At 44.3% G+C, this 62,716-nt stretch overlaps 1 protein-coding gene across 1 annotated transcript; it reads left to right on the forward strand.

Annotated features, from left to right (window-relative positions):
* The first annotated feature begins 2,953 nt into the window (after positions 1 to 2,953).
* On the forward strand, positions 2,954 to 56,838 carry dachc (dachshund c). The gene is made up of 11 exons (XM_079511708.1): positions 2,954 to 3,874; positions 16,999 to 17,114; positions 29,298 to 29,408; positions 38,826 to 39,016; positions 40,378 to 40,498; positions 40,615 to 40,749; positions 46,610 to 46,833; positions 48,990 to 49,137; positions 52,271 to 52,399; positions 52,888 to 52,959; positions 56,717 to 56,838. The coding sequence occupies exons 1-11, from the start codon at positions 3,210 to 3,212 to the stop codon at positions 56,752 to 56,754; spliced, it is 1,950 nt and encodes a 649-aa protein (XP_079367834.1). The 5' UTR covers positions 2,954 to 3,209; the 3' UTR covers positions 56,755 to 56,838.
* The last annotated feature ends 5,878 nt before the right edge of the window (positions 56,839 to 62,716 follow it).

Raw genomic sequence — 62,716 nt, forward strand, 5'->3', positions numbered from 1 at the left:
GGTGATACCCTCGGCCAATCAGGGATTGTATATCTTTGGTGGCCATATATGGTATCGCGCCTCGTGACATCTCGTAACATCATGGAGACCCTTAGATCTCTGTATATGGTTGTCAGTCCATCATGTCAGTCTGACATCATCAAACCCTCTACATTCAAGATACGCTATAGCCATGAACCCTAGCCATGGCCATGAACCCTGGCCATACCTCTTTTTCATTGTGCACTTTTTGGTCAAAGTTGATCGCATGCCAAAGCAACAGCACTCACCCAATTAAGGTCTGGCCCTACCTGGGCCCTAACTGGGGTGGCCCGAGGCCCCGTCTGGCCTTACTATTTAGCACACATTTTACGCCCTACCCGGCCCAAAAACGTGAAGAAAAAAAAACGTGGTTGCCGCGACATGAGTCACACTTGCAAATTAACCAAGTTGGTACAACACATGGATTTCCATATGTGGAGCTGATAGTCAGCTGCATCAAGCCAAAGCGCCAGTGCTCGCCCAGCAGTCTGCCGTCACCCAGGCGGATGCGTGCATGCGACCTCGGTCGCTTCTCGCCCTCAGGGCGTCTTAGGTGAAAGCACAGAGTGGTGTCCGCGAAGTGTGTGGAGGCTCGCCGTCGCGTTTTGAGATGGGCCCCTATAAGCGAGCAGCAGTCTTGCGCAGTGCTAAGGAAGTGGCCAGACAGAATTAGAATTATTTAGTAAGATATTGTTTCCTGTTCCACTGTGGGAAGCCCGGATTCAAACTCTATAGTTGGGGGCTAGTTCCGAACTACTCTCCCAGTGGGGTTGAAGTCAAAAGGTGGGATTCACCTTTGTTTGACCGATGTTTGGTTTCACATGCAGTAGAGATGGATGCTTATTTTCAGTTGAGACTGAAACATGCAGGAATATATCTGCGCACAACCAGGTCATCTGTTGCAATAACAGTGGTAGCCATTTGTCTTATTGTACTGATAAAATTGGTTGTCATTATAAATTTATACAATTTATACTATTATATTATATACTATACTACTATTATCCTAAGGATATATTAGGCTTAATATTTTTGCTTCAACTATAAAAACAACTAAAGTAACAGGAAAGTACTATTAAATTAATTAAATTAAGTTTGTTTAATTAAAATCTGATACAGCTTATGATGACGATACAGTTTCCAAGATTATTGCATTTTAATGTTCGTTGAGCAACACTGTGTAGCTATTTGCCACCACCATCATTGATTATGATATCAATAGATATGAACTTGTACACCTTCACAGCACCAAAATATGGTTGAGAACCATTGACTCAGGTGGTTCTATACTTAAGCATTTTATATTGGGAATGTTGTGCTCAAATCAATTTTGCTTTACACAGACCCTGGTGTTTTAATCAAGTGAGAGAGAAAGGGAGTCGTGACATTTCTATTTGGCAGTGAAAAGGCCATACTCAGCAGGAGTTCTCAAAGGCAAAAGTAAAAGTTTGAGCTAGGTCTCTCTCTCCCTCTCTATCTATCTTCCCCCGGAGATACTCATGTTAAGCATAATTAAGCAGATTTGATTAGCATCAAGGCTGGCTTCCTCTCTTGACTTTTAATGAATGTAAATCTACCATCTACATCCCAAAGATTAATTTCTGCCAATTAAAAAACACAAGAGAGCTTATTGGAGAAAGGGGGAAGGGGGTGAGGGAAAAGGGTGTTAAAGTCTTTGAGTTGAAGTACAGTGGGAGTTTTTATCCTCTTCCTGCTCTTGTCTTATGGCGAGATGGTCTCTGGAGATGTGTCTCCCTCTCCCTCTGAGACCGAGATCATTATCAGCACAATGTTCCGTGAAAGCCACTTTGAAAGGACTGCGAGCTCCATATGTAAATGACGGCTGTGTTAGTGTGTGTATGTGTGTGTGTGTGTGTGTGTGTGTGTGTGTGTGTGTGTGTGTGTGTGAGAGAGAGAGAGAGAGAGAGAGAGAGAGAGAGAGAACTGGATGACAGAGCAGTATGGGGACAGGTAAAAGGGGCCAATTTGTCACTTCAAGGTTATTGGCCCTCCTCTTTCGGACATGATCTGCAGCCTTCTCTCTTTGGATAGACACATGCCTATGCCTGTACGTTTGGATTATTCCTTGTGGATTTTTTTCTGTCTGTGTCTTCAGATATTACATTACTTACACTCTGCAAGATATATACAACTAATCCAAGGTGTTGTTTTCTATTTAAAACAATGCATTACTTGGACAAGAAAAAAAGATTTATATGCCTATACATATACATGGTGTATCCAAATATCGGTTAACTCTCTCTCTCTCTCTCTCTCTCTTTCTCACTCACTTCTCACTAGAGATATTTATTTATTGGCATGGGAAACATCATTTAACATTGCCAATTATGCAAGTGTGCAAACAAAACGAACACATAGGCCTGTCTACAATTACCAGTAAAACTATAGGCCTACATATGTGTAGTGTGTGTGTGTGTGTGTGTGTGTGTGTGTGTGTGTGTGTGTGTATATATATATATATATATAGAGAGAGAGAGAGAGAGAGAGAGAGAGAGAGAGAGAGAGAGAGAGAGAGAGAGAGGGAGATTTTGCAATCAAATATGCAGTATAGGTCAAGTAAAATAAATTAAAAAAAAAACTAAATTGTGTTTTTCTGTTAAAAATATACATAACAAAGATTATATCAAATCTTTAAAAATAGACATTACATCTGTAATGTACCATGAACGAGGGGGTCCGGTGAGGGGTTTCTTTAAAATAAAAAAATATATAAAAAGTTGGTCACAAAAAACAAATAGACATTTTTCCAATGTTTTTAAAGGTATTTATTTATTCTCAGTTTCTCCCTCTCTCTCTGTTTCTCTCTCTCTCTAAGAATTGCCCAGGCTCCTCCTCTTTATGATAATGTGACAGTAGCATCTCCAGCGTTAGACAAGCTCCTCTCATTCTCTCAATTCAACTGTGATGTGTTTTTCTTCACACCGACCGACGCTGTCTCGTTTATCCTCTCTCTCTCTCTCTCTCTCTCTCTCTCTCTTTTTTCTCGCGCCACACAACACACTCATTCACGCACGCACGCCCGCACACACTCACACCGCAGTTCCCTTCGCACATCGGAGCAAATTATACGAGCGTGCGTTCTTCTTGCAAAGTTACTTTATCGATAGTTCACTTTTTCCAGCCCTGGTTCAAAGTTAACTTGTCTTCTTTGTTTTCCATCCTGGGACATGTTGACCACCACCATGGCCTCTCCGGTCTCCTCCGCTCCTCTCGGACATCATCACCACCCGGCGCCGCTCTCCACCTCCCCGGCCACCAGCTCTCCGCCACCTGCGGCCACCTCCACCTCCTCGTCGCCGACGCCTCCCGTCGCCGTGACGCACCCCGCGCTGCTCCAGCTCCCGTTCAGACCGGACCTGTTACTACCGAACGGCAGCCTGCAGCAGAACCCGGCGGCGGCGCTGACGACGGGCGCGGCGGCGAAGAAGCTCGGAGGAGCCGCTCTTCCTCCGGTGTCCTCCTCGTCCTCCTCGTCCTCCTCCTCCGGGAGCAAGCCCGTGTACGCCACCCCGTCCCCGGTGGAGAACACGCCGCAGAACAACGAGTGTAAGCTCGTGGAGGTGAAGGGAGCCAAGCTGGCCTCGTTCACGGTGAGAGACACGGAGCTCCTGTGTCTGCCCCAGGCGTTCGACCTGTTCCTCAAGCACCTGGTCGGGGGGCTCCACACGGTCTACACCAAGCTCAAGCGACTGGATATAGCCCCGGTGGTCTGCAACGTGGAGCAGGTCCGGGTGCTGCGGGGCCTCGGGGCCATCCAGCCCGGGGTGAACCGCTGCAAACTCATCTCCAGACAGGACTTCGAGACCCTCTACAGCGACTGTACCAACGCAAGGTGAGCTTTGTGAGGGATGCTGCGTGTGCGTGCGTGCGTGTGTGCGTACGTGTGTGTGTGTGTGTGAGAGAGAGTGAGAGAGAGAGATAACTTTTTCTAACTGGCAAGCTCACTGAACATGCTCTCTCTCTGTGTAAGTGTGTGTGTGTGTGTGTGTGTGTGTGTGTGTGTGGTGTACAGAATTCAGCAATATGCCTACATAAATGGAAGAAAAAAAACAGTTTTCTATTGCTCTTAAAACTTTGCCATTTTTGTGGGCTGTGCGTGATCACTTATGTTATCAAACCGTTTCATCTCTCACTTTCACACTTGTCTCTCTCACGTAACCACACAACACTGTCATTCTGAGAAATTGATTCTTCACAGAAATTAATTAATTTTCATTTGGCCCCGAGCGGCAGCTTAAATCAGGACAAGCTCACTCGCTGATCCCCCCTCTCTCTCTCTCTCCTACCTCTCCCCTCTCTCTCTCTCTCACTCCCTTTCTTCTTAATAACTTGCTGTCTTATCATATCAACACTCTTTAGCCCTGAGCAAGAGAAAAGAGGAGATGATTAAATGAGTTCTTGGTATTTATGATGCGATTATGTAAATGAGCTGTTTTTGCAGAACTCCAGTGGTGTGACCAACTGTACGCGGGTCATCAATCCAATACCCAACAGAGATGTTGGGATGAAAGGCGCTAAATTGGCGGGGATTCGGGAGGGCATGGTGCTGGTGGTTCAGTGAGCTATAGTGCAGTCAGTGGTTATCAAACACTTTTGGCTCAGGGCACCCCTGTAAATAATCCTTTTCATCCATGGCACCCCCAAATCACATTGTTACTTCACAGTGCCCTACATTTATGTCATATTATGATATTACGCTACGTAATATATGTAAATATTTCGCCCTAAAATACAGCATGATATGAGGAAAAGATAATATCTGCTTCCATTATGACAGATTGAAAATAACTTTTACTTGACGTTACATCACTTGAATCTCAGTAGCTATAGCTAATCCTATTCAGGGGGCACATTGCGACACTCAGTGAGCTTGTAGATCAGCTGTTTTTGATGAAGGGATTTCGCGTAGAATGAAAAAGAACGCACCAAGTAGGCTACAGTGCAAGTAATAACTAGGCCTATAGAGGGTCTCTAAGTGATTAAATTGAAGCGATATTGATACATTCCAAATATTATCAAAGTATTCTTTGCACTTGCGTCACGGCACCCTAGGTCACGGCACCCTAGGGTGCCACCGCCACGTCACCCACTTTGAGAAACCCCTGGCCCTGCTATTGTGCATATTCACATGCCGGTTTAGGGTGATGATCCAATGAATGATCCACTTTTACACAATGTATTTAGAATCTCAACACCAACCAAATGTGTCAAGATCGTTTAAACACAATTAAACACACACACTGTAATATCTGGAGCTTGAGAGTGTACAAATTAATGGACCATTTCAGGTGAATTTGTGCACTCTCAGAGTTTAATTAACAATCAGGATTTTACTGTGTAACTACCTGTTAAGACAGCTAAGAAGGATATGATGACTGATGGTCCCATCACCACCGCCACAGGGTTTTGGAATTGTTATTTAAGAGTAGGCTTAGGTTACCATGTGTTTTTAATACCAGCTGTGAATGGACGTTGCATTGTTTAGTAAAATTACAGTTGGATCTCGCCAAAACATTTACATTTGACTCACAGTAAGTCATTTAATACACAGTTTATGAAAATCAATGTCAGATAATGATTGTACAGATAAGATGCAGGAGTCGTATGATTCGAAGGAATGTACATTTTAGAATCTGGTCTGCATTGCGTGTTCTTAAGTCGGGTACGTGTTAATGAGGTCATTGCTATAAAACCTCTTAAGTACACAGCCTCCACCGGCTTTAATTATCCACACAACAGTCCTCAGGAACAGCCTTTTAGATAATGAGATGAGATCTTGAAAACATCACTCGTCCACAAACTTCAAACGCTTTCTGTGAGTCTTTTGCTTAAAGTGTCCAAGTGCTTTGCAGGAGGCCTTACTGTAGTCTTACCACCCTGCATTTCCCATCTCCAACTATGACTGCAGGATTTCCCCAAACAATATTGTCTCTTGTGGACGGAGCAACATTGCAGCAGCTGCTAAAAATAAGTGGGACTTAGGTGTAGCCTATATAGCAGTGTAGTGGAGCAGCCAGGTTAAAATGGAAGGCTCGTTTAATAAGGCTAGATACAAATCACACATCTCAAAGAGTGTGATGTTGACAGTGTAGGGACCAGTGATTTTTTGTTACTGATTAGACTGCCTTCACTTATTATTTTCCAGCGCGGCACATGGAGACTGGAGGGGACATGACAGCCTTATCTGACAGATTAACACCACTAACAGAACTGTTTACATGGATTCCTCCTGGTCATTCTTTTATTTGTTTGCTTGTTCAATGTTTCATTTTCGGAGGTAAAAATGAAAGGGGCGGTTTATGCAGTGAAGGTTGTACAACTATTGCCCTCTCCCTGATTTATTCACTTTGCCTATGCATAGAATATGCACACACACACACACGCGCGCACACACACGCACGCACGCACGCACGCACGCACGCACGCACGCACGCACGCACGCACGCACACGCACGCACGCACGCACGCACGCACACACACACACACACACACACACACACGCACGCACACACACACGCACACACACATATCCACTGACTCATCAAACCATGAAGAAGGGCTTACTTCATCTTGAGTCAAACCCGAGATATAATTCACACTTAGGTGGCACATAGGCGCTAGTGTGCCAACACACACACACACACACACATACACACACACACACACACACACACACACACACACACACACACACACACACACACACACACACACACACACACACACACACACACACACACACACACAGAGAGAGAGTCACACGGTCATGCCTGCATGTTACCAGGCTTTTCTGCTAAATGACATTAGTTCCAGATGGAGAACATGGCGTATGGGAGTGAACCTGATCTTCTGTTCTTTTCTCTCTTTCTGACAAAAGAACAGTTTCATTCTCTGTCAGGAGCACACATCAAACAACTCAGGTCGAACTTGTGTGCGTGCGTGCGTGCGTGCGTGCGTGCGTGCGGGGGGCGGGGGGTGTCTTTGCTGATTGTCTGCACTGACGCAAGCTCCCACACTTACAGTGGCATTCTGTTACTGCTCTGTTTTCACTCAACAAATGGTGCGGCCTAATGCAGTATGAAAATGATAGTTTGCGGTCAAAGTGGCCAAATCGAATGTGCTCTGTAAAAGGATATGACATTTCAAACTCGTCTGTGAGTCACCTTCTTTTGTTGCTGTTATAACCAAGCACGTGTTGAAGGAACATTGATGGATATATGCTCGTTTCCTCCCTCTTATAACAAAACCTGGAACTCATTTTGAGTTGACAAATATGGTGAGGTGTTAGTGTCAGGTGTTGTTCTTGATGACAATGTCCCAGGAGAGCCGTTTGCATGTGGGTGAATAATACCAACGAACGAACTGGCCAGATGTATGGAGAAACGGGATGACTGAGGTCGGCCTGTGACTTAAATAAAGACCTACTGAAATGAAAAATATGTTTTTCACACTTTTAGACCATATCTGTGGCAATAATATGGACTTAATCATCACGCTAAAATATGTATCTGAAAACATTATAGGTTAGAAATAAGCCACATAAATAACAGTAAACTGCTAGAGCTGGCCGACTGTCTGACTTGTAAACAAACACACTGCTGTGCGTGTAGCATGCAGAGCTACCGTCCCATCGCCTGAAGGGAAGCAACGCTCAGATTGGTTCAGAAACTCAGAGCCAGCGTTTCAAGCTGAAACTTCAAAATAAAATGCCCGCAAATTAACCATTTCATCCCGTCTTTAATGTCACACTAGATATTTTTTACACAGTATTTAATAATTATATTTTAGACAATGCCACCACAGTGAGGCTCTTCAACGTTGAAGCACTGGGCCCTAGTGGTAAGAGGAGGGACTGCAGGCGGACCCGTGGAAGTATGATTGGGAAACCCCGTGCAGCTGGGCTTTAACGTTGAGCGCGTTTGCACTTCCGCATTTTGGGCACCAAATTTTGGTGCCCAAATCGAAAAAAGGCGGAAGTAGAAGGCTCTTCCGGGTGCTTCAAAACACCACTGAGCAACTTCCACTGACATGAATAGCGGGGGGGCGGAGCTTCGCACCAGTTCAGTCTCTATCCTTCTTTATACTCTATGGGGTAGACAACCACATGCCTCCCCTTCCTGCTGAACAGGTGCCCCAATCAACAAGTATAGGAGTCTCTAGTGCAACGACAAGGATGTAATCCCCTTCCGGGTTTAGTTCCCACTCTCCCAAAAAGCCAGTTGTGTTCATCAGAGCTTCGGAAAACAAAACCTGAGGCACCACTGCCGGGAGGCGAAGCTGGACCTCTATGCCATACCCATACCAGATGGTGGACACCCTCACACAATATTTCTTAACCACCTGGCATTCCTATTTGGGCATGTATCATTATTTTCTAAACGTTCCAAAACAGCTAAAATAGTTGTACAGGTGAAACTGCGATCATTGCGATGTCAAATCGGCTATTTTCACTAGGACAAAGTATATACATGGGCCATGTGATGTGTCTTTAATACATTTTTATTGATTGATTGATTGATAATTGGCCCTCACTAATGTTCATGATAAGATGCCACGATTCTTTTCCTACTTGGTCTGTGTCTCATAGGAGGGCTGTGGGCAGTTCAGAAACCCGTCCACCGGTGACATCATCAATGGGGAATCCAACCTAATAGAAACGGCAGGCTTTCTATTCCTGAAAAGTTGCAATGCGAAAATGGATGCCATCGTTCTCATGGTAATGAAAATCTTGCTTAGAAAGAAATCTGCCTAACGATGATGTCACTGGTGGGTTTCTAAACTGCCCAGTGCCCACAGCCCTCCTATGAGACACAGACCGAGTAGGAAAAAAGGTAGCATTTTATCATGAACAATAGTGAGGACCAATTATATGAAGATAAGTTGAAACGTAGTGAAGTGGTCCTAGTTAAGTCTATGGCCTCTGAGAGCTCCAGGAGTTTAGAGCAATAGAGTAAGACAGAGTTACGACAACTCCATTCACTTCATGGGGCCAGTCTTCTACATAGACTTCTATTGGCGAATAGTGACACTCAAAGTTTTACGGAATGCATTGGAGTTGACCGGGCTGTTTTCTGCCCCCTCAATGTCGTAACTCTGTCTTAACTTTAGCTTTGATTTAGTGTTGATATAGGAGACTATGTTCAGGAGATGTGCATTGAGAAACGTCTTTGTATGAAATGTATTACTGTATGTGTTATGAGAAGAAATGGTTAGCACAATCAAGTGATATACGTCTTTGCGGGCTTAGATGTATGTTTCTTTGTCACGAGTTGCGACCAGGTGTCACGGTGCGACTCAAGACAAGTAATATAGGACCCAAAAAGCTGAACAGACAGGCAGGAGCAGAGAACGTCAAATTAAAGTATTTATTATACTGAAAACACTAGGTGAACATAACGGGAACAGAACACCATAACAACATCTATAGTCAAGCAGGGAACAAAAGGAACTGAGGGTTTAAGTAGACAGGGATCACAAAACACAGGTGAACAGAACAAACAATCAACACTGGGATTGGCTAGGAGACTAACAGGACACAGGTGGAGAAAACTAGTAATCACAGGGAGGGGAGACAACACAGGAAACAGTAACTAGGGAAAACAGGAAACACTAGGACATCACTACACAGTAAAAGTGTGCAACAGACTGATATCGTGACACCAGGGAGATAATTACAATGATTTTATTTTTTATTTTTTGTCTGTTTTGTTGTTTGTTCTTATTCTTTGTTGGAGCTCCAGGTCACATGAAGTTGACAGTGGTAAAGTGCGTTTTGTGTGGCTGTGGGAGGGTGGACTCCCTCGCAGTTACTGTTGTACCATAAGTCACTTGTCAGAGTCAGGATTGAGATGGGGAGGAGGAGGTGGATGAGGGGGAGATGGGGGGGGGGGTTCACTCAACTTTAACCCCCCGCTCTCTTTTGATGTTTTATAGAGAAGAGCGTGATGGGACAGAGAGGGCCTCCGCGTCTGCCAGTATGATGTGGCTTAATGGAACACATACATACGTACACACACGCACACACACACACACACACACACACACACACACACACACACACACACACACACTCACACACACACACACACACACACACACACACACACACACACACACACACACACACACACAGAGACTTGACATCGTCTTGACCCTGGAATGTGAGTGAGGAATGTGAAACGGTATCAGTTTGGCAGATCAGATTCCTGTGATGATCAAACGTCCAGTGTGTGTGATTGTGTGTACGTGTGTATCTATCCACATCATGTTTATGTGCGTGTGTGTGGGTGTGTGCGTGTGCGTGTGCGTGTGTGTGTGTGTTTGTGTGCACACACACAAGACTCCTGGCCCTGCCTGCCTTTGTCATGACATCATCACAGGACCTCTCCTAACAACAATAGTGCAGGAAGGTTTTCAGCGTGTCCATTCGACGGGAGATAGCGGCATCAATCTCACTGCTTATACAAGCTGACAGCATAAGCCTCGCTGATTAAAGCCACACTCATGTGATTTATCAAACACGACCGTAACCAATACAGATCTGAGTGATAAGCGCCAATAGAAAAGACGTGTGCATGTGGAGTTGTGTGAATGGTGCTAATATGTTCAACAAAAAACAATCCTGTTTCGGTTAGTTCCCTCTTCTCATCTCTCTCTCCCCCCTCTCTCTCACACACACACACACACACACACACACACACACACACACACACACACACACACACACACGCACACACACACACACACACACACACACAGCTGCTACCTATCAGCACCTCAATCCCTCCAAGCCAGTAGCTGTTCCACTGTTTTGACTGTAACACTTCCTTTTCTTTCATTACGTGTGTGCGTGCGTGTGTGTGTGTGCGAGAGTGCGTGTGTGTGCGAGCGTGCGTGCGAGCGTGCGTGTGTGTGCGTGTGTGCGTGCGTGTGCGTGCGGGGGTAGAGGGAATAGAGATATATGTCGTCTTTGTTCTGTTTAGTTTCTCTTCCACCTGTGCTAAACCCCAGCTGCCCTGTTTAGCGTTTCATGTTTCAGGTGAGACACACACACACACACACACACACACACACACACACACACACACACACACACACACACACACTAACAACACACAAACATATAGGCTGAAAGCTGAAGCTGCTGTACACAACATTTTACAGTAACATTTGGGGCGGGGGGGTGGGGGTAGAACTCAATGTACAGTGTACACTACAGCCTTTGAAAACAAGTGTGTACCTTGAGAGAGAGAGAGAGAGAGAGAGAGAGAGAGAGAGAGAGTGTGTGCGTGTGCACGTATGCGTGTGCGTTTGTGTGTGTGTGGCCAGAGTGTTGGCATGAGGGAGGACGTCTGGGTGAGATTTTAATTAAAGTTAGAGACAAAGAGGTCATAAGCCATACACTCCCTCCCTCTTACACACACACACACACACACACACACACACACACACACACACACACACACACACACACACACACACACACACACACACACACACACACACACATGCTGTCATGCACACACAATGGGTTGTTTTCTCTCTCATTCCATTCCCTCGGCTTGATGATTTTTCCATGAAAGGCTTTTTCATTAATCCCACCTCAGGGAACCGGTGCTCTGCTGTCTACACACACACACACACACACACACACACACACACGCACACACACACACACACACACACACACACACACACACACACACGCACATACACGCACACACACACACACACACACACACACACGTGTGCAAACCTTCCTCTCTGGGTCACTTTTATGTATCAACACACTTGCAGACTAAACACAAAAAATGAGGTACCAGATCCTTATGCCCTCTAAAATATAGCGTGTACACACTCACTTACACACACACACACACACACACACACACGCACACACACACGCACGCGCGCACGCACTCACTCACACGCACACTCGCGCGCGCGCACGGAGGAGGCCATTAATTAGTGTGTTCAAATAAACAGCGGTAAGGGAAAGGGAAGGGGCTGTTGTAAAAATCAACCGCAGACTTTGGTCTGTCTGTGTGTGTGTGTGTGTGTGTGTGTGTGTGTGTGTGTGTGTGTGTGTGTGTGTGTGTGTGTGTGTGTGTGTGTGTGTGTGTGTGTGTGACTGTGTGTGTGTGTGTGTGTGTGTGTGTGTGTGTGTGTGTGTGTGTGTGTGTGTGTGTGTGTGTGTGTGTGTGTGTGTGTGCGTGTGTTGGTATGTGTTCATTCGAGGGGTTTCAAGACAGTGGTGAATGTACAGTAACTCTACCTTCAAAACTGTAACCTAAAAATATATATCCTGCTTTTGTTAAGCTCAGTGTGTTGTTCTATATTTGCTTCTTTTTGGGGGGAACACGCACGCAACACGCATGCATGCACAGTCACACGCACGCACGCACAGTCGCACGCACGCACGCACGCACGCACACACACACACACACACACACACACACAACCCTTCACCCTCTGTCCATATACAGTATTGCACATGCACCTGTGCGTGTGTGCTTGTGTGTGTGTGTGTGTGTGTGTGTGTGTGTGTGTGTGTGTGTGTGCGTGTGTGCGTGCGTGCGTGCGTGCGTGCGTGCGTGCGTGCCTGTGCGTGCCTGTGTGCGTGCGTGCGGCCATTAGGGTAAATCCTTACATTTGCAGGGCGTAAAAAAATAAGGATTTTTTACTGCGCTTGCGCACGTATGTGCGTGTGTGCGTGTGTGTGTGTGTGACACAGTGTGTGCTATCTGATGTCAGCTGTCACATCCCAGTCGGTCTTGGCCCATAATAAGAGACAATAATAACAACTCATTAAAACCGAGGGCAGGAACTGTACAGCTCATCGGCGCATCAAATTAACCTTTGAACACTTCATAGATACACGCACATGGACGCACACACGCCCACACACACGCACACACACACACTCACACACACAGTCACACACACAGTCACACACGCCCACACACAGTCACACACACGCACACACACACGCACACACACGCGCACACACACTCACACACACGTGCATAAATGCCCACGTTTGCTCGCTTATACCTGCTTTTTCCGTGCAGTTTGTACCATCTCGCCCCCTCTCTCAGCCTCCCCAACGAGCCCCCCAGCCGGTGGGTGTGTCAACAGGGGGATTGGTCCTTTCTGCTGTGGGTAATTGATGAATTATATGCAATATGCAAATGAGGCGCCATTAATCTCCTGACTGACAGCTTCGTTTATGGGGCCTTAATGACGGCTGGATTAGATTCTAATTAAAATCTGCTCAAAGACACCCCGCGCTCGGAAGCTGCATGTCGCTTCTCCCCTCTCTCTCTCTCTCTCTCTCTCTCTCTCTCTCTCTCTCCATCTCACTCTCTCTCTCTCTCTCTCTCTCTCTCTCTCTCTCTCTCTCTCTCTATCTCTCTCTCCATCTCTCTCTCTCCATCTCTCTCTCTCTCTTCTTTCTTAATATACCCATGTCTTTTCACACTTCTTCTGTTCCTTCTTTGCTCTCTCTTTCTCTCTCCATTTCTTTCTCTTTGGTCTTGCTGTCCTTCTGCACGACTTATTGTATCCCTCTGTGCTTTTCTTTCCATCTGTCTTTCTCGATGTCCATCTTCCACACCCACCACCACAACCCCGTCTTCATTTTTATTCTCTCTATCTCTTTTTCTCTACCACCGCTTTGTTTTTTCGCTCACTCCCCAAAACTCTTCCCCCTTTCTACCCGTTATGTGTACTGGCAGAACCATGTTGTCCCATGTTGTCAGTTTAACCCATTTTGGACTGAGGCCGATTAAAAAAAAGGCTTCTAAATCCTAACATTTTTCTGAAAACCCCATGTTTCTATGTCAGTGGTGCTCAACCTTTTTCATGTCAAGGACCCCCAGAATTATCTCTATTGGGCCACGGACCCCCATCTCAAAATATGTAGTTCCAGGGACCCCCCAGAAGCAAATATTTTAGTTAAAAATGTTCGCTCTGAAATATATATTCAAAGATTTGCACCACATTTTCACGATTTTTCAAAAATAGCAGATCTACAAGCTCATAGCGCGCCACCGAGTGGCGCGCTATGAGCTAAAGTATAACATAATGCTTGAAACACCAACAGAGGTTCCCGCCCAAAATGAGTTAATATGAGCGGAGATGAACTGTGCTCATGGTTGTCATTAAGGCGGATGCGCTCCGTGTCGCGCTCTCTCCTGTCACAAAACGCCGTCACGCGGTTGGGCTCAGAGTCACAGTAAATGTGTGACAGCACACGGTTCGGGCTCAGAGTAGACTCATAGTAATGTGTGACAGCCTTTTCAAAACGCTGTGCTTGTGGGACTCCCTGAGCATGTTGTTGGACCTGCTGTCTGTCAATCTGCTTTCTTTTCTTTCTCTCTCTCTCTCTTTTACTTCAGGAATCCACATTAAAGGTTAAGGAAGGGGGGAGGACGGGGGGGAGGACGGGGGGGGGGGAGGACGGGGGACGGGGGGGGGGGGACGAATGAAAGGAAGTGGGAACATTTCAGGAAATATGACAAAAGGATGGAATGCCAATACACAGTATAATCCTTAGTGTGCATTTAACTTAGAGGGTAACCAAATGGAGTCCCGCCCCCTTTCATGACGACGCCCCCAGGAAATAATTCCCAATGCATTTTTCCCATAGACTATTTATTTAAAGACCTTTTAAGCGTCGTACAAAGCCAACTCGAGTGACAACAAACACAATATTTTGGACCAAACAAATAATTACAAAGAAAAAAAAATGCCGTTCTTTTCTTCTTTCTAATTTTGTTTGGCCCAATTTTTTTTATTTGTTGTCATGATTTGTCACAACTCGAGTTGGCTTTGTACGTCGCTTAAAAGGTCTTTAAATAAATACTTTTTGAAATGTCTATGGGAAAAATGCACGTCCGTTCATTTAAAGATGCACCTGGAAGAACAGTCGAGCAACTGAAGGGGGGAGGTGAGGCGTTCAATGGATGAATAGCTAACATGATCACCAGTGTCAGCGTGCGTATGTGTGTGTGTGTGTGTGTGTGTGTGTGTGTGTGTGTGTGTGTGTGTGTGTGTGTGTGTGTGTGTGTGTGTGTGTGTGTGTGTGTGTGTGTCACTGTGTGTGTCACTGTGTGTTTGTGTGTGTGTGTGTGTGTGTGTGTGTGTGTGTGTGTGTGTGTGTGTGTGTGTGTGTGTGCCACTGTGCGTGCGTGCGCGTGCGTTACACTCTTCCAGTGAAACTCTGCACTGTCTGGTGTAAATGATGGGCTGGTGACTCCATGTGTGTCAGAGGAGTCACGTGGGTGTCTGCACCCTCCCGGACCACCAGGGTGGGGGCGGGGGGGGTTGTCAGCCACAGGGAACTACAGTGCATTATGAGGAAGACGGACTTTGTCTGAAATGGAGGGACAATGAAAAAGACAGAGAAAAAGAAAACTGTTCTTAATTAATCTTAACCCATTCAGGCCTGACGTCGAAATTTAAAAAAAAAAAAGTTTTCTAAATCCTGACAGTTTTCTGAAATACCTCATGTTTCTGTATCAGTGGTGCTCAATATTTCATGTCAAGGACCTCAAAAATCATATGTAATTGGTGGCAGGGGTTCTCAACGTTTTTGGCTGGGGACCCCCGGAAATGCTTTGGTGATGTCTCGCGACCCCCGACCCTGCCCCCCCTTCCCCACCCCCAATACAAACTGACTGCAAGAATAACCTTAATAATAGAGAAAATATATCATAAATGAATACTGAAACCAGATCTAATCATTTAAAGGGGCATTCCACTCATTTTCAACATTTTACTGTCATTAATATACCTTAGAGCAGTTGTGTAGAAATAATAAAAAAAAGTCCCCCTATTCTGTGTTTCCTAGAACTGGAGGTCTGAAAAAAATCATTAAGATGGTGAATCACATCTTGATGATGTCATCAAGATGTGATTCACCATGTTAATGATTTTTTTGTTAATGATTTTTCTAGGAAACACAGAATGGGGGGGACTTTTTTATTGTTTCCACACAACACCTCTAAGGTATATTAATGACATGGTAAAATGTTGAAAATGAGTGGTATTCCCCTTTAAAGGGAAGTTTATGCATGTACTGTGTGTACTATGTAAACTCTTAATTTCCATTTCCCAGCCATTCTGTTGCAATTTTTTATTTAATTTTTAAAATAATTTGGAGACCCCCCCAAAATAATTTGGCGACCCCCCCGAGGGGTCGCGACACACGAGTTGAGAACCCCTGGTCTATGGCAGAGGTTCCTGCAACCACTGGTACACACACACACACACACACACACACACACACACACACACACACACACACACACACACACACACACACACACACACACACACACACACCGACCAACCTTGTGTGTGTGTGTGTGTGACTTCCCCATGGATCTCTGCTGTCATGTTGATGATGTCATTTTTTGATGATGTCATTTTGATGAGGTCAGTCTTGCCCAAATTATGGAGGGACATACATTCACAAAATGTAAAAAATCTTCACAAAAAGAGAAATAGATGACAAATATATACAATATGTGTTGTGAAGTATTTAGGGATTTACTTTGTTGGCGGTGTGCGCAAGAATTGGGGGTCTCATCAGCCCAGTGTTTTGAGAGATTAGTCCACAGACAAACATACCCTTATCTAGACAGAGGGGTCGCGACCCCCAGGTTGAGAACCCCTGATCTAGACGTAGAGTATAAAGAAGGATAGACGCTATTCATGTCAGTGGAAGTTGCCAAATTTTGGTTGGCAAATGCGGAAGTGCAACCGAGCGCTCAATGTTAAAGCCCAGCTGCACGGGGTTTCCTCGTCATGAATCCACGGGTCCGTCTGCAGTCCTTACTCTTACCACTAGGGCCCAGTGCTTCAACGCTGGAGCGCCTCACTGGCCCCTTGGACGGCTCAGCACATGCCGTAGAAAAACTAACATCAGTGTGTTTTATTTGCTTGTTGTAGTTCCAGGCCTGGCAGGCCGCCCAAGAGGCACCAGAGTGTGACGTCATCAGAATGCGCCACCCACCACATGCTGTCCCACAGTGGCCTGATGCCTGCTGGGATCCTGCCTGCAGCCGGTGAGTCAGGACACACACACACACACACACACACACACACAGACACAGACACGCACACGCACGCGCACGCGCGCACACACACACACACACACACACACACACACACACACACACACACACACACACGCATACGCACACACACACACACACACACACACACACACACACACACACACACACACACACACACACACACGCATACACACGCACACACACACATGCATGCCAGAAAGTCCCCTATTATCTTTTTGCCAAGGTGGTGCTGCTGCCCTGACTGTTAACTCATTCATCACGTACTCTTTCATCAGGTGCTATGTTCCCCCTGCAGTCCCCTGAGCACCGCAGCTTAAAGAATGACTTTGGCCACCAAAATATGCTGAAACTGTTGCCAGGTAAATAATGTGTGTGATTATTTTAGGCTAGGGTTCGTATTACAGAGGGAGGGGACTAAAAAAATAATGACCAATGTGTGCTTCTACAAGGAAACGTTGTCTGTTCGAATTATTACACCACCCGACACCAGAAATATTAAAATATATAAAGGTGGGAAAGGATTAGCCCAGAAGATCAATAGTGTGTAAATGCATACTGCAGTCTGCATGGGGGCACGGTGGCACAGTTGGTAGTGCTGTCGCCTCACAGCTAGAAGGTCCTGGGTTCGATTCCCGCTCGGGACGCTGTGGGTGCTGGCGGTGTGTTTCCTCCTCCGCGTCATCAGTGCCCATACCCGAGGCGAGGTTGGTGAAGGGGCCTTTCTGTGTGGAGTTTGCATGTTCTCCCCGTGTCGCCTAGGGTAGGTACACTCACAAAAAACATGCAGTAATCCTGGTCTCTAAACTGCCTCCCCCTGGCCAGCCGGGGCGCCTGATGGAGGGGAAAGGAACTGGTTGGAATAACGTGTTCCTTCCACGCGCTACGTCCAACCAGGGAAACTCCCCCCTGTCAGGTGTAAAGGAGCAACTTGGACACTCAGGCATGAAGGAAGCATGAGTTCAAGTCCGTTGCTCTCCCCATGTCCCCCATATATGGGGACTAGGTTGGCGGAGGGTGTGTAGAGCCCAGGATCACATTAGATAATTGACACAGGGGTGGAAAATGGGTTACAAAATCGTGGGATAAAAATTACAATAAAAAAAAAAATAGTGTGTAAATGCATACTGCACAATTCTCTGGGGTATCTGCTGCTTATCAACTAACAAAGATATCTAGAAGAAGTTCTGAGGAACACTAAACAGTCAAATCCTGATTTTCAAGACCTCTCTATTAAACCTTTTTTCAGTACATGATAAACATGAGACAGTCAGATGATTATAACCACAAGGTACCTATGTATTATTAGACATTTAAAATCACAGAAGTCAAATCATTATCATACTATAATTCAGTCAATGTCTGTCTGTCTGTCTGAATGTGTGTCTGTCTGTCAGAAACACCGCCGTATCTCCTCACCACCTGCACCAATCGCTCCCACTTTTCACACAGGCATTGACCATAATAATATGGTATATAATAATTTTTCCAATTTAACAAATTATAAATTAATAATGAATTTATTAGTGAATTAAAAATGTGAAAACGCACCCAGGGCGCAGTACCCCCTGCGGCCACAAGGGGTGGGGGGCAATATCTCACAACGGGTAAGGGCTAGTTATAATAATATATATTTTTTTAAAGCAATTTGTAAGGTGCCGTCAATAGTGACTGTGCATAATGCCTCTCCTACACACCACACCTGTACAAACCCGCAATGTCCCCCACCACCAGACTGTAATAGGCATTCTCTACTTTAATGCGAGCTGCCATTAATTATCCCCTTTGCCATCAACAAGGGATCAACCGACCCCGACCACCTGCACCTTATTCTTCCTCGTTTTCCAAATGGCCAACTTAACAGATCCATACACAATACAATAATTCAGAGAGAGAGAGAGAGACAGAGAGACATTCACTTGATTGATAGTGTTGCACTATATGATATTGTGTAGACCTACTAGATTAAGTGTAATGACTCCAATCAGGTGAGTTCTGTTTTGTGTGTTGCAATTTATCACGTCAGTAATTATTAACACCAATATTAATGACAGTGGCAGTAACGACGCATGACGGCAATAACAATTTCACATACATCAAACCAATGTGGCAAAAAGCAGGGCACCACACTGTATTAAAACAGTCATATATTCGTTTATACCGTGTAAATGATTTAATTACTTACTTACTTAGCCAGTATTTGTTCCGATACAGCAGTACTACTTGTGACATTCAGGAAACCTGTTGTAAAAACGTGTTGGCAGGACAGACAGACAGACAGACAGACAGGCAGGCAGGCAGGCAGGCAGGCAGGCAGGCAGGCAGACAGGCAGGCAGGCAGGCAGGCAGGCAGGCAGGCAGGCAGGCAGGCAGGCAGGCAGGCAGGCAGACAGACAGACAGACAGACAGACAGACAGACAGACAGACAGACAGACAGACAGACAGACAGTGTAATGTGGAACTTATTAATCCAGAAGGGGGTTATTTATTATTTCAAACCTTCACCTCGATCACGGTTAATTAATGACCGATGAAAATAGCAAATCTACAAGCTTGAAGTGTCTATTTTCACCTTTTTGTACAGCAGAATATAATAGAGGGTCAAGTGATGAATCGGACTAATCCGTTTAGACGATTCTAAAAACGTATTTGGTTTATTTACACCAGTATAAGACGCCCTGAGGTCGCGTGCACGCATCCGCCTGGGTGACAGCAGACTGCTGGGCGAGCACTGGCGCTTTGGCATGGGGGGGGTCAGATCAACTGATCAACATATGGAATTAATTCTGTACTGGCCATATATCTGAGCGTGACTTGAGCGTACAGGGTTTGATGAGGTCAGATCAACATATGGAGCCCAGGCGGTGGCGTAACCGTCTGGGCACCCGACTGGTAATCCAGTCGCAGTGTGCCGCGGGTTCGACTCCCGAGCCCGACACGGCCTTTACTGCATGTCTTCCCCCATCTCTCTCCCGTTTCCTGTCAGCCTACTGTCTGTCCCTTCAAAAACCAATAAAAAGGCGTAAGCCGCAAAAAGAATATCTTTAAAAAAAAAGATCAACATATGGAATGTCAGAACAGGTCAGCTCCATATATGGAGATCTAAGGGTTTGAGGTTTACGGTAAGAGGTAAGAGTTGCTGGCCGGCTCCATATATGCAGATCTATAGGAGATGCAGGGTTTCAACAGTTCCACCCACTTATATTAATGGCAAGTATTTCATACAACTATCCATTTTAAGTCGGTTATTTGCCACGAATGTCTGTTTGGGTATATTTTGGGTTAATTGCGCATGCAGCCTATACCTCTACCTCACGCTGCAGATGGAGCAGCAGGCAGTGGCGCTCCAGTGTTTTGCTGAATGCGCTGCGAGTAGCAATGAATTAATTCCACTCTGTTGTATAGACACACTTTACTGTAATTCCATACATCACATGGGCAATTTCAGGAGGAGGAGTTATGAGATGCAAGCTGTGTGTTGATGGCTCTCATTAGCATACACATCGCTGACATGCGGGGGAAAAGAGAACCAACTCTCATAACTTGTAGATTTAATGTTCTGCTCTCATTTTGCGCAAATTAAAAGTTCCCACAGTACTTTGTCTGCCTCTGTATACTTTCACGATCCTTAGGCCTCATTGTCTCCACCAGGCCGAAGGCATGGGGAGAGAGTATGTTTTGCACTCCGTCCGTGTGTGTGTGTGTGTGTGTCCGTCCGTCCTTCCTTCCGTCCGTCCGTTACCAGCTAATCTCCGGCACCGTTAACCCGGTCGATGCCAAACTTTGCACACATGGATGCCAACGATGAACCTCTGCCCCGCATTTTCCAGAACGGCCTGTTATAGCGCCACCATGAGGCAGCTTTTCACATTTTTCACCTAAAACTGCACCGATCTGCGTGAAACGTTGCATGCACACTCCCTAGAGGCCAAGGACAAACCTTTGACCTGCATTTTCCGCATCTGCCTTTTATAGCGCCACCAGGAGGCCGACTTTTGTAAAACACATTTTTTGATATTACTCCTCCAGATTCGGTCCAAAAATCTCACAAATCGTTACACAGTATCTCTACGGTCATGTGCTGAAGTCGTATCTGTCCGATATTTCATATTCCATCCTAATTGGCTATAATTGGCTTTCACAGTTTGCAAGATTGCCCCGTTTTGAACAAAAGCCTCAAATCATGAACGCAGCATGCAATTTACGTGAAATCTTTCACACATTTTCTTACTAGGCTGAGGAATATATCCCACCCTTTTCACATTGGCCTGTTATAGCGCCACCAACAGGTTGATTTTTGCAAAACACATTTTTGGAACAAAATGCCTCAAATCATCCAATTGCCATCAAAGGCAAACATGTTTATATTACTCCTAAACATTTTGCCAAACATCTCACACAGTCCTATCCTCCTGGTGGAGACCTGTGCCCAGAAGGGCACTTTTTCTAGTTTTATTTATTTTATTTTATTTATTTATTTTATTTTTCAAGAAACAATCTGAAAATAAAAGATAGGATGTACTTTAATATTTATTGCGACCGAAGGAAACAGTTAACTATGGAATCGTGCGTTTGACTGATACCTGTCCATTTAACCCATTCTGTCGTGAACCCCTTTTGGTGTTTAAGCATTATGTTATACTTTAGCTATTGAAAAATAGCAGATCTACAAGCTCATAGCGCGCCACCGAGTGGCGCGCTATGAACTTGTAGGTCTGCTATTTTTGAAAAATCGTGAAAATGTGCCTTTTTTGAGGACCACTGATACAGAAACATAAGGTTTTTCAGAAAACTGTCAGGATTTTGAAGACATTTTTCAAATTTCGACGTCAGGCCTAAATGGGTTAAACTCTAGACGGGCCTGCCCCAAAGTTATTTGTGCAGCCGGCGAAAACTAGAGGCCCTACCTGCGCCCTCATCAAACCCTGTACACTCAAGACACTGCCCCCGCCTGCCACCCTTAGATCTCCATATACGGAGCTGACCTGTTCTGACATTCAATATGTTGATCTGACCTCATCAAACCCTGTACACTCAAGACCCGCTCCATATATGGCCATTGCACACGGTCCAAAGGGAGCCCTCAGGCGTCTTATAGGGCATTAAGCAACTAGTCGACTAGTTTACTAGTCCACTAGTCGACATTGTTGGTACTAGTTGACTAGTTGATAAGAAAAAAAAAAGAAAAAGTTTATTTTTTTCCCGATTTTGTAGGCCTCAAGATCAGGTAGATTATAGTTATAGTCACACAGTTTTTAAATGTACAAATATTTATTTCCCAAAAAAAAAATATATATATATGAGTGGTGTAAACCACTCCTACGACTGGCTTTGTTAGTTTACGTGTCTGTCTGTCTGTCTGTCTGTCTGTGCTCAAAAAATGAGCATGGTTGCTACGGTCACCCAGTTCACCCGGGTGTGATTTCATGTTAGTCTACGTGTCTGTTCGTACCAAAAAATGAGCATGGTGCATTGTGATTGGCCGGAATGAGACATTACGTCAGACCACAGCTGATCAGTCTATATAAGACCTTACACCACTCAGTTCACACGGGTGTGATTTTTTTTATGACATAATAGGTAGTTAAACAACTAGTCAACTAGTAAAAATGACTAGAAGTGAATGCCCTAGCGTCTTACTGGTTTTGTTTTATTCTAGAACAAGTTTGCATATTGCTTTGTCTCGTAGTCTTATACGTATCAGGAGTTCACTGCACCAATCCGTGAGTTTGTCGGAGGTGTCTGGTTTGTCTTCTGACTTTGTAACAACTGCCTTTGTCAACTGTCTCCTATTTGGATACTGTGTGTAGTATCTGTATTTGTTAGACACCGTCATCTCACTGTGTGTGTGTGTGTGTGTGTGTGTGTGTGTGTGTGTGTGTGTGTGTGTGTGTGTGTGTGTGTGTGTGTGTGTGTGTGTGTGTGTGTGTGTGTGTGTGTGTGTGTGTGTGTGTGTGTGTGTGTGTGTGTGTGTGTGAGGGAGAGAGAAAGAGAGAGGGAGAGGGACAGAGAGAGGTAATTGTGTGTACTTCTCAGCTCTCAAAGTTGCCCTTGGCTTTGTGCTCTTCAGTGCAACCTGATCTTTTCATTCCCTGCCTCAAAAGAAGCCATTTTCTATTAGTCTTTGCTTCCTCTCACTGTTCAAAGGTGTGTGTGTGTGTGTGTGTGTGTGTGTGTGTGTGTGTGTGTGTGTGTGTGTGTGTGTGTGTGTGTGTGTGTGTGTGTGTGTGTGTGTGTGTGTGTGTGTGTGTGTGTGTGTGTGTGTGTGTGTGTGTGTGTGTGTGTGTGTGTGTGTGTGTGTGTGTGTGTGTGTGTGTGTGTGTTCAAGAGCCTCTCTCTCTCAGGGAAAAGAGTCCTTTTGCACCAAAGGAGAGGGCATGGCAGCAATGTCAACGCTACTGATTAGAACAGACCCACATGAGAGAGAGAGAGAGAGAGAGAGAGACGGCGCTGCTAAAAAAAGAGAGACAGAGAAGGAGAGAGACTGAGAAAGAGGGAGAGGGACAGAGACTGAGTGGGAGAGGACATTAGCCCATTTTGACGTGAGATCAGATTCTAAAAATGTCTTCTACATCCTGACAGTTTTCTGAAAAAGCTATGTTTCTATGTCAGTCGTTCTTCGATTTAAAAAAAATAGCAGACCTACAAGCTCGTAGCGCGCCACTCGGTGGCGCGCTACGAGCTTGTAGATCTGCAATTTTTCAATAGCTAAAGCATAACATAAGGCTAACACCAAAAGGGGTTCCCGCCCAAACTGGGTTAGAGTGTAGGAGGTAGAAAATGTTTGATGTGATCTTGGTCTCGGTCTCTCTCTTACGCGCGTCTGCACAAACACACGAACATATGCAATTGCATGCACACACACGCGTGCGCGCTCGCGCACGCGCACACACAGTGACTGATGTCCCACTGTGATGCTGACATTTGAAAAGGTAGTGCAAGGAGAGAGGATTGCAAGGAGAGGAGAGGAGACCATAGGGAGAGGGATGACAAGAGAAGGAGTGATTTGTATTGGTTGCGGTGTTCTTCTTTTAGACAGAGAGACAGATCAACTGTCGGACAGAGAGTGACAGACCACTCACCTTAAAACACACATTGTTATATTTTCAAAGAATGTCACGTCAGAAAATAATATTTTCTTGTTTCCATCGTCGATTTTCTAGTAAGCAAACGCAAGGCTTTAGAGTTTAGTTTTATTGCATCATGTTTGTATGCAGGTCCTTGGTTTGATCAGCCGCATGATCATTCACAGTCTGTACTGGTACCAGGTATGTTTTCTTAACGCAGGTGGCTCAGGGTGCAGTAATGCTGCAGCACTCAGCAGGACAGCTACAGTACACAGAATAATATTAATCATGACACCGATCCCAGCCCGAGGTTCAGACTTTACTGTCTTAACAAGGTCAAAATCCACTGTTTAGAAACACATCAAAACACGTGTTTCTTTTTTTCTTTTTATCCCACGATTTTTGTAATTCATTTCTTCACCCGGTGCCAATTGCCTAAGCTCTAATCCTGGGCACTATACTCTCCCTCTGCCAACCTGGGGAGAGCACCGAGCTCCGAGCTCATGCTTCCTTCAATGCATGAGGAGTCCGCTTCTTATCACCCGACAGGGGGGAGTTTCCTCGGTAGGACGTAGCGTCGTAGCACATAGAAGGAACACGTTATTCCAACCAGTTCCTTTCCCCTCTCCATTTAACTAACTCAACCACGAAGCAAGTTATACAATCACTTGTCTTGTCACATCTTGACTATTGCCCAGCAATCTGGTCGAATGCATCAAAACAAGAACTAAATAAAATCCAGCTGACCCAATAGAGCTGCGAGACTATCTCCGGCTCCGCATTGCTTATTTAGGACCGGCATTGACATAATGCATAATGAATTGTCATGGATGAGGGTAGATGAGAGACTAGCTTGTAGTTTGATTCTGTTTTTTAAAAACATCTATACATCACATAAACCTGTCATCTCAGCTGTTGCTTGCAAGTGATAGTCACAACTATACGGCACCAGGCAAGCTATGAGAGGTGCTTTCACCCTGCAGCTTAAACCCAAATTAAACACCAAATTGATGATGTCAGCACATTTGTGTTGGGTATGGCCGTTTTAAGCCCAATGAGTGTTTTTTTGCAATGGTCACATATTATGCCAATTATGAAAATTGCTCAACATATGCAAGTTAGCATCCGGGTTCACAATCATAACTGATATAGTGCAATCATTTTTACTGGAATAGACTTCCACAACATTTTAACATTAATCACCAGCAAAGTTGGTTTTAAGAAAAGACTGAGAAGAGAAGTGTTGAGGATAGAGATTGTGTTAGATTGTGTCTAATGTTATTTGTCATGAGTTATGTCTGGTCATTTATTTTCTTTTGATCTATTTATTTTCCTTTTGTTTAAATTCATTTTTGTGTGTTTCTGGTTATCATGGTATATATTCTATTGATTTTGTATGTACTTTATTTGTAATGCATAACTTTCGCAATTTAAGATAATAGTTTGTGTCCTTGGTATGTACATGAATGTGCATACTGTAAGGCTATTTGCTCTTTAATTGTTATTTGAATTTTTGCAAAAAAAATGTTTTGCTATTTTTTGTGTCGCTAAACTTTGTATTTATTTTAATGTATTGTAAACGTTTTTTTAATTGTAATTCGACCCCAGGAAGAATAGTCTCTGCTGAGGCAGTGACTAATGGGGGATCTAAAATAAACATAAACATAACCGCACCGGCTGACCAGGGGGAGGCAGTATAGAGATCAGGGGGACCCTAAGGGGTGAACCAGCCCCACCTAGGTCCTAGGACCTAGGGTATAGGCGCTGATGACGCGGAGGAGAGAACACGCCCACTGCGTCCCCGGCTGGAATCGAACCCTGACCTTCTAGTCGGTGACCTGAGGCCGATTCTACGAATGCCTCCTAAATCAGTAGTTCTCACACTTTAAAGATTTTTCTAAAATGTTCCAGAAATAGCAGATGTACAAGCTCGCAGAGCGGGGTAAAGATATGACCTTGTAAATCTGCTATGTTTTAATAGCAGATTCAAAAAGCTAATATTTCATGTTTCCATGAAGAAGTCTTAATAAAGGGTTGGATTGGGGCAAGTCCCTGCAACATACTAGTGTCCAGGGCTCGTACTTGTACATCATGTCCAGGGGCTCATACTTGTACATCATGTCCAGGGGTTGTACTTGTACATCATGTCCAGGGGCTCATACTTGTACATCATGTCCAGGGGTTGTACTTGTACATCATGTCCAGGGCTCATACTTGTACATCATGTCCAGGGGTTGTACTTGTACATCATGTCCAGGGCGCATACTTGTACATCATGTCCAGGGGTTGTACTTGTACATCATGTCCAGGGCTCATACTTGTACATCAAGCTGCCACACGCTACAGGAGCAGGAGATAGGCTCCTGTCCCACAGGCCTCATGGCTACAGGAGCAGGAGATAGGCTCCTGTCCCATGGGCCTCATGGCTACAGGAGCAGGAGATAGGCTCCTGTCCCACAGGCCTCATGGCTACAGGAGCAGGAGATAGGCTCCTGTCCCATGGGCCTCATGGCTACAGGAGCAGGAGATAGGCTCCTGTCCCACAGGCCTCATGGCTACAGGAGCAGGAGATAGGCTCCTGTCCCATGGGCCTCATGGCTACAGGAGCAGGAGATAGGCTCCTGTCCCACAGGCCTCATGGCTACAGGAGCAGGAGATAGGCTCCTGTCCCATGGGCCTCATGGCTACAGGAGCAGGAGATAGGCTCCTGTCCCATGGGCCTCATGGCTACAGGAGCAGGAGATAGGCTCCTGTCCCATGGGCCTCATGGCTACAGGAGCAGGAGATAGACTCCTGTCCCATGGGCCTCATGGCTACAGGAGCAGGAGATAGGCTCCTGTCCCATGGGCCTCATGGCTACAGGAGCAGGAGATAGGCTCCTGTCCCATGGGCCTCATGGCTACAGGAGCAGGAGATAGGCTCCTGTCCCATGGGCCTCATGGCTCGGCAAGGCTTACTTACCTTAGTACTACATATGAAGCAGTCTTTGGTGCTTGAATTAGAAATTTGGCTAGTCTTTTTACACCAATCGCATCTCACATTCACCGTGTTGGATTTAAGCAATATTACACGAGAGGGTGTGGGTTAACGTGATTATTGCCACGACAGGGATGCGGTGAGGAACGAGACGAAGTCGAGTTCCACAAGCATCACTGAAGTGGCAATAATCACGTTAACCCACACCCTCGAGTGTAATATTGCAATTATACAACAGTTACCCTTAAAACTAAGAAAATCGCTGAAAGAATATATTTTTTTAATGACAGATGTAGTCACTACGACCACAAATGTCCCAAGAAACTAGCTAGCCTAGCCACCGAGTTTGCTAGCGCTCTGGGAGAACAGAGCAGCTGAATTCTTTGTTTTGATTAGGTGGTGAATGGTGCTGGTTTAACCCACGGCTAGAAGGCTGTTTCAACCAATCAGATTGCTTCCTCGAAACGACCTGTGGTATAATACAGTATATCAAACAAGTTTCAAGTCCCTGTAAGTTGCAAACAAATTGCTTGCTTGATTGACTGACTGATTGATTGATTGAATACTAACGATTAACAGTGTGCATATTGTACAGAGGTACGGTATTGTTAAAAGGACAACACAAAAAGCCCTAGTGGCTTGTTTCCATCGTGGTACTCTACTGTGTATTCAATTCATTAATGGCTTCCTGGAAGGCAGGAAAAACACACAAGGGAAGAAAAACACAAAACAATTATAGTATGCTTTAGAAAATTGCTGTCGGGGGATTCCCAGGTGGCCCACCTGGTAACAGTGAATGAATAGCACATAAATAAGGCAGTCCCGCCCCCTACCAGGGCCCAGGAAATGATTCCCCGTTCATTTTCCTCATAGACATTTCAAAAAGTATTTATTTAAAGACCTTTTTAAGCCTCGTACAAAGCCAACTCGAATTGAGACAAATCATGACAACAAACACAATTTTTCGGGCCAAACAAATAATTAGAAAACGGCAGGTTACAACACTTTCTTTTGTTGTTTTTCTTCTTTGTAATTATTTGTTTGGTCCAAAAATATTGTGTTTGTTGTCATGATTTGTCACAACTCGAGTTGGCTTTGTACGACGCTTATAAGGTCTTTAAATAAAGACTTTTTGAAATGTCTATGAGGAAAAATGCATTGGGAATTATTTCCTGGGCCCTGGCGTCGTCATGAAAGGGGACAGGACGGCGACGCTCTATAGTCCTCCCTGCAGCTGGCCCTAAGGAGTGAATCTAAACCCAAGGGCACTATATGCTGCATGTCATCTCTCTCACCCGCCTTTCCTGTCTCTATAAAAAAAATGAAGCAAAAAAAACAGTATTGGCAGTAAAGTAAAGTTGTTAATGGACTAAACAAGCAATACGATATGGACCTATTAAGGAACCACACCACAGAACCAAGCCATCACTCCTGAAATGGGGGGGGGGGGGGGGGGTCGGGGTTCCTGGGTGTTAGTTCACGGGCATGTGTGGTGGTGTGCTCTGCTGTGAGACGTGATGTGTCGCGCCTCCTCCAGTGTGTGTGTGTGTGTACGTATGTGTGTGTGTGTGTGTGGGAGAGATGAATGTCCCTGCTTGTTCCTATCACCGCTGACTCCCTGGCAGCCTAAATGGCCACAGTGCAGCGGTGCGGGCAGGATGAATGGCCGGCCTCTGTCTTCCCATGACAACCACTGTGCTCTAATCCTCCACCGGGGCCATCGATCTGCAAATTATTGATTGGTTTCTTTTCTTTTTCTTCTCTTTCTGTCTGTCTCTGTGCGTCTTGGACCTTTTCTTTTCTTCGTTCTGTTTCTGTCTTTGTCCTTTTCTCTTTTATTCCTTTGTTTTGTGCTTTTGTTATTTCTCCTCTTTCATTCATTCTTTCTATTTTTTCCCCTTTTTTGTTGTTTATTTCCTTGCTTTATTGCTATTATTAATCGCTGTCTCTTCCTCTGGGTGTCCATCTTCCTCTCTCTCTCTCTCTCTCTCTCTCTCTCTCTCTCTCTCTCTCCCCCATCTCTCTCACACACACACACACACACACACACACACACACACACACACACACACACACACACACACACGCACACGCACACACGCACACGCAGGGCTTTCTGCACTGGCCAAGAAGATCAAGCTGGAGGTGATGGGCGGTTACCACGGCAACCAGCAGCATGGTGTACCAAACGGGGAGAACGGCGATCACAACCCTGGACTGGGTATGTTACCAGTGATGGACAAACTAACTCACATTGTTTTACTTAAGTTAACCCATTTTGGTGTTAGCATTATGTTATGCTTTAGCTATTGAAAAATAGCAGATCTACAAGCTCATAGCGCGCCACCAAGTGGCACGCTACGAGCTTGTAGATCTGCTATTTTTGAAAAATCGAAGAACATTTTTAGAATCTGATCTCAGGTAAAAATGGGTTAATGTATGTGTTGTAATGATAATAATAATAATCTACAAAGTAACTAGTAGTAACTGTTTTCAAATAATTGTAGTGTAAAAAGTACAATATTTTGCCTCTGAGATGCAGTGGAGTAGAGGTAAAAGTACTGAAAATTGGAATGACTCCAGTAAAGTAAACATATATATATATAAGTACAGCAATTGAGTAAATGTACTTATAGTTACTTTACACCAATGGGTTGGGTATGTATCTCTCTCTCTATCTCACGCACGCACGCACGCACGCACGCACGCACACACACACACACACACACACACACACACACACACACACTCAATCATTAATCATGGCCGTCCAACGCGTCTATCGCCCTGCTATCAGTAGACACGGGTTATCTTTAGCCACTGGTAAGCCACAGCGAGTCCTCCGTCAGCAGCTGTGTTTATGTCTGAATACGGAGGGCCAAACTAAAGTGATTAAAATCCAGGATGTTATGTCAGCTCCTCTGAGAAAACCACGAAGGGGGAAAAAACAACGAAGATGAGTCATACGCTCTGCATTTCAACTACAGCACAAACAACAAGAGTAGTGATCACCAGAGAGATATCTATCTGCCTCTGGTATAACCCAAACATATAGCCGGGGTACACCAATATAGAGCACGGGGGAACTTGGACATAGTTTGTGGTTTTCCAGATTTCCAGTTGTTGTTGTTGTTGTTGTTGTTGTTGTTTTCCTTTAAAGGGGAATTTCTCCCTAAACCTTTTTTTACAAAAGTAAGTTGATAATTATGTTATATTGACAAAAAAAATAAAAATAAAATAAAGATATAGGGGAGCTGAAGCAGCAGAAGGAGCTGGAGCTGCTCCTGGAGGGGTCTAACATCAGCTCACGTAGACCAGGAAGAGTGTAGTGTCAACAATGCATGGAGTGTTGCTGTCACATCATCTAGAACAGATGTAAACAAAAAACAATTGCGCGATTGAATAGGTAGTTGTAGCGTTTCCTCTCCAGCCCCAGCTTCATCTCCAGCCCCAGCCCCAGCTCCCCTATATCTTTATTTTTTTTATTTATTTTTTTTTGGGGTCAATATACATAATTATCAACTTACTTTTGTAAAAAAAGGTTTAGGGAGAAATTCCCCTTTAAAGCAATGATACTGCACATACACTGGCTTATACGTGCAGTGTACCAAGTAGAAAGGCTATTTCTTCTAAGATTTGATTTTTATCGACTCTGTTGATAATATACACGCAATAACATTCTCAGTGTTCATGGGACTCAGACGAAGGCTTTGTAGCCAAAACGCGTTTCCACTTGACTGGAATAGAGTCAATTCAAACTTTATTGACAGCCGTAGCCAATAGAAGACAAACAACAATTAAAAACATACAAAACAGTTAAAAATAAATACAGGGGTTCATAAAACTCTAAAAATCTCTCATATAAAAAAAGATCTATAAGAGGCACTCATACCAATGTTTCCACATCAAAGAGCGGTATCTAACCTAGGATAGGCCTATCTCACAGCCCCCTTTCCACGCCCCCTTCCGGAGCTAGTGGTGTCATTTAACCATTAGCATTTACACTTTTTTTCTCTGGAGAATCTAAGTACATTTCCTAATGTTAAAATGTCAAAGACCGATAATAATATGAAGAAAACACAATGGTATAACAACTCAAATAAGTAGAATAAACCTTACCTTTACAAAACAGTAGTTTGTGGCTTGTGAAAATACCTCTTTTAACAAGCCTATGGACCACAGAAAAAATAACACCATTAGCTCCAAAAGGGGGCGGGGAAATGCTCTGAGATAGGCCTATTGGTCAACACCTTAATAACGTTATTATGTGACCAATCAAGTCGGCTTTTAAAGCTCAACATAAGGTTTCTCAAGAGAGCCTGGAAGGTGGTTAGGCCAGAGTCACAGAAGAGCTGACTAGCACTGCCACCCCTAGGCTTCTTCAGGAGAATCCTGAGAGCATCATTATAAGCCACCTTTAGCTTGCGCAGAATCTCTTTTTTATAATTCACCCATAAGGGGGCTGTATACAGCGGGGTGCAGTACGCTCTAAATAGGTTCACCTTGACCTCAACTGAGCAGTAGTGAAATTTCCCTGGCTAACGTATTAGCTTGGGCATACGGCATTCTGCGCTGTCGGTACATGTCAGCATCGTCTTCCATCTTATCAGTAATGATGTGCCGCACATATTTACAACTGCTACATACAGAGAGGGTTTGATCCGACAAGTAGAACACTGGAACAGAGTGCCTTGGACCCCCTTTTCTTATCTTTTCATGTTTGAACCCTCGACCAACGAGCACCTGTATTCAGTTCACAACAAAGGACCACGGCAGCGCTTCTTCCCTCTATTCAACATTTAACTCACTTTAACTCTCACAAACCATTTAACTTCACCTTATTGGCTATTTGTCTGCAAAATGTCACAATTACAGTACGTAACCTCATATGGCTACTTTGTCTGTGTTACTCATTTCAATGAAAGACTGCATGAATGCAAATCCATACATGCTTAAAATTGCATCATCATAACTCTTTGGGTCACATTTAGGCTAATTTTTTATGGCGCTTTTCAATGCACTACATGCTTACTCAAAGCGCTTACAATGGTTCATTCATTCATACATTGGGAGGTGAAGCGGCGAACAGTCGACGCCAGCGTCCTCACTTCCCACATTCACACACCAACGGTGGCAAGCTCACACCGACCGACTCATTGGAGGCAATGTAGGGTTCAGTGTCTTGCCCAAGGACACTTCGACATGTAGGACAGGAGGAGCCGGGATTCGAACCGCCGACCCATGGATCATTGGACGACCTGCTCTACCTCCTGAGCCACAGCCGCTCTATCTCTGTTTACAGAGATAGAAAGAAATTGACAGCAAATAAATTGCCACGGCATAATTACTTTGGTGCGGAAAAGATGGCACTGGCGATTGTTTTTTTTTTTTCTGTCAAGTTTCACGGTCACCTAGTGCACAAACGTGGAGAAGCCAAGGGGGACTCAGTCACACCCGAGTCTGTGAGGTAGGTGCATATACAGGTATATCACCCAATACGTGGCTTGTTTTTTTTTTGTATCATCAAGAAAAAAACATTCCTGAGACCCACCGCGCATAAAAATACACTGCGCTTCACGGCGGAGAGAGCGTCTGACAAAGAAAACAAGCGTACCTGGATGATAGAGAGATGACTAAGATGAGAGGCCAGGGCCAGATCAATAGTCTTTCTCTCTAATTCACCATCCTGAATGCAAACGACAACCGCTGGACAATCGATGGGACAACGGACAGGCGCGTGCGCCGCGCGCACGCACACGCAAACACCAACGGCACAAGCGTCGAGGCGTCGCGGACATCGCCCCCGCCGTTATCGACAGGTTAAAACACCATCGGTGTGTTTAGATAGATGGCAGGGCTTACGGCGCTCTGTGTGGAATACACTATCAGACTGACACGCTTAGGCACGCGCACGCACACACGCACACACACGCACGCACACACACACACCTGAACGGTGGAAGTCAATCAAAAAATATACTGTGCAAATGTGCTCAGCATGAATTTCGCACATGTTTTTTGCTTGCATGTCTGCATGCAGGTACGTGTGTGTGTGTGTGTGTGTGTGTGTGTGTGTGTGTGTGGCACATTTTCCCCTTGAGCCATGTCTGTCTAAACCGTTACCAGTCGTAAGCATTGTTTACCATTTGTATACACTCAGTAGCTTTGTCTGCCAGCATCTGCACACAGTTAACCCATGAAGACCTGAGATCAGATTCTAAAAATGTCTTCTACATCCTGACAGTTTTCGTTCTTTGATTTTTCAAAAATAGCAGACCTACAAGCTCGTAGCGCGCCACTCGGTGGCGCGCTATGAGCTTGTAGATCTGCTATTTTTCAATAGCTAAAGCATAACATAATGCTAACACCAAAAGGGGTTCCCGCCCAAAACGGGTTAAGTGGCATGGTTACCACCAGCCATTATAAACCTGTAAAGCTTAATCATTGGTAATGACAGAGTCGCATAGAAAAACATGCATGCATTCACGTGCACGCGTATAAGCATGATGTGTTTTTCCATACTGCCACCCACGGCCTTATGGGAAGGGGGCCGGCCCCTACCGGTGCTTAAACCACTACAAAGGCAATCTCAGATTACACACACACACACACACACACACACACACACACACACACACACACACACACACATACATACACACACAATAACACACGCAAACACAAATGCTGAGTGTGACACCTTATAGGCTTGGAGGAGGGTGTGTGTGTGCGTGCGTGCGTGCGCGCGAGCGAGCGTGCGTGCGTGCGTGCGTGCGAGCGTAAGCAGAGTGCAGACGCGTGAGCAGACGTTTCTGTATTTAACAAGATCTTCTGGGAAATTTACAGTAACTGTTTGTTTACTGTAATGGTTTGTTTGGAAGAAGCATATAAGAGAAGGCATGTTGTTGACGTTTTGATGTTCCTTAATGAAATAGTATACCGAGAGAGAGAGAGAGAGAGAGAGAGAGAGAGAGAGAGAGAGGAGAGAGCAAAGATGCGAGCGAGGAAGCGAGTGAAGGAGAAGTAAACAGTCAAACAGAGAGGGGTGTTACTACCAGTGTTTTCTAACTGGGGCTTTAATATTTGGAGTTGGCTGCTAGTTGACTGACTGAGCAGCTGGTCATTTAGCTCTATTCACACAGATCTTTTGTTTGGATTGCTTGCTGGCTGCTCTGGGCGAGAGAGGGGCTAATCTGCCAAATGCACAAAGCATTGCACATATGTCCAACCAGCCCAACTCATAAAGTCAGCTCCACACTTTCTCTTTTTCTTTCTTTCTTTCCCTCTTTCTTTCTTTCTTTCAAGCCCGCCTGCTATCTTTAACCCATTTTGGACTGAGGTCGATTAAAAAAAAGGCTTCTAAATCCTAACATTTTTCTGAAAAACCCATGTTTCTATGTCAGTGGTGCTCAACCTTTTTCATGTCAAGGACCCCCAGAATTATCTCTATTGGGCCACGAACCCCCATCTCAAAATATGTAGTTCCAGGGACCCCCCAGAAGCCAATATTTTAGTTAAAAATGTTCGCTCTGAAATATATATTCAAAGATTTGTGACACATTTTCACGACTTTTCAAAAATAGCAGACCTACAAGCTCGTAGCGCGCCACTCGGTGAGCTTGTAGGTCTGCTATTTTTCAATAGCTAAATTATAACATTATTTCTTTCTTTCTTTCTTTCTTTCTTTCTTTCTTTCTTTCTTTCTTTCTTTCTCTCTTTCTATTTTATTCCTTCTCTCTTTAGTGGGGGGGGGGGGGGGGGGGGGGCATTTTATTTGCCAGCGCCGTGCACTCATTCTATTATTTTTGCGACAATTGTGCAGAATCGAGTCCAAGATTTTTCCCTTTGTGTTTATAATTACCCAGCATGCATTGCTGGCGCTGCACCAGGACGGCCATCGGTTTCCTTTGTTCCACTTCCTCCCTGTGTTTCTTTTGTTTTTTTGTCTTTTATTAAGTGATAAATATTTATGTCGTTTTTTTCCCCTCCCTGACAGGTTTGTTTGTTTCGAGTATAGAAGGAGAGAAATGGCACACTGGGGGTGTTGCTGAGCGGAAGAATTGTGTTTTAAAGATAGCAGGCGGGCTTGACTCAAGAAAGGAGCAGAAACAGCAGATTGTCCACGCTTATAGCGTATTTTAGTGTTGTGGTATATTATATGGAGATGACAACACACTCTAGATGGTCGGCTTCAGCAAAGTGTCGAAGCACCTCCATAATGTTTTATCACACTGACGCTGGGATAGAAATAAACCAACAGAAAATGAAAATGCTCTGGAGCATCAATGGCTAAAAGTTACTTAATTACAGAATGAAGTGATGTTATTAGAAAATCATTGTAAAAATGTTAGGTTGACTCTGAAAGTGTAAAAATGGACCTGTAAGGGCCGATTCATACTCCTATTTTAGAGCGGAATAAAAGTCGGTTCGGCTCTGTAGAGCCTACAATGTGACGTCATTTGAGGTTCGGGGGGGGGGCGGGTACCGTTCTAAAGTCGGCTCTTCGGTGCTACTGAAAATTCCTGACGAGCCGAAATCATTTCGGCACTACAGCGCCGAAACAGCGGTAAAATAGGAGTATGAATCGGCCCTTAGGGTCCATTTTAGGGTGCAGCAGTGTGCTGAAGTCCTCTGTGTTGTCAGTATGTCTGTTGGACCTCGTCGTCACCTGTAGTTACGAGGCGGAGCAGAAATGTCACGGTGGATGAATAACAACCTTTATCTGTTCCTTGTGCTGCCTCTCCTCCTCCTTCTCCCACCCTGTCTATTCTTGAGCGTCTGACTCCAGTCCACACTCACCCTTTTCATGCTCTGCATTTCTCTACCCCCACGCATGAACACACACACACACACACACACACACACACACACACACACACACTTTGTCTTCCTATACTTACAATATACTTCCTCCGTTGACTATGTTATATTCCCTAACACCCAAGCCTTAACCCATTTTGACCTGAGATCAGATTCTAAAAATGTCTTCTACATCCTGACAGTTTTCTGTAAAAGCTATGTTTCTATGTCAGTCGTTCTTCGATTTTTCAAAAATAGCAGACCTACAAGCTCTTAGCGCGCCACTCGGTGGCGCGCTATGAGCTTGTAGATCTGCTATTTTTCAATAGCTAAAGCATAACATAATGCTAACACCCAAAATGGGTTATATTCCTTAACACCCAAGCCTTATAACCACATGAACCAGATAGTGTCTGTATTCTGAGGTGAACATTCTGCAATAAAAATGCACGTCCACAAGCAACATGAACTTCGTGAGCTTGGCGATTGGCTATTTTAGGCAAAGAGATTTGGTGTAGGGGGGGGAGGAGGGGGCCTAGTGTAGATCCCTGGGGGACTCCTCCTCAGTGATGTACCTATATAGGGTAAAGTGGTTAACCCATCATGACACCATCATTATATATACATACCCATCTACAATAGCAGTCTCTCTTAACTTAAAAGTGTGTGAGATTGGCCTCGGCCGTCGCTCAGCGGTCCAGGCACCTTGGCTGGTAAGCCAGCTTTACAGTGTGTTGCGGGTTCGAGTCCCGATCCAGACGAACGTTGCTGTGTGTCCTCCCCCCATCTCTCTCCCCTTTCCTGTCTACTTACTGTCACCTGTCAAATAAAGGCAAAAAGCCCCCAAAAAATATATATATTAAAAAAAAAAAAAGTGTGAGATCAGAGTAAGTACGGTAAGTACCTAGTCAAACGACAGGTTAAGTGGATAGGTAAGTAAGAATGCAAAGACAACTATTTTGTTCTAAGAAATTAGGATACACTAGGTACGTACACTTCAAACCTAGCATCTATCTAAACAACCTTATAGTCAAGCAAACACATAACATAACGTGAACGAAAGTAACCAACATGCCAAGCATATAGCATCTATCAATGATACAAGGAATGAGGGGTGCTACTGTAGGGGCTGAAGAGGTGAGTTTTCACACTGTGGTCGAACATTGGGGAGTGACGCTTCGAACTCACAAAAAAGAAAAAAAACGCAAGGTCCACCTGTAGGAGTGGTATTAGAGTGAGACTGTAGGAGTGGTATTAGCCCATTTTGGGCGGGAACCCCTTTTGGTGTTTTAAACATTATTATGTTATAATTTAGCTATTGAAAAATAGCAGACCTACAAGCTCATAGCGCGCCACCGAGTGGCGCGCTACGAGCTTGTAGGTCTGCTATTTTTGAAAAATGGTGAAAATGTGTCCCAAAATGTTTGAATATATTCTTTCAGAGCGAATGTTTTCAACTCAAATCTTTGCTTCTGGGGGGCGTCCCTGGAACGACATATTTTCAGATAGTGGTCGGCAGCCAATTACATATGATATTGGGGGGGGGGGGTCCTTGAAATGAAATAGTTTTGAGCACCACTGACATAGAAACATAGGTTTTTCAGAAAAACTGTCATGTTTTAGAAGACATTTGTAGAATCAAACTTAGGTCAAAATGGGTTAGAGTGAGACTGGAGCCCTTTCAGTGTGTCATCAGAGAACAAGAAGCGTACAGAGCCTTTCTATCAGCACACTGAACACAGACAAGCGGTCCATTTAGCTGTGACATCCTGGAGCACTGCTTCCCAAACCTTTCAGGTCCAGACCCAGAATTGTGATTAGGGACAGGTCGAAATTTAAATAGGGATACCCCTGGAGGAAATGTATGTGCCCTGATATAAAATACCATCACCCTCCCTGTGAATGAAAATAAAAATCTAGTCCCCTCCCCAGGTGATTAAACAAAAAGGAATCACCCTCCCCTATTAACCTATTAATTAACATCACATTTACCTCAGTATTATTTATTCCTAACTTTAATCTGGTAGCGTTTTTAATATGTGAGAAATTAAAGTGACCGCAAAAATCGCGAAAAATCACTGTCCACTGTGAGGTTCGAACCTCACTGACAATGGTCTTGTGGTCTAACGCCTAACACAGCAAGATATGCAAGCCATTGAAAAGTGTGGGTTGTAGTGTGTACTTGTAGTGTGTGTGTTGTAGTGTGATTGACACGGGGAACAATGAAAACCGGTCCTGTTGGGAAGAACCAAGTGAAAGCAACAGAGGGGTATCGTTGACCAAAGTTGTACTTTAATTCAGAAAAGCTGTAGTATTAGATATATATAAAACCCGGACTATTTTATTATCAAAATTGGATCACCCTCCCTTGGACTCGAAGTAAAATTAGCTCACCCTCCCTCTGACTAAAATTAAAAAGACATGGCCCTCCCCTATTTTCCTCCAGGGCCCCCTTTTCTAAATTTCGACTGGTCCCTTATACGTTTGCCCGGGACCTTACTTTTTTTGAGTGGTGTAAACCACTCCTACAACTGGCTTTGTTAGTTTGTCTGTCTGTCTGTTCGTACCAAAAAATGAGCATGGTTGCTATGGTCACCCAGTTCACACGGGTGTGATTTCATTATGTCAGACATTACGTCAGACCACAGCTGATCCTCGATTCGTGACCCATACAACTAGAGCACCGGAGCCCATGACCCCCCCCCCCCCCCCCCCCCTCCCCTCCCCCGAGAGAAGGACTGAGAGACAGAGAGACTTCATCGCGGTACTACATATACTATATTAATATTATCCTCTCATTATTTTTCAGTTCCATTCTACTTTGTGTGCCCTCCTCCAGGTCTGGAGCAGCTCCCCTTCATGATGATGTCCCATCCGCTGATCCCCGCCAGCCTCGCCCCGGCTTCCGTTTCCATGGCGATGGGCCAGATGAGCCGCCTGAGCACGCTGGCCAACATGGCCAACGTGGCGCAACTCCACCACGCACACCACAACAACCTTCATGCCAGGGCCCCCACCTCTGTCATAAAGGTGAAGTCATAGGATCCCTTATACCATGTCCAGGGCCCCCACCTCTGTCATAAAGGTGAAGTCATAGGATCCCTTACCATGTCCAGGGCCCCCACCTCTGTCACTGAAAAGGTGGTCACCTCATCACCTAATACTGGAGTATGAATTGGCCTTTTGCCATGTCCAGGGGCCCCCAGTCTTGTCTTTGGATCTCGTACCATAGTCGACAAGACTGAGTTGAGCCAAAGGTAGATTTTATGGTTGTTTTAACCCAAGAAGACCTGAGGCTGATTCTACAAAATGCCTTATAAATCAGTATTCCAGGGGCACGGTGGCACAGTTGGTAGTGCTGTCGCCTCACAGCTAGAAGGTCCTGCGTTCGATTCCCGCTCGGGGCGCTGTGGGTGCTGGCGGCGTGTTTCCTCCTCCGCGTCATCAGTGCCCATACCCGGGGCGGGGTTGGCGAAAGGGCCTTTCTGTGTGGAGTTTGCATGTTCTCCCCGTGTCCCCTAGGGTAGGTACCCTCACAAAAAACATGCAGTAATCCTGGTCTCTAAACTGCCTCCCCCTGGCCAGCCGGGGCGCCTGATGGAGGGGATGCAGTAATCCTGGTCTCTAAACTGCCTCCCCCTGGCCAGCCGGGGCGCCTGATGGAGGGGAAAGGAACTGGTTGGAATAACGTGTTCCTTCCACGCGCTACGTCCAACCAGGGAAACTCCCCCCTGTCAGGTGTAAAGGAGCAACTTGGACACTCAGGCATGAAGGAAGCATGAGTTCAAGTCTGTTGCTCTCCCCATGTCCCCCATATATGGGGACTAGGTTGGCGGAGGGTGTGTAGAACCCAGGATCACATTAGATAATTGACACAGGGGGTTACAAAATCGTGGGATAAAAAAAAATATATATATATAAATCAAATCCTCAAACCTTTCTCATGCCAAGGACCCCCAAAATGATATATATTTGGCCACGGACCCCCAAATGAAAATGTTTTGTGCCAGAACAGAATATGTGTGTTTCAATATAAATTCAATACTTTTTCTAAAAATGTTAAAATAGCAGATGCACAAGCTCGCAGTGTGAGCTTGTACATCTGCTATTTTTGAGAACCACTGTTCTTGCTTGCTTGCCTTCCCAGTTTTAATGGGTGAAATTGGCTTCCCAAAATTGTAGATTATTACTTTGTTAAGTTTGGCTCAGTAAAATAAAGTGCGTTTGCCCATTTGTATTCTTAATCCTAGCGTTCTTAAAATGATACTTGATAAGAAATGTCATGAGAAACATTTGATTGGTTCATAGGTTGAAAACCACCAGTCACAATTTGCACACGATTTCTTTTCATAACTTTTGATTTCATAGTATGTTTTTATGCTGATTGGTAGGAACGAGTCCAGGACAGTCCCTCCCCTTCTCCGTCATTGGAGGAAGGCCAGATGTCATCCAACCACAGCAGCAGTGTCTCAAGTTCACCATGTCACACAGAACGCACTGCAGATTCCACGCGTACGTACACCATGTGTGATGAACACGTCAACACGGAAAGGAGAACAAGAAGAAAAATATCAATTTCAATCAGCCGTGAGCTATTATTACTGAATGCAAATTTGTTTTATTTCCAGACCCAAACAATGGCAACATGTGTTCGGGCCACGGTGTGTTAGGCCACTCCCCAAGCACAGTGCAAGGATTCACAGAGACAGACATGGCCCCGCTGGAATACAGCAAGGACAACAAGAGGAGCCACACTGATAGAGGTACCTACCACCAGCTGACACACTGATAGAAGTACCACCAGCTGACACACTGATAGAGGTACCACTGTGGTACCATAGAGGTACCACTGAGGTACCATAGAGGTACCACCAGCTGACATACTGATAGAGGTACCACTGTGGTACCATAGAGGTACCACTGAGGTACCATAGAGGTACCACCAGCTGACACACTGATAGAGGTACCACCAGCTGACACACTGATAGAAGTACCACCAGCTGACACACTGATAGAGGTACCACTGTGGTACCATAGAGGTACCACTGAGGTACCATAGAGGTACCACCAGCTGACATACTGATAGAGGTACCACTGTGGTACCATAGAGGTACCACTGAGGTACCATAGAGGTACCACCAGCTGACACACTGATAGAGGTACCACCAGCTGACACACTGGTAGAGGTACCACCATCTGACACACTGATAGAGGTACCACCAGCTGACACACTGATAAAGGTACCACCAGCTGACACACTGATAGAGGTACCACCAGCTGACACACTGATAGAGGTACCACCAGCTGACACACTGATAGAGGTACCACCAGCTGACACACTGATAGAGGTACCACCAGCTGACACACTGATAGAGGTACCACCAGCTGACACACTGATAGAGGTACCACCAGCTGACACACTGATAGAGGTACCACCAGCTGACACACTGATAGAGGTACCACCAGCTGACACACTGGTAGAGGTACCACCAGCTGACACACTGATAGAGGTACCACCAGCTGACACACTGATAGAGGTACCACCAGCTGACACACTGGTAGAGGTACCACACTGATAGAGGTACCACCAGCTGACACACTGATAGAGGTACCACACTGATAGAGGTACCACCAGCTGACACACTGGGAAAACTAAAGCAACGCGTTGTCAGCTTGTACATTGGCTCCTTGAATTTCTGAGTATTTGAGTTTGGTTCTTGTTTAGCAAACTTTGCTAGAAAAAGAAAATCTAAATTGGCAAACATCATCATTTTGTACTTCGTTTCATCAAGCCTATTTAAAAGTGATTTGTCTGTCTGGGACACGTTTTGTTTGGTTCGTGGTAAGCTAACATTATACTGGTAATACAAGATTTAGCATTACTTCCACGAAATTTGATTTGTTAGATTTCTTTAACACATTGTAGATCATGTAATAATTCCAAACCAGTTCATTCCCTATCCTTACCTTTAAAATGTGATTTTTGTATATTTGCTTTTTTTGTGGATTTAAAAGCATGCGGTCAGGCTATAGCAGCGAACCCGCCTCACCTCAGCCCTCCGCGTTCCACCTTCCCACATGCTTCACAGAGGAGAGATGAGTCCTAATAGGCCCATAAGTATTCAAGAAGCTCTCGGCCCCGTTCTCTCCAACTTCAGCGTTCTCCTCCTTCTCTTCCTTCTTCTTTGTCTGCCGGTGGCCAGGCTGTCTGCTCCCCGCAGAGAGAAAAGACAAATAATTCAGCGAAACGGGGGATCCATTAGCCCAGGAAGCAGCGTTACATTAGCGAGCCATTTGCAGGGCCGCGGCCTAACGAGCCGGGCGGCTCTCCGCCTCCCGCGCTCTCAGCTGGACCTCATCTGCATAACGACTGCCTCCCCGTCGTCAGGGCCCGGTGTTGCCACGGCGTTGCAACGTCAGTTGTTTGGTCTCCCTGTCAGGGAGGTTTGCATTAGCTTAATGAGGACTGCTCAAGGACAAACAGTCAGCAGAAATCTACAGCGAGAGTGGGGGGGGGGGGGTGAGAGAGAGATGGACAGTTTGTGCGTATGCGTGCAAATGTATTCTCGTACTGAATGGCATTATTTTGTAATCGAATCTATATAGTACAAAGGCCCCCCAGTTAAGGTTTTGAGAGGCTGTCAGAGATCTTGCTCATGTATTGATAAAGCAGTGACGGCAGCAGCAGTAGCGCATAGAGCCATGCATCAAACATCGCATTTGTGCAATTGATTTTCAATTGATTTTCCTGGTATGCAAACGAAATACCTACATACATACAATCACCCGGATGGCTTGCTTTTGTGTTTGACCTCCAGGCGTCGTATAGGCTAGTTTTATCCCAGATTGAATCCGGCTTCAAAGAAAGAGCACTTCAGTGCTGTCATTCTATCAATCTGTCGTATAGGATAATCTGCGTGTGTGTGTGTGTGTGTGTGTGTGTGTGTGTGTGTGTGTGTGTGTGTGTGTGTGTGTGTGTGTGTGTGTGTGTGTGTGTGTGTGTGTGTGTGTGTGTGTGTGTGTGTGTGTGTGTGTGTGTGTGTGTGTGTGTGTGTGTGTGTGTGTGTGTGTGTGTGAGAGACAGAGAGGGAGAGAGCGAGAACATTTTGGCTGTGTATGCTGTTTCAGTTGGTCTTTGAACAACGTATTCATGCAGCAGAGATCAGAGGCCATCCCTGACACCTCACTCCTATTAACTAAACATCAGCAGAATTTTATTCTCTCTACCACCACCCCAACCCAACCTACCCCCTCCCTACACATCTCCAGCCCCACACACACACCTCACCTCCTCTCCTTCTCACTGTCTCTGTCTCTCTCTCTCTCTCCCCACTCCACTCTCTCTTCCGCTGACTGGCAGTCTTCACGTGGTGAAGTTCATTAGCCTGGGGGGACGAGAGAGAGGGGGGGAGGAGGGGGGGGGGGGGGGGGCAGATATGAGGATGGGAGAAAAAGAGGAAAACAGACAGTGACCTTGGTTAGGGAGATGTGTAAATGATCAAACGGACTGGCAGCCACGCGGGTATTTTGTGAGTGTGTGTGTGTGTGTGTGTGTGTGAGTGTGTGTGCGCGCGTGTGTGTGTGTGTGTGTGTGTGTGTGTGTGTGTGTGTGTGTGAGAGAGAGAGAGAGTGTGAGGTAAAGTAGGCGTAAAACAGTAACTCAATAAAGGATCAGTCACATCCAAGGAGCCTGGGGAGCCCATGTTGCTGACTGCGCAGTTTAGGCGCCCGTACGTATGTGTGTGTGTGACTGTGTGTGTGTGTGTGTGTGTGTGTGTGTGTGTGTGTGTGTGTGTGTGTGTGTGTGTGTGTGACTGTGTGTGTGTGTGTGCGTGCATATATATCTGTGTGTGTCTGTGCACGGCGTGAGCCACAGGGGTGTAGTTGGATGCCCTCCGCTGGGTTCGCCAGCACCTGCTAATTACCTTTCTCTACAGAGCAATGCTTTTAGCAGGAAAGAGAGAGAGAGATAGAGGAGGGGGGGGGGGGGGTAGGAGAAGTGTGTGGGTGTAGGGGCGGGGGGGGCTTGTTGCTTTTTCCTTCGCACAACACCTTGAATGTGACAGTTTGCCAAGACGCGCGTCCGAAGCGGAGAGGGAGGAGGAGGAGGTGGGCGGATTTGGAAGCCGAAGATGCTGTGGTCAGCTAAGTGGGGAAAACAGCGTCATTTGTCACAGACACGGGGAAGAAAGTATAGCGTACATCACATCTCACAGTGGCGCTCATCTGTTTGCTTCACGGAGCCCAGAGCGAGAGCCGCTCGCTCTGCCAGGACGTCTTCGTTTCGGCGCGGGGACGGCGACCGTAGTCGTACAGTATACAACACGGACGGAAAGCGAGTGACTGTTTAATCCATTTTGACCTGCGATCAGATTCTAAAAATGTCTTCTACATCCTGACAGTTTTCTGAAAAAGCTATGTTTCTATGTCAGTCGTTCTTCGATTTTTCAAAAATAGCAGACCTACAAGCTCGTAGCGCGCCACTCGGTGGCGCGCTATGAGCTTGTAGATCTGCTATTTTTCAATAGCTAAAGTATAACATAATGCGTAAAACACCAAAAGGGGTTCCCGCCTAAAATGGGTTAATCGCATAAATTTAATGTGAAAATAAAGCCTAATTTATGCTTGTGTCATGTGACAGTGTCGTGCGCCGAAAATAGCAGATCTACAAGCTCACAATGCATCGCGCCTGTGACGCATTGTGAGCTTGTTGCTATTGTCGCCACGTGACACAGTTGTACGACAGCGTATAAATCATGCTTAAGGGAGTTCAGCCATTTATTTCTATATCAGAAGCAAATATTTGCGTTAAAAACGTTCATTGTGACACTTTGACTTTGACTTTGACTTTGAGAATATATATTCAAAGACATTTTCACGATTTAAAAAAAAAATAGCAGATCTACAAGCTCGTAGCGCGGCTTGTAGATCTTCTATTTTTCAACAGCTTTAAAGTTTTAAATAATGGTTAAAGTGGTTAAATCCTAAAGCGACACGCGTCCTAAATGGGTTAAGGGAGTTAACCCATTCAGGCCTGACGTCGAAATAAATAAAAAAAAGTTTTCTAAATCATGACAATTTTCGGAAAGATTTGAGGAACATTTTAACGATTTAAAAAAAAATAGCAGACCTACAAGTTCATAGCGCGCCACTCGGTGGCGCGCTATGAGCTTGTAGATCTGCTATTTTTCAAAAGCTAAATTATAACATAATGTTTAAAACACCAAAAGGGGTTCCCGCCCAAAATGAGTTAAGGCAGAAAGTGTCAAACCCCTCACTTCCCTCCCCATGCTGAGAAATTGATCAAAGAGTGCATCAGATTGGCAAATGGATTAATTGACGCATTTTCTGTTTTCAATCCACCAACAGTAACTACCGTTGCAGCCAATTAAAATTCACAGTAAAGTGGCACAGATGGTCAGCCGTAATGCAGTTTCTTTGCTGTTTTTATGTGAGTTGTCAAGCTTTGATGAATTATCAATCGGCATACTGCCATCTAAGGAAGGTTAACCATATTATTTTTGAAAGCCCTAAACATGGAGCTACTACACTTCTAAGCACCTACACACGCACACACACACACACACACACACACACACACACTGGTATGTGTGCACCTTTTTGTTGTGTGGGCTCGTTATATGAAATCAAATAACTGAGGTTTTACTGCGTTTACATTTCATAGTGTCAGTGGTATACAGAAAATGGAAGGTTGGATTTGATTCTTCAATAACAGTACAGTGTGTACTGAAAACAAGCCATGCCAATATAATATAAGGACGTCCTCTGAAATTGGAATATTTATCTAGACAGGTGGCGAAAACTGGCACGCATTTGTACTTCTCACAGATTGTTGGGACAGTGGGACATATATGTAGCTTCAAACCAGAAGGTCTGGTCACACAAGTTTGGGGCACATGGGGAATATAAAATGCATGACTGCCTTCCGACCTCACATAGTCTGCCATTATTTTTAACCCATTTAGACCTGACGTCGAAATTAAAAAAATGTTCGCTCTGAAAGAATACATATTCAAAGATTTGCACCACATGTTCATGATTTTTCAAAAATAGCTCAAGTATAACATAATGCTTAGTTAAAACACCAAAAGGGGTTCCCGTCCAGAATGGGTTAAATTTATTTTTTAACACATTAATACCGGGAAAGCATCTGTGTCATTTGAGATTTTTGCATTGGCTATTCAAAATGTTGTGCCACGCTGCAAACTGTATACATCTGCTATTTCTGAAAATAGAAGAATATTTACAGTGTATTTACAGCCTACTGATTCAGAAGGTATTTTGTTAGAATCGGCCTCGGGGGCTTGATGGGTTTAACCCATTTTGGGCGGGAACCCCTTTTGGTGTTAGCATTATGTTATGCTTTAGCTATTGAAAAATAGCAGATCTACAAGCTCATAGCGCGCCACCGAGTGGCGCGCTACGAGCTTGTAGGTCTGCTATTTTTGAAAAATCAAAGAACGACTGACATAGAAACATAGCTTTTTCAGAAAACTGTCAGGATGTAGAAGACATTTGTAGAATCTGATCTCAGGTCAAAATTTAACAATTGTGTTTCCAAAAGTCCTCGAGTCACGTCTTTCTCTTTCTCTTGTCTCGCAGACAACTGTTCCTTGGCTCCCCCTCAGTCGGCCAGGGGGGACGGCTGCGACAGACCACCAGGCTATCAGGGACAGAAGCTTCCAACAGGCAGCAGGGAGGGCTGCGACAGGGTAACCTACCCCAGAGGACAGAAGCTCCCCGCGGGCCTCCACCACCACCACCACGCTCCCTTCATCTTCCCAGAAGGCCTGTCCTCCATAGAGACGCTGCTCACCAACATCCAGGTGAGGCTCCACTGGGGGCTCTGCTATTGGCATTATTCTTTTTTTTTTTTTACGTTTTATTGAATTTTAATCAAACATACATGAAAACGAAACGTCTGACAATTGACAATACATACAACCGAAAACAAAACAAGACAATATACGTACAATACACACAAGGGGAGATATCTGCCTCTCTTCTCTATTGATGATCATTCATAATACATAAGTACCTCAAACAGGTGCATATACAGGTTAAACAGGTTTAACTGAATTTATACAAAATCAGGTCTTATGGTAGAAACATGAGTAATCCATCTAAACCAGTTATCTGTGAAGACTTCAACTTGACCTCTGAAGCTGAATGTAATTCTCTCCATAATAAATATACTATAGATTAAATCAATCCATTCATTCATAGTTGGTATAACATTTGTAAGCCACTTTTTTGTTAAGGCTTTTTTGGATGCCACCAGCAGTACCCTCAGTAGATACTGATCCTGCTTTGCAAATTGAAGTCCTTCCAGATCTGCAAGATACATGCTTTTAAAATCAAAAGGAATGTCAACTGGCATTATTCTACTCTTTGACGTGAATAGGAAGCGAGGTGAAACCCACTCTGTGGGATTTCCCCAGATGTGACTAAATGAGAGAATGAACCAGACCAGGTGAATTGAATTGAAGGGATATAGTTGATAGCAGTGGGGTGTGTCCTGACCTTATTCTCAAAGCTCAAAGATGCCTTTGTTATGCTTCAGAATGCATATGCAATACAAGAAGTCATTGGTTGCATTTTCACAGGAGAAGCTCAAATCTCACCTTACGTGACCCAGATGTATGTTCGACGCAAGTGTAATGGCAAGTGGTAACTAACTCCATATTTAGCGTCTAATTAAAGGATCAAATTTGACTTACGTAAGGTTAATTTCTTTTCAGTCCCGTATTAGTCCAGTCATTTTATTATCTCTCTGAAAGAACCACAGCAGAGCCCTGCATTTGAGTTGGGATCCTGCGCCGTCCTGTGGGAACCAAAGCAAATCCCACAAGAGCGGGCAGTTTTTTTAAATAGCTGCAGGCAGGGATGGGCAATCAAAAGAGAAAAACTTGCGGGTCCAGCACATCCCGCATCATCCGGCAGCAATAAACTGGATGTACGTAGCGCACCTGACGCATGCAACAGTGTGGGTGGAGCACAAATCAAAGCAGGAAATTACAAAGCAAAAGCAAAGCAAGGCAGGTCCGCTGTTTGGATGCATTTCTCAATTGCTATGGACAAAAAACGGAAATGAACTGGAGGAGGAGAACGAAAATTTTAAACGTTGTGCCAACAGCAGTTAGCCCATTCCACTGTGTGCTACCTGTGATGGCCGTCTATCTCTCTCTCTCTCTCTCTCTCTCTCTTCTCTCTCTCTCTCTCTCTCTCTCTCACACACACACACACACACACACACACACACACACACACACACACACACACACACACACACACACACACACACCACACACACTCTCTCTCTCTCACTCTCTCTCTCTCACTCACACACACACACACACACACACACACACACACACACACACACACACACACACACACACACACACACGTAATGTGTTTTCCGTCCCAATGGAAATATTGGGGGACTAGACGGCACTTTGCTGCGGGGGGTCAGAAATGAACTGTGTGTGGCTATAGAAGTTCAGGTTAATAACAACTAATTCCGTTCAATCCACTAATTCCGTCAGCTGGCGCTCCCTCTGTGTCCAGTGTGTGACCTGTTGATGCGTGTGGCCGTGTGTGCGCTCCCTCTGTGTCTAGTGTGTGACCTGTTGATGCGTGTGGCCATGCGTGCGCTCCCTCTGTGTCCAGTGTGTGACCTGTTGATGTGTGTGGCCGTGTGCGCTCCCCCTGTGTCCAGTGTGTGACCTGTTGATGTGTGTGGCCGTGTGTCTCCCTCTGTGTCCCAGTGTGTGACCTGTTGATGTGTGTGGCCGTGTGTGTGTGTGTGGCCGTGTGTCTCCCTCTGTGTCCAGTGTGTGTGACCTGTTGATGTGTGTGTGTGGCCGTGTGCGCTCCCCCTGTGTCCAGTGTGTGACCTGTTGATGTGTGTGGCCGTGTGCGCTCCCTCCGTGTCCAGTGTGTGACCTGTTGATGTGTGTGGCCGTGTGTCTCCAAGCAGGGTCTGCTGAGGGTTGCCATAGAGAACGCGCGGGCGCAGGAGAAGCAGGACCAGCTGGAGAGAACGGAGCTGAAGATGGAGCTCGTGAGAGAGAGGGAGCTAAGAGAGAGCCTGGAGAGACAGCTCAGCGTCGAGCAGAAAAACAGAGGTATTTGACACATTGCCCGTTTCTCTCACAAGTATTTAACAAGGTTCAAGGTTCAAGGTCTTTATTAGTGTCCCAGAAGGGCAATTAGGTTTACAGCAAGAGTAGTGGTTTAAAACATACAAACAATACAAACAATACAGGACAACAACAGACATGAGACACCATAGCATAGACAGAGGTCTGGGCGCATCTAGTGCAGGTATAGAATCAAAGAAAAAAAAGGCTACATTCAGAAAAAAGTGCTAGGATATAAAGTGCCGGCATAAGGCATAATCAAATATTTAACCTCCAAAAGGAGAGCTCACTGACATGCATTTTGGCAAGAGGAGACAGCGTGCGGGACTCCCCTATTTCCGTTCTTCAAGTTCATCACTCCGATGCACCTGTACCGTGCGCAAAAGGACATTCTTTTCCACGCTGCCAAAAAATGACTTACGGAGGTGTCCCACGGTGCCACGTCCTTGTTGCCTTGGCGAATAAGGTGAACATAGGACCACATTACCCATCAGCCCAAGTGGGCTCTCCGTGACTTTAGAGCAGTTTCATGGCGGAGGGAATTAGAGCTGAGGTAACATCGATCCTATTTTAAATTCTAACTGCAGCAAGACCACGCTGCTTCTCAGCCAACGGTTATGATGTGAGGACTTTGATCCCCAAGAGCTGCAGAGGTGAACTAATTAACTCAAGCAAACTGCCTTTAATTATGCAGTGCATAATAATAGTGTTATCAAAAAGGTTTAGAAATGTAATATATTAAGAAGGTGCAAGTGTAAAATAATTTGTGTGGTTACCAGACTATAGTAGTTGCCTGACTTTATTTATTTATTCCGTATAAACTTTTGATATAGTAAGAATCTTTTGTATGGGGGGGAAAAGACTAAACTAAACAAAAAAAAAATCACACCCGTGTGAAGTAAGTGGTGCAACTCCGTGTGGGGGTCCCCGATTCCGCCTCGCGTCCGAAACGGTTGAGAAATGACAGAGTTACCTTGTGGGGGTCCCTCTACCTCTTCATTCCCTGAAGAAGGCCGAAAGGTCGAAACGTCGGATTCTTGTCAATAAATATACAGCATCGTGGCTACGTTTGTGCGGCCTTTTCTCATTTTTACTTATTTACTGCCTTAGGCCAGCACCTCACCAACACTGGTGTGCGCCCTTTCCTGATTGGTCCCTCTACTGTACCCTCTACTGTACTGTACTGTACTGTCACTGTACTGTACTGGCACACCTGAAATCACCATATATACAGTTAATATGTGCGTGTGTGTTTGTGTGTGTGTTAGGTTGCGCACAGGTGGTGAAAAACAACCATGCTGTTTTCGTGCTCATACCCAGGCAGCCAGTCAGCCAGCCAGGCAGGAACCCACAAACATAGTCACTTAAGGAAGTGGTTTGCACCACTTAAAAAAGTGTGGTCGGTGCAACCATGCTTGCAGTTTTCCCAGAATGGCGCCTTTCTATAGTTATAGTTAGTTGTCAGAGGCAATCCATCCGTCCATCTTCAACCTCTTACAGTACCTAAGTCAGGCCAGCGTGGAGTCCCTCCACCTGGGCTTCGGTCTACAGTGTCCCAGTGGCCTCCTCCCAGAGGGACATGCCTGTGCAACCTCCTTGGGAGGAGACCAGGAGACAATAGACATCCTAACTAGATGCCCCAAACCACCTTAACCCATTTTGACCTGAGATCAGATTCAGTTTTCTGAAAAAGCTGTGTTTCTATGTCAGTCGTTCGTAGCAGACCTACAAGCTTGGCGCGCTATGAGCTTGTAGATCTGCTATTTTTCAATAGCTAAAGCATAACATAATGATAACACCAAAAGGGGTTCCCGCCCAACTATCATCTTTCTACCCGAAAGAGCAGTGGCTCCACTCTGAGTCCGACACCGATGACAGATCTTCTCACTAGACCTTATTCCTAAAGTGAGATGTCAGCCACCCTACTGAAAAAACCCATTTCGTCCGCTTGGGTCAGAAATTTCGTTCTTTTGGTCCATGACCCACATTGCATGACCAAAAGTGAGAGCAGGAACGAAGATGTTCTTCATGTATTTTCCACACAGATTCACACGTGACATTAATAGCAAGATGTAGAATATTATAAAGGCCGAGCCTCCCTTTTCAATCTTAAGCTATTGATAATAATTTACTAATTTGTAGTTTGTGAATGAAGCCAAACAAATCACATTTCTAGCACAGTGTTCTACTACTTCTATATCATTATTATTCTGTTCAAAAAGGTTTAATAAAAATGATTAAACAATAAATCACAATGCTGTGTTCAGTGGCATCCTTTGGCCAAACGGAATAGTGTTCCAAAGTTCCAAAGTGCTTCATGACAAAAAGTGCTTCAAAATGTAGGAAACCAAAAATAAAGGGGTATTTACTCAGGAACCCTTAAAATGTTGTCCCGACCCACTGTTTGGGGAACATTGTTCTAGATGGCTTGAACTTCTCCATTTCATCCTCTCTCTGTTTAGTTAGGTAAAGTTAGCTTAAGTTGTGGCAAATCTGCAAAAAAAATGCTTACCACTAGCTTTCTTCACAGATGCGTTCATAAACGTGTGTACTCTCACAGAAAAAATTGTTCCAACCCAACCAATATAAGGCAAAGAATTCCAAAATTTTCATTATACTTTAAGTAGCATGTGACATGTCAAACTAGGGGGTTTTCATGATGCTGAATCCATTCCAAGCATGAGTTTTGCACGAAAATACTCCTTGGGCTAAATTCGGCCATAGCCACTTGCCCAAATGTGCCCAAATGTGCTGACCTCATCACATTTGTGATGACGGCTATGGGCATTTTTAGGCAAAGGAGTGTTTTTTGTGCAAAACTAATGCTTGCAATGGATTCAGAATCTTGAAAACCCCCTAGTTTGACATGTCACATGCTACTTAAAGTATAATGACATTTGGAATATTTTGCCTTATATTGGTTGATAATGGTACCCCAACTTTCAGCAGCTGTCACAAAGTTTCCCAAGGGAGTTGGGTTGGAACAAACTTATCTGTGATAGTAGACACCTTTATGAACACATCTGTGAAGAAAGCTAGTGGTAAGCATTATTTTTGCAGATTTGCCACAACTTAAGCTACCTTTACCTAACTAGTTGTTCTTCTCCTGTCCCGGTAGTTCTGATCCAGAAGCGACTGAAGAAGGAGAAGAGGAGCAAAAGGAGGCTACAGGAGGCTCTGGAGGAGGAGGTGAAGCTCCGTGACCAGGCAGAGCACAGTCTGCTGCACACCGCAGACACACCCACAGGTACACACACACACGCGCACGCACACACACACACTCACACACACACGCACGCACGCACGCACGCGCGCGCGCACACACACACACACACACACACACACACACACACACACACACACTCACACTCACACTCACACTCACACTCACACTCACACTCACACACACACACACACAAACGCACGTCATACACTCACACACACAGACCGTCGTTCCTACGCACAGTACCACATCCGCAAATTAATTTTCAAGGCAGAAATCCTCTGTAGTTTGAATTCCCACTGCAATTTTTACTTTCACTTAACATTGAGCTATATCGGTTCATCATAGTTGACATACTCTCATTTTCATATTAAATGTCACACAATCTCTAATCTTTCCGTGCCTCCAGTGCATCTCAGCCCTGACTGTTAATGCCCCCTAATTAACTGTCTTAATTAATTAATGACCATGCTACAGGACATCAATCATAATTAGCTCCTCCCTCCTCACAGACTCAATGACCCAGGAAGTGGATGGGAGTAACCACAACGACATCATGCCGGACATCAAGCCAACCGTACAAGGTACAGGTCATCCGATTGGCTCGGGACACGGACATGTCTGGCGAAGGGTTAGCGTTCTTTTAAGCATCAAAATGCTCTAGAAGAGTAATAAAGGCCTACAGTACATTTGTATTGAATCTGAGTGTATTTTGTAGCCTGGTGAATCAAACACAAACAACAATCGAACACAAAAACGGCTTACCATTTTCTTTGATTTTATGAGAATGCCACGCAGTCTGTGTTTTGGAATAAACTAAACTAAAGTGTTTAACTTCTCAAGCCATAATGCACTACATTCATCTTTAGTTCGAGTAAAAACAGTAGTTTAGAAATTGAATTCAGCACAGTGCTGCAGCAGGCTGTGATGCAACGTACTTGTGACACAGTATTGATGTGGACAGATGGTGCGAATTTTAATAAAGTTCAAGGTTCTTTACTGTCACTTCCGCTAACTAGTACACACTCAGCATACATGGGCACAAAGTATCGTTCTCGCCACTGCAACAAACATGAACCCAAAAGACTACACATCAAATAAGTCACTAATATTAAAAAAAACATTAAAAGGTCACTAAAACAGAACACTCAGAAGAGACAGTTATGTAATTACAAAGACATGGTTAATGAATATAATTATAGTAGAGATAAATAAACAGAGAGTTAACTATTTGAACCCTGTATACATCATTGGACAACAAATGGCACAAATAGCTGATCTATAAGCTCTAATAGTGATCTTGTAGATCTGCCATTTTCACTTACATTTCTTAATTTACATGCTTAAAATAGGGATGAAAGGGGTGAATGTGGTTAAAACGATCCATAGCTATTAAGCTTTATATGCCTTAATACATTATAATTGCCCTCTATTAAAATTAAAAACACTGTAAATGTTTTATTTATTTTAGATAATAGTTCATCCTTTACTCAAGGGGGACAATTTGTCCATGTGTGGTCCTGCCCTATGGAATGTATGGAATGCATGCGCTAACAAAAAAAAATGTAATGAGAATTAAATCAATATTTTAAATATGTTTTTATTAGCACATGCATTCCATACATTCCACAAGGCTGGACCACACATGGGAAAATGTCATCATCAACCTTGTGACCTTGAGTAAAAGATTCTTAAGTAACAATTCACAAATATATTTATTTTTCATTTTAGTTATAGATGGCAATTATAATGTGGTAAGTAACTAGTAAGGCATATGTGGCTTATTAGTTTAAAAAGCAGGTGTCTTGGGCACATCCAGTTCCTTGCTGGTGCTGGACAAAAGGTAGACACATACAGAGAAGGAGAAGTGTGCACACAGTCTTTGCTCCAACAGTTTATTTTGTTAAAACACCATTTAATTCAGGACATGACGTTTTGGCTTCACCTGATGAAGGCCGTTCATGGCCGAAACGTTGTGTCTTGAATTAAATGGTGTTTTAACAAAATAAACACTTCTCTATATGTGGCTTATTAGCCAGGGATCCTTTTAAGGATATGATAAAAGACTGCTCAGCTGTATTTTTATTACGTCTATATTGCGTTTGTTTTCGATCAATTCAGATCTTCATCAGGACATATGATGAAGACATACCTTATGAATCCCCAGGAACTTAAATATCCTTCATTTTCAAAGCACTGCAGAAGTTTTGTGGGGGCAACGGTCATTTATTCACTTGCATTCCGACCTTGGAAACCCATTGGATGTGACCGACCATTTAGGCATTGTTGGATTGGGATTGTTGATAAATACATCATATTAAATACATCGATATAACATCAACCGATGCTGCATGGCCCTCTGCAATGCTTTCTGTCGCTGCGCCACTGCAGCACATTTAGCCGAGTTAAAGTGAACCGAAATCAAATTAGTGTAAACAGTAAGCAGATTAGTGGAGCAATCATTTTAACGCCCGACAATAATTTCATTTATTTATTCATAACCTTTTTTTTTTGCTGTTGATGTCCAGTGTTGTCTTCGTGGTCACGTAATGAGAAAAGCCCACAGTGCGTGTAGCATGTTTGACAGAAGGTCAGTAATGGCTCTGATCAGAACCCCAGTGCAGTGTGCAGTTCCAGGCAGCACACCTCTCTGCTGCACATTGTGCCGGGGTGGCCGCAACAGACAGCTAGCTTGTTCAAAGGCACTTTTTAACCCATTTAGGCCTGACCTCAAAATTTAAAAAAAAATCTTCTAAATTTTTATTTTATAATATTTATTTTTCTGAAATAAATATTTTCACGATTTTTCAAAAATAGCAGACCTACAAGTTCATAGCGCGCCACTCTGTGGCGCGCTATGAGCTTGTAGATCTGCTATTTTTCAATAGCTAAATTATAACATAATGTTTAAAACACCAAAAGGGGTTCCCGCTCAAAATGGGTTAACCCATGTAGGCCTGACGTCGAAATAAAAAAAACGTTCCCTCTGAAAGAATATGTGACCGGGTCTGGCAAATAGGGCCTCATCTCGACCAGAGTCATTTTTCAGTTTTTTACAGATTATTAAAGTACAGAATGTAAGCTTTCATATGATGTATCATTCAATGAAATTGGAAAATATTTGAAGGAGATATGACCATTTTTAAAATGATTGTGCCGTTTTACCCAAAGCTGAGAAAATCCCCTTTGAATGTTCACAACATTTCAACACCTAGAGCTGGCTAGCCTACTTTGACTTATAAATGTATACATTTAATTTGACCAAATCAATAATCTGTTGGAATGAAAACTTTCTTCAACATTCAAGCTGTGTTAATATGAAGAAAAAAAAAGTCACAAAAAGAAAATCAAGTTTATTTTTGATTTTCTGCCTTTTCATTATAGGCGAGATGAGGACCATTTTGCTAGACCTGGTCACATATATACCTATTCAAAGATTTGTGCCGTATTTTTACGATTTTTCAAAAAATAGCAGACCTACAAGTTCATAGCGCGCCACTCGGTGGCGCGCTATGAGCTTGTAGATCTGCTATTTTTCAATAGCTAAATTACAACATAATGTTTAAAACACCAAAAGGGGTTCCCGCCCAAAATGGGTTAATTGAATGTCAGTGAAGCAGGAAGAGAGCAGGCCACTAATTAACGGCTGTCTTAATTGTCCTCCTGACGAGTTTGTTTGGACATCATTTGCATAATTAACACCCAGTAATAAATCATTTAAAGGGGAATTGTCTGTCAGACAGCAGGGCAGGATGTGGTTCCTTTGTGCCTGGAAGTTTTATCGCCAAAAACAGGAATCTAGGGCCAAAATAACCAACACTTTTGAGCCTAAAGTCCTACTTATTAACAATCTTTGGTTGGGGCAATACTTCTGATATCAGTGCAAGTGTATTGTTGAATAGTCAGGGTCCAGTGGGTCACCCAGCCTAAAGGCACTGCCAACCCAGTAAAATGTCACTAGAACTGGTTATCAATGGAGAGTTGTATCATTTCAGTAGGCCTTTCCAATTCCAACACACTAAAACCTAATTTATTCTCTGTCGCATATCACGGCGTCACATGACAAAAATAGCCCACCAGTAAAATGTCACTAGAACTGGTTATCAATGGAGAGTTGTATAATTTCAGTAGGCCTTTCCAACACACTAAAACCTATCACGGCGTCACATGACAAAAATAGCCCACCTACAAGCTCACAACGCGTTGCACCTGTGTGACCCGTTGTGAGCTTGTAGGTCGGCTATTTTAGTTGCACGATGCCGTCGTGCCACCAGGTTATGATGAATCAGCATCCATCCAGTGAGTCTCACTCACACGTTCCATTCTGTGTTTGTGTCTCAGAAGGCCGAGTATTCCTGCAGACCAGCGGGATGTATTGAAGCCGGACGGCAGATGGACAAACGGACAGAGGGAAAAGATGGACTGACATACGGATGGACAATTGGATGGATGGATGGATGGATGGATGGATGGATGGATGGATGGATGGATGGATGGAAGGAAGGAATTAAGGATGGAAGGAAGGAAGGGCAGAGGATAGATCCTGTAAGGACATAAAGATGTGCTCTACGCTAGCGTCTGGGACCTCTTGCTCTCCCAGACACATATAGCTCCTCCACTCAAGAAATCAAGAAGAATGTCCTCATGGTCTAAAGTGGGATATTTGAACTCTTCACCTTCTCCTGTTTAATTTATTGCATTTATCACAAGTACTCACTGGCCGTAGTAAAAAAAAAAACGATATTTTATTTTTTATGTGTTTGTTCCTTTCAATCAAGGTTTTTGTTTTTTCGTTTTTTTATTATTCTATTATAGCTGAAGTTTATCATAGCTGTTTTTGTCGGTGTCGTATATCTGAACACAAGTGGATATATATATACAGTATATACACAATTCATCATTTTTATTATTATTATAATACTTTAAAAAAAAAAGATGGCATGTTGTACAGCCAGTAAAAGCCTTGATCGTGTATGGTATGCAGTAATGGAGTCTGAAAACACAATACAAACCCTTTTTATTAAAATGCCCACGAGTTTTTCTTTCTTCTTTCTCACAGGGAAGACAACCTGTTATCCCATTTTGGGCGGGAACCCCTCTTGGTGTTAGCATTACGTTATGCTTTAGCTATTGAAAAATAGCAGATCTACAAGCTCATAGCGCGCCACCGAGTGGCGCGCTACGAGCTTGTAGGTCTGCTATTTTTGAAAAATCGAAGAACGACTGACATAGAAACATAGCTTTTTCAGAAAACTGTCAGGATGTAGAAGACATTTTTAGAATCTGATCTCGGGTCAAAATGGGTTATTTTCTCAATGCGCCGCCGCTTCTCAGACACATAATTATTGCAGTTTCTTTTTTTTCCCCTCTTCTTCTCCTCCTTCAGAAATTGTCACCTGCGTGTGAAGGCATCTGATGGTTTTATTGATTTGGGTTTCATAACGGGATAAGAAATGCATTGGAAACATCTCTCTGAGCTCTTAATATGTACTGTAGTCTGTTGTTTGAGGTATAGGCAGCAATCTCGGACTGCATTTTGTGACAAACCTGTGTGTGCGTGCGTGTGTGTGTGTGCGTGTGTGTGTGTGTGTGTGCGTGTGTGCGTGTGTGCGTGCGCGTGTGCGCTTGTGCATATGTGCCTGCGAGGGTGTGTACAAGAGTGGGGATCATGCCATTGATTCTTGCTCCATTTTCAAAAACACACACGTACTATAGGTATTGACAGAGAACGAGTCAAGGTGTGTGTGTGTGTGTGTGGGGGAGGGGGGGGGGGTGTCAGTTGTAAGCTGTCCTTTAGTGAAATATGTTGACGAAGCATTCTCTCGCCCACTCCATTTTAGCATGTTCTCCCTGGGGACTGAAGAAGGGTGTGCCGCTCGCTCACAATGCAAAACCCAAGAAACAAAAACAGTTCACCGTCATTGAGAGAGGATGAGACGGACACTGTGTACGGGGAATGACAATTACACTACACTAATATCCTGATTTTTGATTTAACTCAAAGGGTAAAAACCCTTTGAGGGAATTATAAATGGATAAATGAACACTGGGGATTACTGTGCAAGTACAGATGTCAGACAGTGCATGTATTTTTACTTAACCCATTTAACTAAGCATTATGTTATACTTTAGCTATTGAAAAATAGCAGATCTACAAGCTCGTAGCGCGCCACCGAGTGGCGCGCTACGAGCTTGTAGGTCTGCTATTTTTGAAAAATCGTAAAAATGCGGCACAAATCTTTGAATATATATTCTTTCAGAGCGAACTTTTTTTTATTTCGAGTCAGGCCTAAATGGGTGTTAAACATGTTAAACATCCAAAAACAATGTTGCTGAACACAAGAATGTTAGAAAGGAGAAAACTGTAGAAAAATGTATCCTCTGAAACCACATGCATAATGATTAGAAATATTTTCACGTATGGAATTGTCCATATTTTAAATGACTGTAGTTTAACTCTGTAGGGCTATATTTTGCTTTTAATGTTTAAATCTGTGTTTAAATCTGTAGCCTATCGCAAATGAATAAATTGGTAAGTACTGAATTTAAAAGGGAATATCCACGCTAAAACATAATTTACATTTTGCTATTCCGGTGGTCTACAAACACTGACAAATGTCTTCCTAATATGTAAATAAGATCAGAATTTATGATGTCATGGTGACAAGCCCTGGCGCTGAATGGGCTGCGACTCCATATACAGTGAATCATGGAACACGTCTGGGGACAGTGGCTTGACTGGATATTGGTTCTGAGGGGATTCCACAAGAAAAAAACCCATAACTCAGAGGTCCGAATGACTTAACCCATTTTGACCTGAGATCAGATTCTAAAAATGTCTTCTACATCCTGACAGTTTTCTGAAAAAGCTAAGAATAAGACAAAAACTAAAAACAAAAGACAAGGCAGCATTTTTCATATTACAAGATACATTAATTGAAATCCTCTTGCATTGTATGAGTATGAATGTACTTAAAAGCTATGTTTCTATGTCAGTCGTTCTAAAAAAATAACAAAAAATAACAGACCTACAAGCTCGTAGCGCGCCACTCGGTGGCGCGCTATGAGCTTGTAGATCTGCTATTTTTCAATAGCTAAAGCATAACATAATGCTAACACCAAAAGGGGTTCCCGCCCCAAATGGGTTAAGAGTCGTAGTTGGATAGATTTTTATTTATTATTCTTTTTATTTAGAGTAGCCAACTCTAAACTCTATTTAGAGTAGTTTATTTTCTCCCCAATGTAGTCGTTATTCCAATTCATTCGTTCCCCACTCACATTTCTGTATTGTCACTTTTGTATCTAACTGACTCATGCACCTGCCAGTGAGGAGCCCCCACCGGGAGGACGTAGGGCCTTCGTCCTATACTCCTCCCGCCCAGCATTCTGTTGACAGGTGCCGCCACAGCCATGCAATGACCCTCTCTCCCCGCCCAGCTTCCCTCCCGTGACCGCCAATTAATTGTGTTCGCATAGACGCCCGACAAAGCCAAATGCACCACGGTGGATTTCAAACCCACAACCTCTGTGGTGATGGGCAAGGACTTTACCACTGCGCCATAATGAATAAAGGCTGTGTTTGTGAAATGAGTGTGTTCTGGCTTTCATACTGCAGGCCAGGGTACATTTTCTGCTGTAATCTCATTAGGATGTGATGTTCTCTGAGCCCACAAAGTCAGGCGCTTATTCAGTGTCAATGGTTCAACTCCACAAAGTATTATAAACCCATGTCATAAATGAAGACTTGATGTGCTCTGATTTACAGCTGAGGTAGACAATTGTATGTTTGTAGATAATTTTGGGTTAACTGTCTAAGATAGATGGATGGAATAGCATAGCATAATATAAATTCTGTCTTAAGTTGAGAAAAAAAAGAAAGACATTTTTATTTTATTTTTCTGGAAATGCATTAGAGGTGGAATCTTCATCGCTCTTCCATGTGTTCACTTCTGAGGGTGTTAAAGTCAGAAGAGAAAATAACTAAATTGAAACCAAGACTGTCTAAAAGCCCTGCATGCAGTCCAGACAGAGTACCTGTTGGCCGTAGGGTGGCGCCAGAAAAAAGGTATGAGGTCACACAAATATTTAGGGTTCTTTCTCCAGGGACGCAGCGAAGTGTCATGGAAATCTGCCCAATTCAGATTTGATATTTCTCGTGTCGTGTGGAACATTTCTTCTATAGGTGCCACGAGAGGAAAGGCCATGGGATCATACTAAAATCATGTAGGATGCATAGATTCTGTCATTCTGATGAGAAAGCATGTTTGCATTGTTGACATATTGGCCTGAGGGTGGCACTAGGAGAGTCAACAAATACAGTATAACCCATTTTGGGCGGATACCCCTTTTGGTGTTAGCTGTGTGTTAGCTGTGTGTTATGCTTTAGAAAAATAGCAGATCTACAAGCTCATAGCGCGCCACCGAGTGGCACGCTACGAGCTTGTAGGTCTGCTATTTTTGAAAAATCGAAGAACCACTGACATAGAAACAGCTTTTTCAGAAAACTGTCAGGATTTAGAAGACATTTTTAGAATCTGATCTCAGGTGAAAATGGGATAATAGGGTTCTCCCTTCAGGGAGCATTAAGTACATTCTATGGCAGTAAAATGTTAGTACAATTTTAGCCTAAAGGTTGCACTATAGTGACTAGATGAAAGGCAACCGGGACTCCTAAAATCAGTAGGGGTCATCTTCTGGGGTTGATGAAGCTGCACTGCTGCAGAACATATCATGGTAATCCAGAGATATGTTGTTGGACCAAAGTCTTGGATGCAATGAATGGACAGACTCCGGAGGGACTGACCGACCTGCCGACCTACCGTTTTTTAATTATTTGAACGCGCAAAAGGTTAACCAAAATGAACACAGTTGACAGCCTGACATTTGGTATTGATTTATGGATATTAATGGAACGGAGTGGAATTTAAAAATGCATAATAGTTTCATAACATCTTTATTGATAAGCAATCATCAGCTTTCTGACACTTCCACTCCCTGCGGCGTTTAAACTGCATCAGATAATTTATAATAAGACCTATACCGTTGACTTGAACAGCACTCTGAGCTGAGGGGCCATAGATTTCTGTGAAAGGGCCAGACTGCATTCTTGGGACAAGACCAACATGATGCCGTCTTCTGGACACAAGCTTAGAGGGTGAAGCTGACGCATAATGCTTCTGTTCCAAGCCATTCTGCGTGAATACAAAGTGACGGATGAGTGACTAAAGAATCACATATTTCTGTGTGAATGAGTCATCATTTTCAGATGACCACACTGCCAGTATCACTGGAGACTTAAAAGGTTTGTGACTTCATCCATTCAGCACTGCCCTACTCTCTGTCACACTCATTCGCACTCATACATGCACAGTCGCACACACATGCATTGCACGCATGTACACACACGCACGCACACACGCACGCACGCACGCACGCACACGCGCACACTTCCCTCATAACCACCCAGTAGCACCATCCTGCTGAGAGATGTGTAATGGAAAAGATAAATGGAGGATAAAGCTAAGGTGACAGGAGTGTGTGTGTGTGTGTGTGTGTGTGTGTGTGTGTGTGTGTGTGTGTGTGTGTGTGTGTGTGTGTGTGTGTGTGTGTGTGTGTGTGTGTGTGAGAGAGAGAGAGAGAGAGAGAGAGAGAGAGAGAGAGAGAGAGAGTGCGTGTGTACTGCAGAACAGACCAGCAAACCATCTGCTCATCTCCTCTTAATGAACAAAGCAAACAGCAGGAGTCAAGGCTGTCTCCAAATCTGGAGTCTCTTTATTGGAAAACACACACACACACACACACACACACACACACACACACACACACACACACACACACACACACACACACACACACACACACACACACACACACACACACACACACACACACACACACACACACACACACACACACACACACACACACACACACACACACACACACACACACACACACACACACACACACATCTTTGCCCGCTTAATCTGATTAGCTTTGATTGAGAACAGGGGCAAAGCAACCTTTTTAGACCTTACCCCTACATCAGTGACAGAGAAGGTCTGAAACACAATTAGCAAGCTGTTCCCGAGCACTGCTTTGCAGTCACATCTGACCACAAACAGCCAAATGGACCTAATGGATGGGAACTAACCAATAGGAAGTAACTCGGTGCTACATCTGTGGGTGATGAGAAAACGCAAACCCTATTAGACAGCTGTTCACCATATCTTTTCAAATGTAGTCGAATTAACATAATGTCGACGTTGGAAACAGCTCGGGAGCAGTTGTAGAAGTTTGAATTTCATCCAGGAATGAAGATAGACACATATTGTGCTCATA

This window comes from Electrona antarctica (genome assembly GCF_951216825.1).
Source record: "Electrona antarctica genome assembly, chromosome: 10".
Lineage (NCBI taxonomy): Eukaryota > Metazoa > Chordata > Actinopteri > Myctophiformes > Myctophidae > Electrona > Electrona antarctica.

Excerpts from the sequence above, each read along its gene's own strand:
- dachc (XM_079511708.1), top strand. The coding sequence starts at position 3,210 with ATGTTGACCACCACCATGGCCTCTCCGGTCTCCTCCGCTCCTCTCGGA. Across the intron at positions 40,750-46,609 it reads GAGGAGCCACACTGATAGAG|ACAACTGTTCCTTGGCTCCC; the intron begins GTACCTACCACC and ends CTTGTCTCGCAG. Across the intron at positions 46,834-48,989 it reads CGCTGCTCACCAACATCCAG|GGTCTGCTGAGGGTTGCCAT; the intron begins GTGAGGCTCCAC and ends GTCTCCAAGCAG.